The 72,089-nt window shown below is 37.8% G+C and overlaps 1 protein-coding gene across 1 annotated transcript; it reads left to right on the top strand.

Moving 5' to 3' along the window:
* The first annotated feature begins 39,318 nt into the window (after positions 1 to 39,318).
* Positions 39,319 to 40,386, top strand: LOC113272716. The gene is made up of 2 exons (XM_026522516.1): positions 39,319 to 40,198; positions 40,358 to 40,386. Exons 1-2 carry the CDS (start codon positions 39,319 to 39,321, stop codon positions 40,384 to 40,386), a joined length of 909 nt encoding a protein of 302 aa, XP_026378301.1.
* The last annotated feature ends 31,703 nt before the right edge of the window (positions 40,387 to 72,089 follow it).

The following is a 72,089-nucleotide window of genomic DNA, read 5'->3' as shown; positions in this document are numbered from 1 at the left end:
CGATTATCAACTCTTATTTCCGATTTTTTTGAGTTGACCTTGTCGGGCTGTGGTATATTCTGTCTTTCTACCGAGGAATGATCTTTCAGTTTTTTAAGACAAGAAACTTCTTTCAATATTTTTACCACCGTATTTTGAAGAAGTATAAGTTTCCTGTCAAGTGACTGAAAGTTATATTCCTTAAGATCACGTTCACAGAATCGATTCAAAGATTACTTTGGACAAGATTCGTCTGATCATCAGTAGATGTATGAAAAATTGGGGGTACAATAACCTCACCCAATATTTCGCTTAGCAATCTGTATGGACTAAATCCAATATACTTTTAAGAGAATCAACTAGACAGTCAGACTCAATATTAATAAAAAGTATATTAAAGAGCTATATCTCAATTTCTCGATTCAATACTTACTCAAGCAAATAACAATCTGGGAGTCTAATTGAATACAAGAGAAATTAACTTGAACGGTACCAAAGACCAGTGTTCAAGGATCAATCAATTTCAATCAACAACCAAAGGTTGGAGTTACCAAATGATAGATTCAACGCACAACCTGTGATATTTCAATTATATAACAAAATATAATGCAGAAAAGAAATAACACAAACACCAGAAGTTTTGTTAACGAGGAAACCACAAATGCAGAAAAACCTCGGGACTTAGTCCAGATTGAACACACTGTATTAAGCCGCTACAGACACTACCAAACTAACTTTGGTCTGGACTGTAGTTGAACCCCAATCAATCTCACACTGATCCAAGGTACAGTTGCGCTCCTTACGTCTCTGATCCCAGCAGGATACTAGCACTTGATTCCCTTAGTTGATCTAACTCACAACTAAGAGTTGCTTCGACCCAAAGTCGAAGACTTTAATAAACAAATTTGTATGACACAGAAAAGTCTACAGGAATAGATAAATCTGTCTCCCACAGAAATACCTACGAGTTTTGTTCCGTCTTTTGATAAATCAAGGTGAACAGGAACCAATTGATATACCAAACTTATATTCCCGAAGAACAGCCTAGATATATCAATCAGCTCACAATAATCTTAATCGACTAGTGGAACAAGATATTGTGGAATCACAAACTATGAGACGAAGATGTTTGTGACTACTTTTATATCTTGCATATCGGAAAAATTTAAGTTTCCTGGATACTTTACATCATGTGCCGACAAAGAAATTTAAGCAACATACTATGTTGGTAGCAGTACCGGCATGCTCGAGAATTAATTAACTGTGCCAGCATAGTTTTTTGGTTGAATACTATGCCGGCTTGAATTTCAAAATGGGGGATAATCTCGGTGCCGGCATGGACGTGGTATGAATACCATGCCGGTACGGCTGCTTCCGGCATTGTACTAATACCATGTCCATGCAGGCACTGAGATTTTTCAGCTGCAAAAATGGTGGATTCAAAGAAAAAAAAAATCAAATTTTCAACCTCTTAGCAACAATTCTATCTTCATAATCATCCTCCATTTTCACCAAAAAAAGTTCCATTTCAAATACTTTTTCCCTCCTTCTACTCTCACCTCACTCACCCAAATACAAATAAATATACACATTAATCATTTAACAAATACTTAAGATTTTCCTAATTATAATTAATCACTAAACCTGATTAATGAGGGGCAGATTAGGTATTAGGTAAAATACTTAGATAAGGGGTGACCCTGATTTGATATTCGGATCCCATTTTTGTCCTTCTCCTCTATCCCCCAATCGCGCGTTCAAGAGAAATAGTTGGGTCTGGCTTCATAATCCCAATGAAGTCTTCAAGTCGTTAACCTACGGGGGCTCGGTAGAAACCTAAGGTTAAAGGAGAACCGACTCTATCTTATACAACTAGTATGACACAGGAGGTGTAGGGATTAGGTTTCCCAGTTTCTAGAGTTCTCCTCTATATAGTCTCCAAATCAGGGTTTGCAATCTAAGTTACCTTAGTAATAAAGCATTCAATATTCACCGTTAGATGAAAACCTGATTATATTCAAGCTAATATCTTTCAACCGTTAGATCGAATTAGCTTGTTATACATAAACGAAATGCAAGTTCATTTAGGTTTGTGTAACCGTACCTAAACGTGTACACCTAGTTGGTTCAACAGTAGTTAACCAAATAGCCATATGGGCACTTTCATATCAACCTTATTCATCTTTACCATAACAAGTTCAAATTACTCAAAAGAACTAGTTAGAGAGTTGTTCAATTGCTTAGATCTCATTGAAGTATATAAGACACAATCAAAGAAAAAACGTTTTTGATTCATTCGAATTGATTCATGAACATTATAGCCACGGTTTGTAAATATGCATTCCTTAGTTTATAATATTCTTAGTTCACGAATAAACCGTTTTTTAGAAAATAAGCCACTCAAGTATGCATACCGGTACGCATACCCAGTTTGAGTTTGTTTTCAGTTCACAAACTCTAGCAGAAATTCACGGGATGTGAACTTCCGGCAATATGCGTACGGGTACGCGGACTTAGCTTCCGGACTTCCTGAACCATTAAAATATGCATACTTTAGTTCAAGGATTTTGGACTTACACAAGTATGAGTTCACATATAATGTTTATATATATCCAAACATGGTTATATATTCTAAACTCTCATTTCAATCATTGAAACATTCTTAGAGGATGTTACATAGTTGTTGTTAGAGCATTGCTCCGTCGAACTCGCACGCATTGCTATCTCAAACATGTTTGTCAATGTTAATGATCAAAATTACAAGTCTTGATATCTAGTCTACTATAGCTTAGGTCTCGGACTAGGATAGAAAGTGTAGTTGATCTCAAGAACTCCATGGCAATCATCATACAAGACGAAGGACTACTCAAGGAACCGGTGGATCTTCATCGACTAAAAGGTATGTGGAGACTTGAACTTATCTATCACTCAAAAGTCTATTTATCTCCTATCTTGAGACAAAATTCGTTTTGCTATATAGACTTAGATTATACACATTTGCTATTTCGAGCCGAGTATATCTCGCCTATCTATTTCTCGAAATATGTGTTGGTAAGCTTTCGCTTTAGCCAAGTTCATCCTTACCTAGTGACGAAATTCATGACAAGTTTCAATCACTTTGGAAATTGCTTACTTTGACGAAAAATAGTTTGTGAATAACAACTATAGAATATCAACGACCTCTAAGAATGTTTCAATGATTGAAATGAGAGTTTAGATTATATAATCATCGGAGGATATAAGCATTGTTGTGGAAACACATATATGTATAAGTCCTTATTCCTTAAATCGAAGTTTGCGAAATTTATTTATTAAGAGAACCGGAGTAGTGGCGTGAGCCAAGTCCGCGACTGGCGGAAGTTCTCGACCCGAGAATTTCTGCTCGAGTTTGTGAACTCCATCCGGGAACTTAAGTCCGCGAACTTGAGTAAGTTATATCTAAAAATGATGTTTGTGAACTCATGTTTAATAAACTAAGGAATGTTTTTGCAGACCGTGGCTATATAGTTCATAAACCGATTCAAGTGAATCAAATCGTTTTTGCTTCAACTGTGTCTTGTGTAGTTACATAAGATTTCCTTGCAATTGAACAACTCTCTAACTAGTTCATTTGAGTCACTTGAACTAGTTATGGTGAAGAAGAATATGGTTGATATGAAAGTGATCATATGGATAATCATTTGGTTGACTATTGTTGAACCAACAAATGTACAAGTTTGGGTACGGTTACACAAACCTAAAACGTGCATTTCATTTGTGTGTAACAAGCTAGTTTTCAATCTAACGGTTGAAAGATATTAGCTTGAATCTAAATCAGGTTTTCATCTAACGGTGAATATTGAATGCTTTTTTACCAAGCAAACATTGATTGCAAACCCTGATTTGAAAGACTATATAAGGGAAAACTCTAGCAACTCGGAAACCTAATCCCCACACCTTCTGTGTGATACTAGTTACGCTAATATAGAGCCGATTCTACTTTAAACTTTGGTTTTCTTCTTCTAAAACCAGGTTAACGACTTAAAGACTTAATTGGAATTGTGAAGCCAGACCGATACTACTTTCTTGTAGTTGTGTGATTGATCTTGTTGTTTCTATCGTACGAGTACAATTGTAATAATTGGATTGAGATTTCTATCTCTTATAGGCAAGATATAAAAGAAATCACAAACACTTCGTCTTATCGTTTGTGATTCTGCAATATTTTTTTCGCTGCGTCAATTAAGATTATTGTGAGGTGATTGATAATACTAGGTTGTTCTTCGAGAATATAAGTCCGGGTTATTGATTGGTTCATGTTCACCTTGATTTATCAAAAGACGGAACAAAACTCGTAGGTATATTCATGGGGGACGGATTTATCTATTACCGTAGACTTTTCTGCGTGATACGGATTTGTTTATTAAAGTCTTCGACTTTGGTCGTAGCAACTCTTAGTTGTGGGTGAGATCAACTAAGGGAATCAAGTACGTAGCATCCCGCTGGGATCAGAAGCGTAGGAGCATAACTGTACCTTGGATCAGTGTGAGATTGGTTGGGGTTCAACTACAGTCCAGACCGAAGTTAATTTGGAGTAGGCTAGTGTCTGTAGCGGCTTAATAGTGTGTGTTCAATTTGGTCTAGGTCCCGGGATTTTTCTGCATTTGCGGTTTCCTCGTTAACAAAATTCTGGTGTCTGTGTTATTTCTTTTCCGCATTATATTTTGTTATATAATTGAAATATCACAGTTGTGCGCTGATCAATCAATTAGAATATATGACCTTTTGGTTGTCGATTTAAATTAATTATCACTTGGATATTGGTATTTGGTACCATCCATGTTATCTCTCTAGTATTTGATAAAGACTCGCAGATTTCTGTTTGCTTAAGTATATATCAAATCGGGAGATTGAGATATAAACTCTTTGATATACTTTTCCCTAGATTGAGTCTGACTGTCTAGTTGATTCTCTAGAAAGTATATTGGAGTTTGTCCATATAGATTTCTAAGCGAAATATTGGGTATGGTTATTGCACCCCCGCTTTTTCAGTTGTTATTCACAAACTATTTTTCATCAAAGCGACTTTCAAGATATTGAAATAACCAACATGACTTTCATCACTTGTAAAGATGAACTTGGCCAAAGTGAAAGCTTACCAACACATATTTCGATAAATAGATAAGCGAGATAAACTCGGTTCGAAATAGCAAATGTGTATAATCGAAGTCTATATAGCAATACGAATTTTGTCTCAAGATAGGAGATAGAGTAGATAGACTTTTGACTGATAGATAAGTTCAAGTCTCAACATACCTTTTAGTCGATGAAGTTCCATCAGTTCCTTGAGTAGTTCTTCGTTTTTGCATGATGAACGTCGTGGAGTTTAGAGCTCAACTACACTTTCCATCCTAGTCCGAGACTTAGCTATAAGTAGACTAGAAATCAAGACTTTTAGTTTTGGCAACTAAACTTGACAAACAAGCTTGAGATAGCAACGGTTGCGAGTTCGACCGAGCAGTGCTCTAACAATCTCCCCCTTTGTCAATTTTAGTGACAAAACTATCAATACATACATGGAATACAAAGTAAATAAATTTTGCAGCTTCTCTTCCACAAGCATGATCTCATTGGTTCTTCAACATTACTCGAAATCTTCGTCACTTCCAAGTACTCCAATGATTCTAAAGATATTCAAATCAGCATCATCGTTGTTGAAGATCCGTAACCATAACAATGAGAAAACAAAAGCTCTCATTCATTGTTACACAGTGTCATTGTATTATTACACAACATCAAAGTTCAATTGTATCACAACTTTGACAACAATACTATGGTGATATGTATCACTCCCCCTTAGTCAATACTTCATCTCACATGAAAACCACTCCCCCTTACATAATGATCAGAAAACCATATGTATTTGTAGTGTGAACTACACGTTAATTCTCCCCCTTTTTGTCAATAAAATTGCCAAAGGTACGAAAAATAGTGGGATCCTAATGAAATTTCCATAGAGACACTTCATGATGCACATATCAACTTTTAGATGCAGTCATATAGCCGAAACTAAATGCATTCATCAAGGAGTTTATAAAATACAAGATAACCCCTATAATATTCCACAGCCGCATTCCCCACAAAGATTTTGCAATTAAGCACAAGTTCAATTAAGAACTCTCCCCCATAAAATGTCATTCTCGAAAGAACAACAAGAGCGACCTTACTTTCACAAGAAAAGAAGGATTTCTTTTGAAATAACAAATCACATGAAACATGAATTTGTATCCAAAAACTCAATTAAATCAACCAGAACCCATGATTAATTTAATCGGAAATGCTCAGCATAAGAGAACTTACGGATCCGCACAGTATATACATAAAAATATGGATCGGGGAAGATCAATAATGTGGAATAAACAAAGATTCATTCCATCTTTCATCACTATTTGCACAATGACATACAATAGACTTAATCTTTGTAAACAAAAGATCATCTTTTCTTCGATCAATATTTGCATAATCACATAAAAGGCTTAACTTTTGTTTGTCAAAAGTTCATTCAATATTTTATCAATACTTGCATATCTACATACGAAAGACTTAACTTTTGACCACGTATGGTACCATCATAGTTCACGGACGCAAACACATATATCCCATAAAAAATTGCAATATATAAAACCATAAAGATTAATACTGCAAAATCATCTTCCAAATAAACTTTAGAATTTAAAAAAATAGATCTAAAAACGTTGAATATGAAAAACGTTGGACATAGCTATGTGTAATCACAATAATGGCTATTCCAAACTCTAGTTATTCTTCTTAATAACACAATAATAAAATTCTCATAAGAAGTTTTCCTAGACATTGAGACCTCTGAAAAATTCTTTATCGTCCCCGAACTCCTTGTCGTCAACAGCTATGGGAACATATGGTTCGTGAAGGAAGGAGTCAATTCCAACAAACCCTCTAGGCTGATGATGTCGAACCAGGGCATTCTGAATTTCAAGAGTTCTCATAACAAAATCCTTTATTTGTTGAATCTCCTTTCTTGTCTCCTTCAACTCTTCAAGAACATCAGAAAACTTCTGAGAACTTGAAGGAACATCTCTTGGCTTCCTCATATTCCTTCTTTTTCTTTTCAAAGTTGGAGGTATCCGAGATTTTTATTTTTCCTCCATGATTGATGGCTTAACAATCATATTAACATCTTTTCCATCAGAAGACACGATGCTTGGAGTATCCGTACGCGTACGGGTTTGTGAGAGGAAGTCACAAAATAAGCTCAACAAGCAGTCTTTGGTTAAAAAGAGTTTCAGGGAAGGAAAAAGATATGTAGGGTTATAAAAACTTTAAACACACAGGTTCATGTACACACAACTCTCAACCATATAAAAGGCAGAATTATCTATTTTAACCCTCTTTTATTGATTAACCAGGGAAGTCCTTTCTAATATCAATTAGATATGAAAAGTGTCATGAATTCCAGACTCTACAATGCTCTCAGAGCAAAAACAAACAAAAGAAAAACAAAACAACTAAAGATTTTTCTTTTCTTAAAGCCTGAGGTGTACAAAATCTTGTCTCTTTTAATCAGGCACATGACACAAGATGCACTAACCAACATAATTTAAGTTGTGCTGGGATGAACAATAATCTGTCCACCATATCCCTTTCAATCGGAATTCATAAAACCCTGTTTCTCATAGTTTTTAGACCGTAACTTTCTTTCCAATGGTCTTGTCTTATCCTTGGAAACTAACTACTTTGACGAAGATAAAATCTTACATACTTCTGAGGTCTTTTTAACAAATTTAATCTTGTTTGATAATCGATTTGCTCTTCGTTGAAGTTTGTTGACATACCTCAATTTGTGTTTGTACTTGTAACACCTTGATAGTTCATGAACCTTGAGCGACCATTATGAGCATGTCAACCTGGAATATGATTCAGGTATCCGAGATGTGCAAGCTGCTAGACACAAAGTATAAACTGAAAAATCAGACAGAGAGTTTCCAACAGAAAGGTCAATTTTTTCCTCCAGATTGGTTGAGTTATCTTCTGAAAGAATATCAAAATTGATGTATGTATTGCCACAATTATCAAAATCAATATTTTCACAAAGAAGTGCAACACTTGATTTTTCTTCTTCATTAGAATCATAGTTATCATACATTTCATCAAGAGTTGCAGCAAGACCTTTGTTCCCAGTGTATTTGTTTCGATTTGGACACTCATTTGCAAAATGACCAAAAACTTTACACTTAAAGCACCGCGGCATATCCTCGTCACCAGTCTCATCATTATCCCTATTATTAAGAGGAACACGATTATGAGGTTTATCTGATGACCTGGTGTTGATGGTGGTTTTTAGTTCAGGGTTAAATTTGTAAAACCAAACACCTAATGTGCCGTCACTCTGCAAAGAAATGGAGCCATGTAAAAGTGATGAGTGTCAACCTCTCCACTGGCGCGTTTATTGAGCCGTTCAATATATTTGCATGAAATTTATCCAGACTGGCGCATGTAGCGAAAATCCCAGATACTCTGTAAATTTCAACATCTTGCTTCTATTATTCATTAATGTAAGACCCTCTGAGTACTTTTCCTGTGTTATGTTCCCCGAAAGAACCCTTAATATTGGTATGGCATGACGATTTGTGTTGACTCGCAGCAGAGTAGCACAAATTTCCAAGTATCAAGGGTAAGGTCCTTACACGAAATACTCAGTCAAAAATTATGCCGCTCTATGTATATAAAGAATTCTGTGTCAACACATAGAATTCAATCATATTTGTGATAATTCACAAAATTTATGAATCTAACTAATTTGCAAAAATTAGGGTTTTACGCCCTCCGAAGTATATTAGGCCCTGCTGGTCGAAATTCTGCTTAAAGCAACTAAGCAATTGATCTGCCGTGGATTAGTAGGTACAAAGTCCTATCCAAAATCATAAAACAGAGAATAACAAAGCCACGGAGTAGGAGGAATAATGAGAGGACGCGCGGCCACGCCATAGGCTAGCCGGCGCCACTTGGCCACCCCATGCTACCCTACCGGCCCTTATTCCTTTATCGACCAATCAGGTCGCTTTAAACCCGCCACACGTCCATGAGTTGTGGCTGGTCCCATACTTGCCGGCCCTATTCCCCATCGATCAATCAGGTCGCACTAAACATACCACGCGTACCAAAAGGGTGACCACGCCCATGCTAGGCCGGACCCCTACTTTTATTGACCAATCAAGTTGCTCTAAACCTGCCACAAATTTAAAAGAGGTGGAAATTGTGTCGAGAGGTCGCCATACTAAGTTAGCTTCCCAAAACCGCGTCAACATGCTAACGGCATGCCAAACATGCCAAAACGAGCATGCCAGGCGCACATGCCAAACGACATGCCAAATATGCCAAACGGGGATGCCAAGTGCACTTGCCAAACGCACCACTTACCGCGGCAGCATGCCAAAATGTGCCAACCCACTCTCTGTTCGTGGCCAGCATCACAACAAACTTTAGTTTGGCTATCCTAACCGTAAGCGCGACCATGCTCTAGTGGCGGTGTACGAAACCCTAATTTCTAATCGTGACACAAAACTATGCCACCTCGGGCCCACAACATGCCCACAAGCCGTGCGGACTTAGGAAACCCTAAAAAAGGTGCCACACCATAGCCTCTCGTGGAAATATTTGCTATGTAGACGTTTTTACATGGTGGCCTGCCTATAGCTCCTCTAGCATGACTATGGCACCATTTATATAAAATGCCATGCCACGGCCACCTACCGCATGCCGCATGCCATATGCGCTAATTAGGGTTTCGGCATGCCAAACCCTAATTTAGGCAAAGTTGATATTCCAACCAAGCCAAATAATGTTCCACAGAGCATTGGGAATGATGTGGCCACTGAAACCGATGTTGCCACACCACATTGGAGTCTAACACCAATGTGCCAAAATCTAGCGACCATGGCTACGCTGGGCGCTACTTGCACCACCGTGCCGCTGACATGCACAAGCTATGCCATCCATTCCACCGTGCCACTGGCATGCACGAACTATGCCAGCCATGCCGCAATGCCACTGGCATGCGCCACTATGCCATTATCAGGCGACAACAGGATGTGTCCATAATCAATGGCTACCCTTCCTCATGAGATGCAATCTCAGCCGTCCAAGTTCGCCTCCAAACTGACAAGCTTGTGGCAAGTTTTAGGCGATCAGCCGAGATAAGCTAAATAACACCACATGCTATTTTCCTGCGGCAAGTCTCTTGATTTTTACTTGCCACACGTAGCAAACTGCTACATGTCTTCCACAAAAAACACTCGAGACATCAAACATGTCACAAACTGGGGGATACTCATCAGGGTATTGGTCTGACGGTTTACAGCGTACGGCGTGCAGTACGCCCGTTATAAAAAAGTGTCAGGAAGCGGGACAGTTAGTGGCGGAAAGAAGTAATGGGTGTAAACGGATCAACTTTCTTCGTCGCGGAAGAACGGTTTCTGAACGGTTACACGTTACTGCACTCTTCCATCACTCAATCGTTCCCACTTCCTACGAGACCATGGTACATTTAATTATGACTTGTATAAATAGGTTTCACCTATTTCCACCAAATAACGAGTTTTGGTCAGAGAACAACACAGTATCCAGAAATCACCAAAGAACTGATAGTTGTTCATTCTGCAAGCCAGTTCCACTTTCTGATACAAGTCATAAAACAGCCAGACCTTCAGAATTAACCATTCTGGTCTCAACACCTTTTTCACTTCCCTCCCTAAGACCAACCCTTCTCCTTTACTTTGTGACTGAAGCAAGCCTGGAACAACCATTTCTTGGTTTAGGCAAGGATTGTACAGATTGATCTCTCGAATCAAAAGTACTCCCTTGCAGTGCATTGTTTAGGGTTTAGATTTGTTTCTCATCCACAAACCTAAAATTACCAAAACCAGCATAAACAATTTTCACCCACAAACAATTGGCGACCACAGTGGGAGAATTAATCTCTCGGTTGCAATATCAATTTCCAATTTCCAATTTAATTTTCCAATTCCTATCTCAAGATGGTCGAACTCAGGTCCGGATCAGCAAAAAACCCTGAAAACACTAGCGCTGAAATCATCCTCGGTATTAACGTTCCTTCCAGTGGAATTAATACGCCACCTGTCAACACCAGTGGCGCGGAAAATGTTCCTTCAGGAGTTACGCCTCCGGTCACCAGAGCCAGAGCCGTTGTCGCCACCCCAACGTTTCTTCAAGTGTGACACCTCCAACCGTCACCAGAGCCGCTACTACTCCACTATCAGGATGAGAGACTGGGGGAGCTAGAGGAAGCCGATCCCATGTTACCATTGCTGATTTGATGGAAAGACATGAAGTTCTTGCTAGAGATCAGACGGACATGGCTTCGACTCATAAGGAGGTACTTATTTTCCTCAAGACACTAACGGAGCGGCTACCACAGGAATCACGCTAACCAGATCCAATTAGGAACACCTTCAATACTCCTGGCGCTGATATCTCAGCAGGGCGCACCTTTGTAGATAAAGAGACTCGTTCAGGAGCTCCATCGGAGAGGAATCAACCATCCAATTTTGCCACACGAGAAGATTTGGAACGACTTCTTCGAAACCGAGACAAAAACGATTCTACGGACATGCATCATCATCAACCCCCATATCCTCCTGAAGTACAAATAATTCCTCTTCCGAGAGGGTACTCTTCTCCTCAATTCTCCTTATATGACGACACCGGTAATGCGCATGAATATGTCTCTCGATTTTTGGAATCCTTGGGCTAACACGAATACAATCATGTTCTCCGTTTGAAGGAGTTTTCGAAGTCGTTTACCGGAAGAGCATACACCTGGTACAACAACATTGCACCAAACAACATATCCAATCGGTGTGACATGGTTACGACTTTCTATAAGAAGTACTTCTTTGTGTCTGAGCAAATTACCTTCTCAAATTTAGGAAGGATATTTCAACGAAACAATGAACATCCAAATGATTATGTCAAAAGATTCAGAATTCAAGCGCTGGACTATCACGACCCAAATGTGATCGAAAACAATTGGTGGATTCTTGCATCAATGGCATGGTTCCCATATACCGTTCCTTACTGGAGAATCTGCGATTCCAGACATTCTTTAAACTTCATGAGGCTGCTAAACAGTCAACCACAACAACACCAGCATTGTTGGAAAGAACCAGGCCAGTCAAGGTTGTATACGCACGCGAAACTCGAGGAAATAGACGCCTCATCAACAAGCAATATAACAATGGTCCCTATGTGAGAGTGGTAAGCGAAGGAGGAAAAAGGAAGGATCCAATGGCAGAACAACAATCCAAGCGCGCAGCGCTAGCATATCAGGAGGCTCCACCGCGGAAGGCTGCATCTAAAGCTCATGCGCAACATCAAGAAGCCGGAGTAAAAGCCTTAGATTTCACGTTCCCAACCGAGGAAGTAATTTAACTCTTGGAGGAATATATCCAAGATGACGCCATCAAGCTTCCTCCTATCAGGCGCCCACCAACTGAAGAGGAAATGGCAAATCCCAAATATTTCCGCTACCACAGGTTTGTCCATCACCCGACCAGTGACTGCAATAGATTAAAGCGTATCTTCAAAGAAAAGGTGGAGGCAGGGGAACTTCAACTGGGCAATGAGCGAGTTCACAGAGATCCTCTTCCATTCAGGAGTTGCATGCTCTCTGGGGATTCTGTTCACAAAACCATGCAATCCATGATGCAGCATGTATGCGAAATTCTCTATTTCTCCAAGGCGCAGCCTCAAGATATATTTGCATCCCTTAATCGCGTTGTGTCGGGCAAACGACTTTTTCCTGTTGAAAAAGCCACGCCGGAATTTCAAGCTCTCTCAGGAAGCGGTGGTTGAAAATGAAACTAGGGACTGCTCACCACGGTTTATTTGAAGAATAATGCCGAGTTTGATAGCGCATTGATCGGCGCAGCCTCTGACTTCATCATTGTTACCATCAAGACTCTGAGAGCCGCAGGAATTTCGAAGCAGGAGGCTACCCACTCCCCAATCGTGGTTAATAATTCGGAAGGGGAAGCAATGAATGCGTACGGATACATTAACCTCGAAATCAAGGTGGGAGATGCTATAACACATGGAAAATTCCACATTGTCAAAGAATGCCTAAAATATGACATGATTATGGGGTGCTCGTGGGTACATGGAAATAAAGCAAAGTTGGGAGTGTCCCCTTTGCCGGTGTCCATACCTAAAAAAATCTCCAACAAGCCATCCAGTCCTGAAAATTATCTTTTGCCGTATCAACAACTTGCCAATGTAACCCAACTAATTGGAGAGAGCCCGTCGATGTTCGTCCGCAGATTCCGAGAACAAGTAAGTCTTATTGAACAACCCTTTCTGCAAACAACCACTTCTTCTCTCTTCCAGGCTTGGGGACTCGATCTGATCCTCAACCCGGGCGCCACTAAGAGATGTGAATGGGGTTTCGGGCCTTTTAAGTGTTTTGTCAAAAGTCTAGAGGATGTCTTAGCCGAGAATAATGGATCCGGAGATCAAGTAGCCACGCAGCCTCAAAACCTCTTCCAGGTCGGAGATATGGTAGTGAAAATTTCCGCTCAGCCTCCTTCGTCCAATCCCGCAGGCGAACCATACCTAGTAGCAGAAATTATTTCAGGAGGCTAATGCAAGCTCATCAATGCCGACAAGTTGGAAGGCGTAATAATACATGCCCGCTGGCTCAAACCATTTTAAAACTTGAAAGTGTTACACCGCCTCTTGCTTCAAAATTCTCCTTAGTATTTCCTTCAGCAAGTTCCCTATCGTTCAATATTTGTAATTCTTCCAAAATGATTGCACTGATTGCATTCATAGTTAGGGTTTCAATTTTAATTAAAAGCATCCTCCCTTCAAAATAAGCTTTCCTGGATTACTTCAAAGGAAAAACATTGAGTAAATCCAAACCCTCACAAAACCATTGTCCATCAATTCGAAACCAAAAAAGTCAAACCCTACAAGGAATACCTTATTCGAAAACACCAAAGAAGAGAATATGCAAGAAAGAGGATCAGCAAGTGGCGGAACAAATATCTTCTTCAAGAATATCTGGCTTCAAGTCTCATCTGACGTTCCTCTGTTTCTCGTGACGTGTGACAACTGTACTACTACAAGGGAGAGCCAACAAACAGGCCGGTCAAACCTTTAACCATTAATATTATTTCCCCTATTTTGAGTTGCTATGGATGATGTCGACACTCGGAGGTGTTAGCTGCGAAAACAGAATACTGGTCAGCGCGTGTGGCAATTCCATCCATGCTATTTGTGTACGATGTCTTTCCATTTTCTGGATGGCCTAGGAGAATGGAGGAACTTGTTTTCGCAAGAGGGGTTTTTAGATTCTTTTCAGTTGGAAGATTTTGTTCATTCATTCAATTAAAGACGTGAAACTATCAAAGCTGAATAAAAGAATATTACTTGGCGAAGCTCTAGCTCTGTCATATGAACGAGAGAATGAAAATAAATCCCTGAAGTATCAAAAACGGCTACACGCCAAGAAGAAATAGCAAAAGTGGAAAAACTAGTTGTCAATGACGCCTCCATCAGAGTTTTTTCAAGCACTTGTTCCCGCACCCTCTCCGACAGCAAGCATCTCATTCAGAATCCGTTTCAACAGCAGATTCAGCACCCATCCAGAAGACATCTCAGCAACAACTTCAGCATCCCATCCATAATCCGTTTCAACAGCAGTTCCAGCATATGATTCCACAGCTTCTCCAACGGCTTCAACATATGCTTCCACCGCCTCCCCATATGCCTTGACAGCATCCTCAGCGGTCGCTCCAACTTCTCCAACAACAGTTTTGGCGTCCACTCCAGAAGCTGCTTCAGTCTCACAAACCGCGTCGACATCTTCCTCATGAACTTTTCCAACAGCCTCTTGAGGATGCTCTGGTTCGTCCACATCAGAATCAAGGATTACGATACCATTATGGACAGGGTAATTAAACTAGCTCTCGCCTAGAAGTTTCTTGGGCTCATCCTTTTACCGTTTCAATCGAGAGGAGAATCATTCAGCCCTGGAAATGGGTTGTGGAGAAGCTTCATCATGTTGAGATTTCCCGACGCGCTGAGATGCTTCATCATGTCTCCACTTTTCCTCCATGTCCATCGAATCCATGAAATCCCGAGCACGCATCCGCACGATGCGTAGATGGGTGAGAGACATGCCTTGTATAATCTGGACGACTTCACGGAACAAAGGGTTGATTTTGTCTAATACCTCCTCATGTAAAGAAAACCTAGGTTTGTCAACTTCAAAAAATTTCTCCAAAGATTCAGAGGTATGATCATCACCGGAAGATCCCATTATATGCTACAAAAAAAAATATTCTGTCTGCATCGGCAATCTACATGATGAAGAAGACAAAATGGAGAACTATGATAAGAGACACGAGACGGTACCTGTGAAGAGGATGGACGCAATTCTATGATGATCTATATGAAAGAAATCTCCAGGATTGCCTTTTTATATTAAGCAGATTGGTGAAACTGAGAAAGAAAAACTATGTTGACAACCGTGTATTAAGGCTCCGAATGCGGGATATCAGCTGGATTAGATACTTGTCTATACAGGATAATTGGCTCACCTGGACTACTGGTGGAAAGAGGCTTGCCGCTACAAAGATAAAGCCAATGATACAAAAAATAAAAGGGTGGGAAACGCCTTCTGTATACATTATATTTTTGGAGTTTGAGTAGAAGAAGGTTTCCTCTTTCGGGCCATGCACAGAAAAAGGCAACCGGGCTCGCAAATCCATCCAGGTGCCCTCCCTTCCATTCTGTGACCTAGCCAAGGGAGCGTCATCTTCACCGCTCAAAGCAGCGCAATCTCCGCACGCTCCATAGACGGGAAAACAGCGCAATATCCGCACGATCCACGAACCGGAGTCATCCACGTTCTCACTTCCATTCCTTGACCTAGCCAAAGGAGCGCCACCTTCACCGCTCAATACAACGCCATCTCCACCCGCTTCACATCTTAGCAAGCAGCGCCATGGATCCAGCACTCCGTGGTAAAAGCCGCGCCATCTCTGCCCATTCTGCGACCTAGCCAACTCCATCCTCAATGTTTGGTAGACAAAGTTCCAAGTTCCATTTTCACCATTCCACTGACCGAAGCCAGTTTCACCATTCCACGGACTGAAGCAAGTTTCCACCATTCCAAGCCAAGCGCCATATCCGCACGTTCCGCGATCTAGCAAGCCAGCGCCCATTCCACGGACCAAGTTGCAGTGCCATCTATGTCGATCATTAGCCAAGTTGCAGCGCTAACGCCAACACCCTATGGCCAAGCCGAAGTTACACAAAACCCACGGATTCTTTATGCCTCCTGCCAAAGGTTAGCCAAATTTTCCTGGCAATCTCTTCATGACTTGCCATTTTGATTTCATCCTTGTCTGTCACCATCTCATGCTTACCCCACAACAATGCCACTGTTACAGGATAAGAAGGGGACTTAATGTTGATGGTGGTTTTTAGTTCAGGGTTAAATTTGTAAAACCAAATACCTAATGTTGTGCCGTCACTCTGCAAAGAAACGGAGCCATGTAAAATTCATGAGTGTCAACCTATCCACTGGCGCGTTTATTGAGACGTTCAATATATTTGCATGAAATTTATCCAGACTGGCGCATGTAGCAAAATTCCCAGATACTCTGTAAACTTCAACACCTGCTTATATTATTCATTAATGTAAGACCCTCTGAGTACTTTTCTTGTGTTATGTTCCCCGGCAGAACCCTTAATATTGGTATGGCATGACGGATTTGTGTTCACTCGCAGCAGAGTAGCACAAATTTCCAAGTATCAAGGTTAAGGTCCTTACAAAAAATACTCAGTCGAAAATCATGCTGCTCGCTGTAAATAAAGAATTCTGTATCAACACGTAGAATTCAATCAATTTTGTGATAATTCAAAAAAATTACGAATCTAACTAATTTTCAAAAATTAGGGTTTTGCGCCCTCCGCAGTATATTAGGCCCCGCTGATCGAAATTATGCTTAAAGCAACTAAGCAATTGATCCGCAGTGGATTAGTAGGTACAAAGTCCTACCCAAAATAAGAAAACAGAGAATAACGGAGCCGCGGAGTAGGAGCAGTAATGAGAGGGAGTGCGGCCACACCATAGGCTAGTCGACGCCACTTGGCCACCCCCATGCTACAATACCGTCCCTTATTCCCTTGTCGACCAATCAGATCGTTTTAAACCCGCCATACGTCCATGAGTTGTGGCTGGGCCCATACTTGCCGACCTTATTCCCCATCGACCAATCAGGTCGCATTAAACCTGCCACGCGCACCAAAAGGGTGTCCATGCCCATGCTTGGCCGGCCCCTACTTTTATTTACCAATCAGGTTGCTCTAAACCCGCCACAACTTTAAAAGAGGTGGAAATTGTGTCGAGAGGTCGCCATACTAAGTTGGCTTCCCAAAACCGCGCCAACATGCTAATGGCATGCCAAACATGCAAAAACGAGCATGTCAGGCGCACATGCCAAACGGCATGCCAAACATGCCAAAAAGTATGCCAATCACACATGCCAAATGTTCATGCCAAGTGCACATGCCAAACGTGCCACTTACCACTACAACATGCCAAAATGTGCCAACCCACTCTCTGTTCGTGGCCAGTATCACAACAAACTTCAATTTGGCTATCCTAACCGTAAGCGCGACCGTGCTCTAGTGGCGGTGGACGAAACCCTAATTTCTAATCGTTGCACAAAACTATGCCACCTCGGGCCCACAACATGCCCACAAGCCGTGCGGACTTAGGAAACCCTAAAAAAGGCGCCACACCATAGCCTCTCGTGGAAATATTTGCTCATGTGGCCGTTTTTACATGGTGGCCTACCTATAGCTCATGTGGCATGACTATGGCACCGTTTGTATAAAATGCCATGCCACGGCCACCTAGTGCATGTCGCATGCCATATGCGCTAATTAAGGTTTTGGTATGCCAAACCCTAATTAGGCAAAGTTGCTACGCCAACCAAGCCAAATAATTTTTCAAAGAGCATTGGGATTGATGTGGCCACTGAAACTGATGTTACCACACCACATTGGAGTCTAACACCAATGTGCCAAAATCTAGCGACTATGGCTACGCCAGGCGCTACCTGCACCACCGTGCCGCTGGCATGCACAAGCTATGCCAGCCATTCCACCGTGCCACTGGCACGCACGAACTATGCCAGCCATGCCGCAATTCCACTGACATGCGCCACTATACCATTATCAGGCGCTAGCAGGATGTGGCCATAATTAATGGCCACCTTTCCTCATGAGATGCAATCTCAGTCTTCCAAGTTCGCCACCAAACTGACAGGCTTGTGACAAGTTTTAGGCGACCAGTTGAGATAAGCCTAAATAGCACCACATGCTATTTTCCTCCGGAAAGTCTCTTGATTTTGACTTTCCACACGTAGCAAACTACTACATGTTTCCCACAAAAAACACTCGAGACATCAAACATGTCACAAACTGGGGGATACTCATCAGGGTATTGGTCTGGCGGTTTACAATGTGCGGCGTGCAATATGCCCGTTATAAGAAAGTGTCAAGAAGTGGGACAGTTAGTGGCGGCAAGAATTAATGGGTGTAAACGGATCCACTTCCTTCATCGTGGAAGCACGATTTCTGACGGTTACACGTTACTCCACTCTTCTATCACTCAACGTTTAATTATGACTTGTATAAATAGGTTTCACCTATTTCCACCAAACAACAAGTTTTGGTCAGAGAATAACACAGTATCCAAAAATCACCAAAGAACTGATAGCTTTTCATTCTGCAAGCCAGTTCCACTTTCTGATACAAGTCATAAAACAACCACACCTTCAGAATTGACCATTCCGGTCTCAACACCTTATTCGCTTCCCTCCCTATGACAAACCCTTATCCTTCACTTTGTGACCTAAGCAATCCTGGAACGGCCACTTCTTTGTTTAGGCCAGGATTGTACTAATTGATCTCTCGAATCAAAAGTACTCATATGAAGTGTATTGTTTAGGGTTTAGATTTGTTTCTCATCCATACACCCAAAATTACCAAAACCAGCAGAAACAGTTTTCACCCACAAACACCTGGATTTATCTCTGGAGAACCATTTACTTCTCTTCAAAAGAAGATCCCTAAACTGTCTTGTGATCAACGAGACTGCCTTTGTCAAGATCTTCATATGATGAATCAGCCTCCGAAATATCATCTTCAGAGATGCAAGCACTTTTACTTTTATCAAGTAACTTAGTGTTCTTTTGTGCTTTGAACGCAACATCCTTTCTAGATTTGGATGTATGCTCATGGTCAAAGATCTTTAATTTCCCAACCAGAGTATTTCTGTAAAGAGTATCAAGGTTATTTCCCTAAACGATGGCATGCTTCTTAGAATCGTATCTGTATGGCAGAGATCTGAGAATCTTCATCATAATGTCCTTTTCAGGAATAGTCTTACCCAATGCAAAAGATGCATTAACAATTTCAGACACTTTATGATTAAACTCATCAAATGATTCTTCATCTGCTATATAAAGGTTTTCCCAATCAGAATTTAGGTTTTGAAACCTAGCTTCTTTTTCGCAGGTATTCCCTTCAAATACGGTTTCTAAGATATCTCAGGCATCTTTATACTTTAAGCACATAGTCACATGATGATGAAGATCTGGGGTAATAGTATGTATGATAACATTTAATCCGTCAGAGTTTTGCTTTGTAGCAAGGATTTCTTCTGGAGTATATCTACCAATATCCTTAGGTCTAGACACATCGCCTTCTGTATCAACCGGAGGGGTATAACCATTAACAACATGTACTCATGTTTGAAAATCGCGAGACGCATAACAATTTTCCACCAAAAGTAGTTTGAGCCATCGAAGACTGGCGATACATTGATAGAGATAAAATCTCTGTCCAGAGAGTCAGATCGCTACAAAAACAGACTTATAAGGTCTTTAAACATGTTTGCCTGCTCTGATACCAATTGAAAAAGTGAGGGTACAACAACCTCACCTAATATTTTGCTTAGCAGTCTGTATGGAATAACTCCAATATACTTTTAAGAGAATCAACTAGACAGTCAGACTCAATCTTAATAAAAAGTATATTAAAGAGTTATATCTCAATTTCTCGATTCAATACTTACTCAAGAAAATAACAATTTGCGAGTCTAATTGAATACAAGAGAACTTGAATGGTACTAAAGACCAATGTTCAAGGATCAATCAATTTCAATCAACAACCAAAGGTTGGATTTTACCAATTAATCAATTCAACGCACAACCTGTGATATTTCAATTATATAAAAAAATATAATACGGAAAAGAAATAACACAGACACCAGAAGTTTTGTTAACAAGGAAACCACAAATGTCGAAAAACCCTGGGACCAAGTCCATATTGAACACACACCGTATTAAGCCGCTACAGACACTAGCCTACTACAAACTAACTTCGGTCTGAACTGTAGTTGAACCCCAATCAATCTCACACTGATCCAAGGTACAGTTGCGCTAATTACGTCTCTGATCCCAGCAGGATACTGTTAGAGCATTGCTCAGTCGAACTCGCATGCGTTGCTATCTCAATCATGTTTGTCAATGTTAGTGATCAAAACTATAAGTCTTGATTTCTAGTCTACTATAGCTAAGTTTAGGACTAGGATAGAAAGTGTAGTTGAGCTCAAAGACTTCATGGCGATCCATCATACAAGAAGAAGAACTACTCAAGGAACCGGTGGAACTTCTCGACAAAAAGGTATGTGGAGACTTGAACTTATCTATCACTCAAAAGTCCATCTACTCTATCTCCCACTCTTTGAGACAAAAAGTTGTATGCTATATATAGACTTTGATTATACACATTTGGTATGTCGAGGCGAGTATACCTCGCCTATCTAAAACTATTTGGAGGATGATGTTTTGCAGTATTAATCTTTATGATTTTGTATATTGCAATTTGTTATGGGCTATTGTGTTTACGTCTGTGAACTATGTTTGTGCCATACTTTGTCAAAAGTAAAGTCGTTCGTAATCGGTATTCATGTATTGATTGAAGAATGAACGGACTTTTGACAAATACAAAAGTTAAGTCTATATTTTCAATCTTTGATGGAAGATAGGTTAAAATCTTTGGTGACAAGGATGACGTCTATTGATTGTTGTTATACAAATAATGATAGAATGAATCCTTGTATATTCCGATGTATTGATCATCCCTGATCCATATTTTATGTGTATACTGCAATACTCCATAAGTTTTTCTTGTGTTGAGTATATGAACGGTTAAGCTAATCATTTTCTATGGTTAACTTAGTCGTACCTCCGTAAGTTTACTTATGGTGAGCATAATCAATTAAATTGATCACTTTTTGTGTTTAATTTGGTTGCGTATTCCAATTAAATTAATTATGGGCTTATTGTGATTAATTTGATTGAGTTTTTTGGATATAGAAAATCATTCTCATGGTTTTTGGTGTCCAATAAAATGCTTCTTTTCTTTTGAAATTAAGGTCGCTCTTGTTGTTCTTTCAGGAATAACATCAAATGGGGAGAGTTCTTTTGAACATGTTCTTAATGGTCATATCTTGAGGGGTGTGCGGCTGTGGAATTTTAGAGGGGTTATCTTGTATCTTTAAACTCCTTGATGAATGCATTTATCTTCGGCTTTATGATTGCATATAAATTAGTTGGTATGTATTTTTTTCTTTTAGTCATGAAATGTCTCTTTCGGAAATTTCATTATGATCCCGTTCTTGTACCTTTGCCAATTTTATTGACAAAAAAGGGGAGAATTAATATGTAGTTCACACTACAAATATATATAGTTTTCGGATCATTATGTAAGGGGGAGTGGTTTCCATGTGAGATGGAGTATTGACTAAGGGGGAGTGATACATATCACCATAGTATTATTGTTGAAGTTGTGATATAATTGAACTTTGACACTGTGTAATAATACTATGACACTGTATAAAAATGATCGAGAATTATGTTTTCTCATTGTTATAGCTACGGATCTTCAACAACGGTGATGCTAAACTTACAACCTTTGGGATTATTGGAGTACTTGGAAGTGACGAAGATTTTGAGTAATGTTGAAGATTAGACATGTGGAATAGGAGCTACAAAAGTTTCTTTATTTTTTTTGTATTACATATGTATTGATAGTTTTATCACTAAAATTGACAAAGGGGGAGATTGTTAGAGCATTGCTCGGTCGAACTCGCATGCGTTGCTATCTCAAGCATGTTTGTCAATGTTAGTGATCAAAACTATAAGTCTTGATTTCTAGTCTACTATAGCTAAGTCTCGGACTAGGATAGAAAGTGCAGTTGAGATCAAGGACTTCATGGTGATTCATCATACAAGACGAAGAACTACTCAAGGAACCGATGGAACTTCTCGACAAAAAGGTATGTGGATACTTTAACTTATCTATCACTCAAAAGTCTATCTACTCCATCTCCTACTATTTGAGACAAAAAGTCGTATGTTATATATAGACTTTGATTATACACATTTGGTATTTCGAGCCGAGTATACCTCGCCTATCTATATCTCAAAATATGTGTTGGTAAGCTTTTCGCTTCAACCAAGTTTATCTTTACCTAGTGACGAAAGTCATGATATGTTTCAATCACTTTGAAAATTGCTTTGACGAGAAATGGTGTAACAACTATATAACGTCCTCTAAGAATTTTTTAATGATTGAAATGAGAATTTAGATTACATAACCAATGATGGACATAAGCATTGTTGTGGAAACACATTTATGTATAAGTCCTATTCCTTGAACCAAAGTTTGCGAACTTTGTTGATCAAGAGAACCAGAAGCATGGAGTGAGCCATCCACGAACTCAGTCTGCGAACTGCCGAAGTTCTCAAACCTGAGAATTTCTGCTGGAGTTGGAAAACTATTTGCGTGAGGCTAAGTCCGCGAACCCAGTCCGCGAACCAGCGAAGTTCTCATACCCGAGATTTTCTACTGGAGTTCGTAAACTCTTCCCGGTAACTTAAGTCTGCGAACTTGAGAAGGTTATATATCTAAAGATGATTTCCGAACTTAAACTTAAAAAGTCTAAGGAATGCAGTTTGCAAACCGTGGCTATAAAAGTTCATGAACCGATTCAAGTGAATCAAATCATCTTTGCTTCAATTATGTCATGTGTAGTACCTGAGATTTCCTTGCAAATGAATAACTCTCTAACTAGTTCATCTTGAAGTCATTTGAACTAGTTATGGTGAAGAAGAACATGGTTGATATGAAATGCTCATATGGCTAACCATTTGATTAACTAATGTTAAACCAACAATGTACACGTTTAGGTACGGTTAACAAACCTAGAAGCGTGCATTTCATTTGTGTGTAACAAGCTAAGTTTTCGATCTAACGGTTGAGAAATATTAGCTTGAATCTAAATCAGGTTTTCATCTAACAGTGAATATTGATTGCTTTGTTACCAAGGTAACTTAATTGCAAACCTTGATTTGAAAGACTATATAGGGGACATCTAGCATTGTGCAAAACTAATCCCCACACCTTACGTGTGATAATAGTTAGCATGCTAGATTCGTTTCTCCTTTAACCTTTGGTTTTCTTCTTCTGAAACCAGGTTAACGACTTAAAGACTTCATTGGGATTATGAAGCCAGACCGATACTACTTTTATCGTAGTTGTATGATCTGATCTTGCATCTTCTATCGTACGAGTACACCAGATTGATTGGATTGAGATTGATATCTCCGATAGGCAAGATATAAAAAGTAATCACAAACACATTCGTCTCATTGTTTGTGATTCTGCAACATCTTGTTTCGCTACCATACGATTATTATTGTTGTGAGGTGATTGATAACTCTAGGTTGTTCTTCGGGAATATATGACCGGATTATCAATTGGTTCATGTTCACCTTGATTATTATCAAAAGACGGAACAAAACCTTTTATGGTTTATCTGTGGGAGACAGATTGATCCTTTGATAGACTTGTCTGTGTGAGACACATTTGTTTATTATCAAGTCTTCGACTTTGGGTCGTAGCAACTCTTAGTTGTGGGTGCGATCAGCTAAGGGAATCAAGTGCGCAGTATCTTGCTGGGATCAAAGGCGTAGGGAGTACAACTATACCTTGGATCGGTGGGAGACTGACTGGGGTTCAACTACAGTCCAATCCGAAGTTAGCTTGGAGTAGGCTAATGTCTGTAGCGGCTTAATACAGTGTGTGTTCAATCTGGACTAGGTCCCGGGTTTTTTCTGCATTTGCGGTTTCCTCGTTAACAAAATTTCTGGTGTCTGTGTTATTTTATATTTTCGCATTATATTGTTTTATCTTTATAATTGAAATAATACAGGTTGTGCGTTTAGATCATCAATTATAATAATCCAACCTTTGGTTGTTGATTGCCATTGATTGATCCTTGGATATTGGTCTTTGGTACCATCCAAGTTATTCCTTGTATTTTATTAGAACTCATAGTTCCTGCTTGAGTAAATCAAATCAAGAGAGAGATATAAACTCGTTGTTATACTTTTAATTGATTGAGTCTTGTTGATTCTCTTAAAAGTATATTCGAGTTTGTCCATACAGATTGCTAAGCGAAATATTGGGTGGTGTTGTTAGACCCACGCTTTATTAATTAGTATCAGAGCAGGCAAACACGCTCAAGACCTTATAAGTATGTGTTTGTAGCGATCTGACTCTATGGACATAGGTGCTATCTCTATTAACGTACCACCAGTCTTTGACGGCTCTAATTACTTATGGTGTAAAATTGCTATGCGAGCTTTTCTTCAAGCACGTGATTTTCAATCATGGGTATATGTTGTTAATGGCTATGATGCTCCCGTTGTTGCAGTCGGTAACGTCAATGTCCCAAAAAATATTGGCGAATACGATGCTGCTGAGATACTTGCTGCAAAGAAAAATCCTGACGGTTTGAATGCCATCATACATGCCATTACCCCAAATATTCACCACCATGTGTCTAATTGCACTAGGTATAAAAATGCGTGGGATATCTTATAAAACGTATTTGATGGAAATACCAGTGAGAAGGAAGCGAGGCTTCAAAACCTTAGTTCTGATTGGGAAAACCTTCGTATGGCAGATGAAGATTCATTTGATGAGTTTAATCACAAAGTGTCTGAGATTTTTAATGCATCTTTTGCATTGGGTAAGACTATTCCTGAAAAGGACATTGTGATGAAAATTCTCAGATCGCTGCCATCTAGATACGATTCTAAGAAGCATGCCATCGTTGAGGGAAATAACCTTGATAATCTTTCCAGAAATACTTTGGTTGGGAAGTTAAAGATCTTTGATCATGATCATACATCCAAAGTCGGAAAGGATGTTGCCTTTAATGCACAAAAGAACATTAAATTACTTCACAAAGGTAAAATTGTTTATGTCTCTAAGGATGATCGGTCTGAGGGTGATTTTTCGGATGAAGATCTTGACAAATCAGTCTCCTTGATCATAAGACAGTTTAGGGATCTTCTATTGAATAGAAGTAAGCGGTTTTCAAGAGACAAACCTAGGTCGTCAGATAAACCTCACAATCGCATTCCTCCTAAAAACAGGGATGCTGACGAGGATATGCCACAGTGCTTTAAGTGTAAAGGTTTTGGTCATTTTGCAAACGAGTGCCCAAATCGTAGAAAATACATTGGGAACAAAAGTCTTGCTGTAACACTTGATGAGATGTCTGAGATCTATGATTCTGATGAAGATAGGAAATCAAGTGTCGCTCTTCTATGTGATAACATTGATTTTGATAATTGTAGCAATACACATATTAATCTCGATGGTTTTGATGAAAAAGAAAACCCAATCAAGCTGGAAGAATCAATTGGCCCATCCTTTGGAAACTCTATTTGTATTTCAGGATCCATTATGTGTCTAGATGCGTGCACATCTCAGATACCTGAATATTGTCCAAGATTGACGTGCTCGTTTTTTTCTCAGAAGGGTCATGAACTATCAAGATATTACAAGTACAAGCATCAAGTGAGGCACGCCAACAAACTTAAACGAAGAGCAAATCGTTTAGCAAGGAATCTTAAACTTGCCCAGAAGACTGCTGAGGTATGTAGGATTTTATCTTCGTCTAAGAAGTTGGTTTCTAAAGATAAAATAAGACCATTAGAGAAAAAAGGTATGGTCAAAGCGCTTTGATAGACATAAGTCAGAGGATTCCTCTCAAGAGGAAAATGGTGGACAAATTTTCGTTCACCACATCACAAATTAATTGTGTTGTTTGGTAAATCTTGTCTCATGTGCCTGATCAAAAGAGATAAGATTGTGTACCGCTCAGGCTTTAGGATTTTTTTTTTCTTAGGTTTGTTTTTCTTGTCTATCAAATAAAGGGTTATTATCGACAATTCTACTCTTTATAGGGTTTAGAGTTGGACGTCCACGAACCTGTTTAAAGGTTGCGAACCCTACATTCCTTTTTCCTTTATGATATCCTTTATATCTTAAGACTGCTTGATGAGATTGTGAATTCCACTCACAAAAACCAGTTGTTTATAATTGTTCTCTAAGCATCATGTCTTTGGATCGAAAAGATGTCAACATGATTGTTAATCCATCAATCAAGGAAAAAGAGAAATATCCAGTAACTCCGTCCTTGAAAAGAAAGAGGAGGAATACAAGAAAGCCAAGGGCTGTCCCTTCTAATCTTGATGAGTTGAAGGAAGTAAGAAAGGAGATTCGTGAAATAAAGGAATGCGTTTTAAGATCTTTGGAAATTCAGAAAGCCCTGGTTCGACATCATCAGCCAAGACGGTTTGTTGATATTAACTCCTATCTCCACGAACCTTATGTTCCAATGGCTGTTGACGACAAGGAGTTCGGGAATGATAAAGAATTTCTCAAAGACATTGTTGCCTAGTATGTCGTATTTTTGATTTAGTTGGAAGAATAACTAGTGCGTTGAATAGCAATGATTGTGACTACACATAGCTATTATTTTTCATCTTCTTGTTCTTTTTTAGATTTATTTGTTTAAATTCTAAAACTGTTTGGAGGATGATGTTTTGCAGTATTAATCTTTATTATTTTGTATATTGCAATTTGTTATGGGATATTTGTATTTACGTCCGTGAACTATGTTTGTCCCATACTTTGTCAAAAGTAAAGTCGTTCGTGATCGGTATTCATGTATTGATTGAAGAATGAATGGACTTTTGACAAATACAAAAGTTAAACCTATATTGTCAATCTTTGATGGAAGATAGGTTAAAATCTTTTGTGACAAGGATGATGTCTATTCATTGTTGTTATGCAAGTAATGATAGAATGAATCCTTGTATATTATGCAGTATTGATCATCCCTGATCCATATTTTATGTGTATACTGCAATACTCCATAAGTTTTTCTTATGTTGAGTATATGAACGGTTAAGCTAATCATTTTCTATGGTTAACTTAGTCGTAGCTCCGTAAGTTTACTTATGTTGAGCATAATCAATTAAATTGATCACTTTTTGTGTTTAATTTGGTTGCATGTTGATAAGTGCATAATTCATATGATATTAGTATCCATTCCATACTTGTTTAAGTTATTATTCTTGCATATTTTCGTATTATTACTTTGGTTTTCTCTTATTTTTCTCAATTAGGTGAATCATCCAAAAAGGATCTACAAAGTGCTGAAAAGATCTAAGGAGTGAAGTATTCCAAGTATCCAAGTTCCCAAGTCCAAGAGAAGTTGAAGAAGTGCGACGAAAAGGAGCAAAACGCTCAAAATCAAGAGACGGGCCAAAGACAGATCTTAACTCATTCAAATTAATAATTTCTCATCATCATCTTTAAAATAATTGAAAGATAAAATTAATGCAAAAAGAATGCGGTGATTCCGAGTTCGGATGAAGAAGTTATGTCCAAAACAGTTTTTATCAAATACCGAGGACAGTGAAGTCCGCGAACTAGGTTCACGGACTGGGTTCGCAGACCTAATTCCGAAAATTTCTGCTGAATTTTGAAGTTTGCGGACTGGGTTCGCGCACTTAGCAAATGGGAAACGTGTATACACACCTTGGAAGGCCTAAGGGCACGTTTGGGAACGTTATTATTTTATTTCGGGTTGGGTTCTTGAACCGAACTAAATACTTGATGGCCAAGCAATGTAAACCTATAAAAAGGTATTAGGTCATGTAAAATATAATCTCATATTATAATTTTGTTCTTAATTAATATTTTAGGGTTTACCCCTTTAGGGGGAAACCGGGTAATTGTGTAATCATGAGAAACTAAACCTTTGTTGATTAAGGATGAATTCAACGTTCTAAGCGAGAAGCTTTATTAATAAAACAAATCTTTTGAGAGTTTTTATCAACATCGTTTGTCTTTACCATATCTAGGGTTTATGAGTGATTCTTATATTGATTTGGGAGGCCTACTAGATCAGTATATTGATTGTTCTATTGCTAGTGGACGTTATGAGATAAGTAATCGTCGATTAACTCTCTACACAAGTAGAAATCGCGAGACCTTACAGAGGGATTCTGTGTAGCAATCGTGTGTGAAGATAACACCAGCAAGTAAACCTTGAGCAAAGAGTTTAACTACTGGGATCAACCTAATTCAGAAAGCTTAAAGCGTTGGATTGGATTACACCTTGAGTGAGCTACTACTTGGTGGTTCAGTTGAATAGAATCTGATATTCGAGAGCTTCCGTATCCGTGGTAAAAGGAGTTTTGGGATAACACTGAGCTAGCTGTTATTCTACGGTTGGTGATGAATGGTTCTTATGAACAATAGATAAGTATATTAATCCAATTATCGCTTGGTAACCGTGAAGGATTCCTTGATCATATCTCTTTTATTATTATCTTTTTATTAATCTTAAAACCAAAACCCCCATTTGTTATTTACTTTGTCTTGATGATTAAATAACCTATCAATTACATAGCTCTCTGTGGGAACGATCTCTTACTACCACTATATTACCAGTTAATTAGTGGGAAATATATTTATTAATTTGTTGAGCCTACGACAGCCCATACAAATTTTGGCGCCGCTGCAGGGGAGCTGTTGCTAATTGATTTGTTATTTGTTTAGCTTGTTTTTGTTTTATTTTCTCTTTTACTCTTGTGAGTCGTCATGTTTCCTTACGGAAATAACATATACGGGGCACAAGATTACGAATACAACAGTGGTAATCAATATGGTTTTCAATCTATTTCATACGAAAACTACCAAACATCCTATGGGTATAATTAAAACCAATATTTTGGCTATGATCAATATCCTAGAGGACCTTATGAATATTCTCATACATGTCAACAACCTTATGACGGGCATGTAAGTGAACAATCACAAGGATGGGAGGATAGTTGTGCTTCTAATCGTTTATCTTATGAACAGAAGCTTGATTGGTTGATTCTTGAGTTAAAAGCCAGTTTGTGCACGCCGGAACACCTTAATGAACAACCAAGCGCGGAGAACAATTTTCCAACTGAATCTTACTTCAATATATCTAATCAAACTCCTAATCGTTTTTATGATCATTCACCTATTCAAAAAGGGGATATTTGCTCTGGAAATAGTGTGGTGAGTGAAAGTGTAGGTTTTGATAAACGTATGGACCAACTAATCCAAGAGATGACGCATCATCAACAAGGTTTGAAACAACACATTCAAAATTTGGATGAGCGCAACAAAAAGATGGAAGAATCAAACCAAGAATTTCTAAGGAATATGGAAAATATAAATATACAAGCTGCTCAACTCATTGAGAATAAGAACGAGGAAGAAGTTTTTCCTCAAAACCAAAACGATTCTGAAATTCCTATAGATGACGAAGATTCCGATGAAGATGATCAACCTTTCGAAAGTCCATGCAACAATAATACAACTATTCCAACTCCGGATCATAATAACGATCTTTCGCCTATTCAAAAGGAGGAGATTGGGTATGACATATCTATTGTTATAAATGGTGTAACGTACTCAAACGAAGAAATTAGGAGTTGTATCAATGAACTAGACTTTTTAGGAGAGGATTCCGATTCCGATGAGGAGATTGTTGAAAAGATGGAAATTGAGAATGAAACCAAATTGATCGATTTCGTGGAAGACCCGATTGAGCTAGATAATAATAGTTCGATTGAGGACCATGATATACTTGAGATAAATAATTCATTGGAGATAATTAATGAGGATCTGGTACAAGGTTTGTCTAATCATTTGCTTAATTCTATATCTATTGATCATTTTCTTCTAATCGAAGTAGCTTCTCAAAGAGTTGTTAACCCAACTTTTAAGAAAATACTTCACTTAGGATTGGAGTTGTGTTCTTCCAAAGTTTTAACGGATTATTTTGCTTCTAAGTATCCACCGCTTGATGTGTTTGATTATAAGATTGTGCAGGTTCACCAAGCTGAGGAACCTTTTGAAGTTCCCGAATTATATGTTCTCTATCCACTTCCGAGTGTATAAAGGACTAAGTGTGGGAGAAACTTCAACAAAGTGATAGCTTCAATATTTATATATTTTGCTAATGTTTTTGTGAAGCTGTTATTTGAATTGCATATTGTTATTTGGAAGGATTACTAAATTTTCAGACTATTGGTGTACGGACGGTAACAATAACGTTGGGCTTTGACGACGTTAAACCAAGCGCTTAATGGGAGGCAACCCATCGGTTTTGTATCTCTATCCATTTTGTTTTTAATTTTCTTAGTTTTTCATATCATATCTTGCATTCCCATCTTAAATTTTACAAAGTCCTATATCTATAATGAATGTTTTGACGAAACTATTCTCGTCAGAAAATTCTAACTACGTAGTTGTCACGAAAATAGCTCTCGAGACTTCATACGAAGTACGATTTGAGTGGTTGACCACAACTTTTAAAGAGTACAGAATCAACTTTATTTTACAAAAAGAAAATATGAATTTGGAGTCTGTTAAGCTGGAGCGATAGGCCTGGACATTTGAGTTTCGGTATTTTTCCAGAACTTTTTCAGATTGCATATCAGTCAGTCCGGAGGCCATAAAAGTCAGATCGTTATTCTAAACACTGTGCGCTTTTGAAACCTTATAGAAAAGACGTAAGTGAACAACTTTCGTTTAGTATGTTTTTCCTAGTTCCATACCCATTTGTACAGTTTTTGGGTTTAATTTGCTGGGTTTAATTTGTTGTTACGTCAGAAATCAGAATTTTTAGTTTTGAACATTGAGGACAATGTTGAGTTTAAGGGTGGGGGAATAGTTAAGCATGTTTGGCTTGCATAAAAGGAAAATTAAAAAAGGAAAAAAAAATCATACTCTTTGATTTCTTGCATACTTGAGACTTCATCTTTTGGAATTAATTTTGAGCTATTTAGGATGACACTCTAAACCTTTTAAGGTTGAAACAGTACTTACGGCTATAGATTAAGTTCCATTTATTTCAATCCTTAAATATATACGTTCATAATTGAATGAGAAACTAAGATATGGTAGTAGTTTGAAAGATTCATCCTCGCAATTAATCAATACTGAATCACTTTTTTTTTTTTTTTGCAGTTTTATGCTTCTCTAAAGTGATTTGGTGGGATCCTGATACTGCCGTGGATGTTGTAGCAAGGTAATCATTGGTTGAGTATATAAAATCCCCATAAGGCAATTGTCTTACACTCATAAAGAGTGAGCAAAAAAAAAAAACATAAATAAGGCTCCTCTTCCTTTATTGACACTAATAAATGATAGGTCCGGAATTGCGGACTAATCATATTCGATGAAACAAAAACCATATCATCATTATATAGCAAGTCAAAATGACTATTTATGAGGTTCTTGACACTTGGATAGCAATATGTGTGAAAAGTTGTCCCTGTCTCCGTCGCCTAAGCAAGCGTGGAACGCAGGATCCAAGGCAACTATCATGTGCTTGCTGAAAAGGAACATGCGCTTAGAGTATCTAATCATGTCGTCGAGTTAAATGGGTGCTTCTCTCAACTATTGTGCTATAAATAAAGATCCTTTGACGACATTCATACAAGTATTGTGGGTAACATCTTTTACTTAAGTCAACATTTGCACACTTCACTTTTCTGTTTTCATTTTCTTATCTATCCATGTGATTTCAGTATGCGAGTGTTGTGACAAACGTTGCAACAAGTACGATGACTATCTTAGTAGATTTTTGCAATCAGGTTGAATGTCACACTTAAGTAATCACTTATGTGTGATGATTGGAATGTATGTGGGATGTTTGCAGCTAATGAACTTGTGCAAGCTAATTATTTGGCTTTCTATTTTGTGTCAATCCTTAGCGGTTCTTCCAAGGCGAGAGATTGGAGTAGGTTTTGTGGGTATACCTCTTGTAAACCCTCACGAGACTATAACTCGTCCACTAGGGACACCTAGGGGTTTAAAGGCATGCTATACATGCTAAGAGTAACCATATCCTCACGACATGGAGTTGTTTTATTTAGGATGAGTTTTATTTAGTTTGCTCGAGGACCAGCAAATGCTAAGTGTGGGGGAATTTGATAAGTGCATGATTGATATGATATTAGTATCCATTCCGTACTTGTTTAAGCTATTATTATTGCATATTTTCGTATTATTACTTTGGTTTTCTCTTATTTTTCTCAATTAGGTGAATCATCCAAAAATGATCTAAAAAGTTCTGAAAAGATCTAAGGAGTGAAGTATTCCAAGTATCCAAGTGCCCAAGTCCAAGAGAAGTTGAAGAAGTGCGACGAAAAGGAGCAAAACGCTCAAAATCAAGAGACGGGACAAAGACGGATCTTAACTCATTCAAATTAAGAATTTCTCATCATCATCTTGAATATAATTGAAAGATAAAAAGAATGCAAAAAGAATGAGGTGATTCTGAGTTCGGATGAAGAAGTTATGGCCAAAACAGTTTTTATCAAATACCGAGGACAGTGAAGTCCGCGAACTAGGTTCGATGAATGGGTTCGCAGACCTAATTCCGAAAATTTCTGTTGGATTTTGAAGTTTGCGGACTGGTTTCGAACACTTAGCAAATGGGAAACGTGTATACACACCTTGGAAGGCCTAAGGGCACGGTTGGGAACGTTATTTCGTTATTTCGGGTTGGGTTCTTGAACCGAACTAAATACTTGATGGCCAAGCAATGTAAATCTATAAAAAGGTATTAGGTCATGTAAAGTCGAATCTCATATTATACTTTTGTTCTTCATTAATATTTTAGGGTTTACCCCTTTAGGGGGAAACCGGGTAATTGTGTAATCATGAGAAACTAAACCTTTGTTGATTAAGGATGAATTCAATGTTCTAAGCTAGAAGCTTTATTAATAATACAAATCTATTGAGAGTTTTTATCAACATCGTTTGTCTTTACCATATCTAGGGTTTATGAGTGATTCTTATATTGATTTGGGAGGCCTACTAGAGCAGTATATTGATTGTTCTATTGCTAGTGGACGTTATGAGATAAGTAATCGTCGATTAACTCTCTACACAAGTAGAAATCGCGAGACCTTAAAGAGGGATTCTGTGTAGCAATCGTGTGTGAAGATAACACCATAAATTAAACCTTGAGCTAAGAGTTTAACTATTGGGATCAACCTAATTCGGAAAGCTTAAAGCATTGGATTGGATTACACCTTGAGTGAGCTACTACTTGGTGGTTCAGATGAATAGAATCTGATATTGGAGAGCTTCCGTATCCGTGGTAAAAGGAGTTTTGGGGATAACACTGAGCTAGCTGTTATTCTACGGGTGGTGATGAATGGTTCTTATGAACAATAGATAAGTATATTAATCCAATTATTGCTTGGTAACGGCGAAGGATTCCTTGATCATCTCTCTTTTATTATTATCTTTTTATTAATCTTAAAACCAAAACCCCCCTTTGTTATTTACTTTTTCTTGCTGATCAAATAACCTATCAATTACATAGCTCTCCGTGTGAACGATCTCTTACTACCGCTATATTACCAGTTAATTAGTGGAAAATATATTTATTAATTTTTTGAGCCTACGACAGCCCATACACCTATTCCGATTAAATTAATCATGGGCTTACTTGTGATTAATTTGATTGAGTTTTTTGGATATAGAAAATCGATCTCATGGTTTTTGGTGTCCAATAAAATCCTTCTTTTATTTTGAAATTAAGGTCGCTCTTGTTGTTCTTTCGGGAATGACATCAAATGGGGGAGAGTTCTTTTGAACTTGTGCTTAATGGTCATATCTTGAGGGGTGTGCGGCTGTGGAATTTTAGAGGGGTTATCTTGTATCTTTAAACTCCTTGATGAATGCATTTAGCTTCGGCTTTATGATTGCATCTAAATTAGTTGGTATGTATTTTTTTTTTAGTCATCAAATGTCTCTTTCGGAAATTTCATTATGATCCCGTTCTTGTACCTTTTCCAATTTTATTGACAAAAAGGGGGAGAATTAATATGTAGTTCACACTACAAATACATATGGTTTTCGGATCATTATGTAAGGGGGAGTGGTTTCCATGTGAGATGGAGTATTGACTGAGGTGGAGTGATACATATCACCATAGTATTATTATTGAAGTTGTGATAAAATTGAACTTTGACACTGTGTAATAATACTATGACACTGTATAACAATGATCGAGAATTATGTTTTCTCATTGTTATAGCTATGGATCTTCAACAACGGTGATGCTAAACTTACAACCTTTGGGATCATTGGAGTACTTGGAAGTGACGAAGATTTTGAGTAATGTTGAAGATTAGACATGCGGAATAGGAGCTACTAAAGTTTCTTTATCTTTTTTGTATTCCATATGTATCGATATTTTTGTCACTAAAATTGACAAAGGGGAAGATTGTTAGAGCATTGCTCGGTCGAACTCGCATGTGTTTCTATCTCAAGCATGTTTGTCAATGTTAGTGATCAAAACTATAAGTCTTGATTTCTAGTCTACTGATGGGCACCTAATATTGCATACATTCTTATCATTTTGTAGGTTTTTATGGCTTTTTGTTGCATGAATTCCCTATACTTACGCCAAATTATATATCTTGTATCACTTGTTCGTTTGCAAGTAAAGTTTGTGGTAATTGTCACTGATTTCTTGTTTTGTAATATTAGGGGAGATAAAAGAATGATCTGAACTTGTGATTTGAAGGAAGTGGAGCTACAGTGCCTTGTCAATTTTGTTACCAAGTCGATGTTAGGCAGACACGTATAGTGAAGAACGTGACCAAGTACCAACAGACTCGTGGAGCTAATGGACCTGCTAGTGAACCAGAAATGTAATAAGAAGAAGAAATACATGGGACATAATCCAGTGATACCCATGTTGGGAGTTAAAGAAAAGAAGCTTGGCCCAAGCTTCACTCTCATATACCAAAGCCAGACCCTCACTCCAAACAAACAGTCCCCTAATCCTCGTTTCACTTTCTCCTTCACCCCGACAACACACCATCAAATTTCAAAACCTAACTCTCTACCCCAATCTCATCGATAACCATCTCCCTCTCCCTGTCAGTTTTCAGAACTCATCACCCATACCTCTATCAACATCTTTTCCCTTTGTCAAGCTAGTTGCTTACTCTTTCTATCCTCATCTGTTTCAATCAAAACCCTAGGCTATGAAATACAAAATTAGGTCGGCTATTTTATTTTCAAAAGTGACAGGATAACAAGCATTTGATTTGAATTTGTTGCTCCTTGCGATCTCCACCAAAAAGAAGAAGCGAGATGACAAGTGAATACAAGCTACTGGCATGGTCAAATTAGGGCTGAATCTGACATCTCTGCAACACCTACAACATCAGTCAATTGAAGAAGATAAGGCAGTGGCAGTATATGAATGAAGATGATTACATAGTGGTGAGTTTTCGAGAAGAAAAATCCCTAAAATATTATATTGTGTATGTTGGTTGTAGGGTCTGAAAAAGGGAAAGAATTCATGTATAAAAAGGGGGTTATGTTGTGTAAAGAGGCAGGCAATGAGTAAGAGAGTGTGGTCTGAAAACACTTAAGTAGTTTCTTGTGTTCTTGAGAAATCAGTTGAAAAAGAATAGAATTCAGTTGGTTCTATGGTTTTATATTCAGCTGAAATTAACTTGTCTCCTGATTCTATCATGTTCTAATTTATCAAGCTAGGGCATAGATGAAGCCCTTAATTCATTGCTAGATTATTCATGTTTTCGACATGGTTCTTGTTGTGTTTCATTGAGTAAGGATGGTTTCAACCTAGTGCTGCCATTTATAACTTTCACTTAGTATGTCAGGCATCCTAAGTTGTTAGAGTAATTATATCTTATAGCTTCAACCTGTGCTTACATGATCTATTCTAATCTGTGATTAGTTGTGATGTCGAAAGACAACTAATGCTAGAGATTGATACTTCTAGTTGATGTTAAACCATATATATTGTGAACCGATTCCTTATTGAAGAAGCGAGAGACTTGTATCTTTATCGATGTTCTCCACAAAAGAAAAATGAAGTTTGTCGAAAACTGGATTTTTTACTAGAGGTTAAGCGGTGGATTCAATTGTCCTAGTACATTTACTTGTGTGTTTAAATCCTTTCTTTTTGTATTACTGTTTGTATTTCTGCATTCCTATCTGTATTTCAATCACTGCCATCATCTTGTCGTTCCGACACACAAAACCCCCGTTGTTATTTCTTATTTGAATCATTTTTAGTTAGGCTTTAGATTCAACGTTACACCGACCTAGTCTCTGTGGGTTCGACCCGTATTTGCCCTGACTACATTGTTGATACTGTGCACTTGCGGTTTAGTATAATTGTAGGCTAACTTTTTAGTCCTACCAAGTTTTTGGTGCCGTTTCCGGGGACTCGATAGCGGCGGAGTTGCTTCTTTCGTTACTCTACTGATTTTTAGATTAGTCTTGTATATATTCGTTCGAATTCTGTTTGTTATTAGCTGTTTAGATTACAAGTACTGAAGCAGTAATATTCTGTAGTTAGTCTTCCCTTCTTGTTGTTAAAAAAAAAAATTCTATTTAGATAACAACATCTGGATAAGCATCCTTTAGTTTCAGTCAATAACTGGTCCTTTCTTGAAAGTCATTTTTCAGCTGTGTGTAACTCTCTTAGTTTGCATTATACGTACTTCATTAAGTTAGGAGTCTGTGAATGTTTTGAAATTTTCTTTCTTTGTTACTCTTAACAATCTTATCTCAGTAGCATAGTTCATTTGTTTATAATCCGCATCCAGTTAGATGTAGTTTTAATATTTCAACCACTTGCATCATGTTATGGGGCTGGAATCCATCTGTAACATATTGCTATCAGTAATATTAACCATTACTTGTTTCTGTCATTAGCGTAATTAGATTGTGTTAGTTGTAACCATCTATTTATATTCCCAGGTAGTAGTAGTTGCAGTTGTTTTTAAAATTTTCAACCATTCTGTATCTGCATCTTTTCATAGTTTGTCCTGTAACTTAGTCTGCACATGTATTGATTCTCTTGGTTTCGTAGTTTAAAGCACATTAGGTCTTGTATAGTTGTTTAGTTTGCAGTCCAATATCATCTGTAAAGTTGCTGTAGGAGTGTAGTTTGCTTAAAATTGTCTGTCGTCAGTGTAACTCAGTTGTTCCATCCATTTGTATATAAAGTTTGTATCTTGTCTCACTTAAAGCTTTCAGTCTCTGCATCTTAGCCCCATAAGCATTAGCTGTAACTTTAAATTTCTATCTTTTTACTTTTCATAGTTTCATTTTAGTTAATCTATTTGCATATATATTTTGCACAATTAAAACTTCCTTTGCATCTAGCTGTAGCTGTAAAATTCAATCATTCTGTAATTTGTAATTTTCAGTTTCATCGCATTTCTGCACCTTGTTTCAGTTAGCTGCATTATTGCCAAAACTAGTTTTAGTCATTTGCATCTATAATCAATAGTATCTTCTAGTTTCAGTCATCATACATGAGTCAAGTTATACCTGCATTCTTTTAGTAGTTTTGTTAAGTTAAAAAACTTTGCGTCATTATCTGTAGTTGTAACTAAGTAGCATTTTATCTATAGCAGTAGTTTTAGTTTTTAAACCTCAACATTTTTGCATTCTGTATAAATATCTGCATCGTTGTCTTCCATTGTAGTCAAGTCACATAATTTGCGCATCTATAGAGGTAACTGTAGTATAGATTCCGTTAGTTAACTACTAATGCAAAAGTTCTCATCTCCCTGTAACTATTCCCATTAGATATTTTGTTTGCTAAATGTGCATCATTAGCCTGTAATATAGCAGTTAAGCATTCCTGCACTACATTTCCAGCTTGTCTGTATTTACGTCGTATGAGCAACTCCATTCTGTCCTGATCAGCAACAACTTAATTTTCATTATTTGTTTGCTTTGGCTACATAAAATTGAGTACTGAAATTCCTCTTTTAAACTCAACAGGTACCTGTGGTGCTGCTTTTCAAACCAAAGTTGAGGATAAAAAGATCGCGAGACAATCTGTAGGTTGTGCCTAAACCCGGTATTATACCGGCGGTATCGTGCCTCAACTTTAATATCCTTGTCTTGAACGATACACCATCTTGCATGCAAAAATAGTTGCTAAGAATTTTCAAACCCCCGCCACTTATAACATCTTTGTGAATGATCCCGTGACATTTGGGTAATTTACTTGCTAGCTGAACTGTTATTTCACTGTGCTTATCTCTACGAAATACTGTGTCTTTGTCCATGCATCTGCAAACCTGCTATCATTTGCATAAGCCATGTGTGTCTAACTTGTGCATGTGTTGTTTGAATGGGTGTTTAACATGTTGAATGGTATGTCTGTTAGGCTATGATTGTGACTTTTCGAGACCAGACCAATCGTCTAGTTAGAATTCAGCAAGAGGACGTAGTTGAGATTCCTGTGTCTGTCGAGGAAAGACCTGACCAACCTGAGACAATGGGTGACGAGGTAATCCCACCCAGCAGTCTCAAAGATTACTTGTACCCCACGAGGACAAGCCATCCCTCTTGCATTGTTCCACCAGAAACTGCTGGTCATTTTGAGCTAAAAGCGAGCACAATACATATGCTCCCTGTGTTTCTAGGGGTTGATGCTGAAAACCATTATCATCACGTGAGAGACTTTGAGGAGATTTTTGGGACTCTCAGATTCAATCAGTTGAAAGAAGAGTTCCTGAAATTGCGTTTATTTCCTTTTTCTTTGAAGGAAAAATCCAAATCTTGGCTATATGCTTTACGGCCTCAGTCTATTAGAAGTTGGGATGAACTTACGAAAGAATTTTTCAAAAATTTCTTCCCAAATCACAAAACAGCCACCATTCGTCAGGATATCAATAGTTTTGTTCAACTAGATGGGAGACATTGTCCAAGTATTTAGAAATGTTTAAGGATTTGTTACTGCAATGTCCTCACCATGGTTTCGAACAGTGGAGACTATCAACAATTCTATATGAAGGGTTGGATTTCGCCACTCGAACCTTGGTTGAATCTATGTGCAATGGTGAGTTCACAGATAAAAGTGCCGACGAGTCGTGGGCCTTCTTGCATGAAGTTTCCGAGAAAACTCAGCAATGGGAGTCTGATAGAGCACCTAGGAAGTCGACCATCAGGGGTAATGTTCATAAAATAGAGTCTGACTTTGAGGGTAATGCTAAAATAGCATCATTGGTTAGGAGAGTTGAGGCTTTAGAACTAGAGAAAAGTATGAAATCTGCTGCAACTACTTCTTGGAACCAAGTTGAGGTTTATAATTGTGTTGAGTGTAATAGTTCTGATTATCTTGTTGATAACTTCCCACAATTTCATGCATTTCAAGAGTCCAGACCTGAGCAAGCTAATCTTTTGTATCAAAAGCATGAGAATAACCCCTATTCTCAGACATATAACCCAGGGTGGAGAAACCACCCTAACTTTTCATGGTCCAAGGTCCCTGTACAAGGGGGAAATCCAGGAAACACACAAGGATATTCATATCCTAGAAACCCCCAAGTACAATCGCACACACAGTACCCGGTAGAGAAAAGGCCTAGTTTTTATGAGGGTGTAAACCAAATGAATCAAAATATTTTGCAATATCAGAAGATGAATGACCAAAGGTTTGCTAGTCTAGAACTTAAGTTGGGCCAAATTTGTGATGCTATAAATGAGAGGGAAAAGGGTAAACTCCCTAGTCAACCTCAGAAAAATCCGAAAGGCACCTTTCAGGCAAGTACATCTAATTGTAATGAGACTGCACATGCTGTCACCACTCTTCGCAGTGGTAAATTTTTTTATAACAATGTAGGCGTACCACAAACTAATGAGTCTGAGTTAGACTAATCATTGCATACAACACCACAGAAAACATCCATTGTAGAAAGTGACTCTTAGCATGTTTGTAAATCTAAATTTTTTACTGATGTTAATGTTTCTTTGTCAGCTAATGTTCCTGTTGCTCCATTTCCTTGAAGGTTGGTGCAGCAGAAGAAAGGTACCCATTACAATGAGATGTTAGAGATGTTCAAACGAGTTAACATCAACATCCCATTTCTTGAAGCAATAAAGCAGATCCCTGCTTACGCTAAGTTCTTGAAAGATCTGTGCACACAAAAGCGAAAGCTTAATGTGCATAAGCGTGCCTTTCTTGCTGAACAAGTTAGTTCTATCATTCAAAATAAGACTCCACCTAAGTTTAGAGACCCAGGTTGTCCCACAATCACTTGCATGATAGGTGACCATACGGTCAATAAGGCATTACTGGACTTAGGGGAAAGTGTTAACCTACTGCCATATTCGGTGTATGTGCAGTTGGGTCTTGGAGAGTTAAAAACCAACACCCATAACTCTGAAATTGACGGACAGATCCGTCAAAGTGCCACGTAATGTGGTAGAAGATGTTCTAATCAAGGTTGATAAGTTCTATTTTCCTGTGGACTTCATTGTATTAGATACTCAGCCTGTGCAGAACCCAGACTGTCACATTCCTGTCATTTTAGGACGTCCTTTCTTGGCGACGTCCAATGCAATCATTAACTGTCATAATGGAGTGTTGAAATTGTTGTTTGGTAACATGACTGTGGAGTTAATGTTTTTAATGCTAGCCAACAACATTTAGATCTTGATGATGATAATGATGTGCATGAAATCAACATGATTGAAAGTTTGATTCAGGATTTGTTGTCTAGTAGCATGTCTGTTGACCCTTTGCATGCTTGTTTGAATAATTTTAACTTAGATCTGTTTGATGATGAATACATAAGTGAAGTGAATTATTTGATTGAATCTTCACCTCTCATGGACACCACCAAATGGAAAGCTAGAGTGGAGCCACTTCCACTCTCTGAATCCAAGTCTGTCCCATCTCTTGTTGAGCCACCAAAGCTCGAACTGAAAACATTGCCTGACACTCTTAAATATGCATTTTTGGGATCTTCTAATGCTTTTCCTGTAATCATTTCATCCGCCTTAGATACAGAACAGGAGAGTAAGCCTTTAGAAGTACTTAAGGAGCATAAAGAAGCATTAGGATGGACCATCTCAGACCTTAAAGGCATAAGTCCCACTGTTTGCATGCATCATATAAATCTTGAAGAAAATGCTAAACCATCTAGGGAAATGCATAGGAGACTCAATCCTAACATGAAAAAGGTTGTTAAGGGTGAGATTCTAAAACTTCTTGATGCGGGTATCATATACCCGATCTCAGATAGCAAATGGGTTAGTCCCATTCAGGTTGTGCCGAAAAAATCAGGTGTTACTGTAGTTCAAAATGATAAATATGAGTTAGTTCCTACTTGAGTAACCACAGGCTGGCGAGTTTGCATTGATTATAGGAATTTGAACACAGTAACAAGGAAAGACCACTTCCCTCTTCCATTCATAGACCAAATGCTAGAACGGTTGTCTAGGCACAATTACTATTATTTCTTAGATGGCTTTTCTGGTTACAACCAGATTCATATTGCACCTGAAGATCAGGAAAAGACTATATTTACATGTCCATTTGGAACATTTGCTTATCTTCGTATGCCCTTTGGGTTATGTAATGTACCCGCCACATTTCAACGTTGTATGATGAGCATTTTCTCTGACATGATAGATAACTTCCTTGAGATCTTTATGGATGATTTCTCTGTGTTTGGATCTTCTTTTGATGAATGTTTGAACCATCTCACTCATGTGCTGATTAGATGTAAAGAGAAAATTTTGGTTTTGAATTGGGAAAAATGTCATTTTATGGTGAACTCAGGCATAGTTCTAGGACACATCATATCTGAAAAAGGCATAAAAGTAGATAAAGCTAAAGTTGACTTCATTCAACGCTTGCCGCAACCTCGCTCTATGAGGGAGGTTAGATCATTTTTAGTCCATGCTGGTTTCTATCGTAGATTCATTAAGGATTTCAGTAAGATCTCAAGGCCACTGTGTAATCTACTTGGTAAAGATGTTTCATTTGTGTTTGATGATGCTTGTGTGCGTGCATGGGAAGAACTCAAAACTCTTCTAATTTCAGCCCCTATAGTCCAACCACCTGACTGGAAATTTCATTTGAAATCATGTGTGACGCATCTGATTTTGCTGTTGGTGCTGTTTTAGGACAGCGCGTCGATAGACTTCCATATGTGATATACAATGCTAGCAAGACTCTTAATGATGATCAACTTAATTATATAACTACTGAGAAAGAGTTGCTTGCTGTTGTTTTTGCATTGGACAAGTTCAGGTCATACTTGATAGGGTCTAAGTTCATCATATACACTGATCATGTTGCCCTGAAATTCCTTCTTTCTAAGAAAGATGCTAAAGCTCGTCTCATCCGATGGATATTGCTATTGCAGGAATTCGATCTCGAAATTCGAGATAAGAAATGTTCTGAGAATGTGGTTGCTGATCACTTGTCTAGATTAAATGTTGAGTCTTTTGATGAGCCCGTGCAGATTAGAGAGTCTTTTCCTGATGAACAATTAATGCTTGTGTCTGAGTATCCTTGGTTTGCTGACATTGTGAACTATCTTGCCACGGGAAGAATGCCTTCGCATTGGTCTTGACAAGACCGTTCTAAGTTCTTGGCTGAAGTTAAATACTTCTTTTGGGATGACCCGTACCTGTTTAAGTACTGCCTTGACCAAATCATTAGAAAATGTGTCCCCAACAGTGAACAAAAAGATGTGATATCTTTTTGTCACGACCAAGCATGTTGTGGCCATTTCAGTGCCAAAAAAACTGCTGCAAAAGTCTTGCAGAGTGGGTTTTATTTGCCATCGTTATTCAAAGACTGTCATGCTTATTGTATTGCTTGTGAACGTTGTCAGAAATTAGGAAGTATTTCCAAGAGAAACATGATGCCATTGCACCCTATTTTGATTATTGAACTGTTTGATGTTTGGGGAATTGATTTCATGGGTCCGTTTCCCAATTCTGAAGGTAAGCTATACATCCTTGTTGCTGTTGATTATGTTTCTAAGTGGGTAGAAGCAGTTGCGACGAAAACAAATGACCATAGGGTGGTTCCGACCTTCTTAAAAGAAAACATATTTTCTCGTTTTGGCACACCTAGAGCTATAATTAGTGACGGTGGTTCACACTTTTGCAATAGGTCTTTTGAGTCATTAGTTCGCAAGTATGGCATAACTCATAAAGTCGCAACCCCATACCATCCACAGACCAACGTCCAAGTAAAGGTTTCTAATAGGGAAATTAAGCACATTCTAGAAAAGACTGTTAACCCGTCTAGGAAAGATTGGTCATTACGATTGAATGATGCTTTATGGGCCTATAGAACAGCATATAAAACCCCTATTGGCATGTCTCCGTACAGACTTGTGTTTGGCAAACCTTGTCATTTACCTGTTGAACTAGAACATCGAGCATATTTGGCAGTTAAGAAACTTAACTTTTCTCTTGATAAGGCAGGTTCCCAACGGAAACTCCAACTCAACGAGTTGGAAGAATTGAGGAGTGATGCTTATGACAATGCAAAGATGTACAAAGATAGAATGAAGGTGTTCCATGATAAGCGCATTTTGCGCAAGTCATTCACGCCTGGCCAGAAAGTGTTATTGTACAACTCACGTTTGCATCTTTTTCCAGGTAAATTGCGTTCTAGATGGACATGCCCGTTCATGGTGCGAACAATATTCCCTCATGGGATTGTAGAACTCGAAGATGTAGCAACAAAGAACGTCTTCAAGGGGCAAAGCCTGAAGCCGTTCCTTGAACCAATCCCACCTGAAATTGAGACAACTAATCTGGAGGACCCTGTATATTTGGATTGAAGTGGTTCACCCTTGTACATACCAGGTTTAGAATTGCTTTTTTTGTCTTTTGCTTTCTTTCGGTTTCAGTTTGATAGGCTAGTTTTTGTTGTATATAATCTATGTTTTTTTTTTTGTGATATCTACCTTGCTGCTCGACTATATGGTTTGGCAAACACTTTTTGGATCCGGTACTCTCTAACCTTTCTTTATATTCATGAACTTCATGGAATGTTATAGCTTTGTGAATCCTTAGAAACATTGAAGACATTGTTTAACATAGGTTTGGGGGTACAAGTAGATATCACATGATCTTTGTAGAAATTTGGTATGTTTGAATCTTGTGAATTGATAACATCTTAGAAAAAAATAAAAAATGGATCTCATTTACCTTGAATTGTGATACCTGCATGTATGATATCTTAGGGTTCTTGATCTAGATGATGAGGTACTAGTTTGATATCTTTCTATTCTAGCACTACAATATGTGAGTTCGATTTACATTTTTTTTTTGAAACTTTTTGAACATGTGATCTGAAAACGCACTTGCACTATCTGTCAAGCATGTATAGCGTCTGATTTGCGTAATCCGGTAGACTACCATTCATCTAGAATACCGATGAGACTTGACTAGCTTGTTCTTTGGTCGGCTGGTGATGAGTCGTAAAACCGACTATGTTTTACCGCAAGTGCACGGTGTCGAAATTGTACACAGTAGCAAATGTGGTTCGTTCCCACAAGGAGTGTGCTAAACTACTTCTAACTGATACAATTAACTTCTTAATCAAAATCAATTCAGGTAGAAAATCTCATATGTTGTACTGAGAAAACAGAACGCAACTAAATTATTAAAGTGCCAAGCAAGAGGAAAAAGAATAAGGATTCAGGAATCCATTGTAGGTTAGGTTCACTTATGTTATCTTACCAAGGACTTGAAATTACTCATGTATAGTGGCAAACCTAGCAACTCATACATGGAAGATATCGCATCTAAGATTCATAGACAAGAATTCACAAAAAGATATATTTGTTCTCAGCCTAAAGCAGAACTTCTAACCACTAGGTATACATGGCATACAAAGTGAGAGAATGCTCATAAGGAAATTATTATTAAGGTTCAATGAGTTCTTCTAACAAACTAACAATGGACTATACATGGCATAGAACATGAAAAATCATAGTCAGAAGATAAAACATCGATAGAGAGACAAAACTTTAGCATTAAGTTCAATTGGTAAAAACCCTTGTTCGAAAACACAAGTAAATCAACCTACAAGTTCATCCTTTCACCCTAACAATGGTTTAACAAATTGTGGTTTTCTCAAAAGCCATAGAAAAATATAAAGGAAATAATAAACTCATCAAAAAACAAGTCAAAATGCTCAAACCCTATTTCTTCCCTGTAGACGGCGCACCCTTCTGAGTTCGCATCAACTGCAATATATATGGGTGTTACGAAATCTTCTAAATGGGCTATAAATGTAGTATTGCCATGGCCCATTCAATCACTGACCCTGGCTACCAACTTCAGGCCACAACACCATCGACCACACCTCCCATTTCCCTCTTTTGTCCTCCAAAATCTCGGCCACGGCATCACTTACTTTCTCCCTCTGGGACCTTCATCCACTGCTTGAATTGTTGAGGCATTTTCTCGACTAACCAACAACACCATTCACTGAAACAGCTCAACCAACTAGCCAGCAGATAATTCAATCACCACCAACAACCAGCTCAGTCCATGCCCATCTCATTCTCGGTTACAACTCGTCATTTCCTTGTATTTCAGTTCACATCCAACTATGGCAGACTTCAAGCCACCACCAGCAATACCATTTCAGATCGAGTATGAACCAAAATTGGGCAGCAACCCATCTTCTTTCATATCTCAACTCTTCTATACAGCCACCATCATTAGTTCCAGAATTCAAACAAATTTGATTTCTTCTTCAGTTAGTTGGAAAGCTCAAGGAGATGGAATCAATTAAACCCATCGTTGCTATTGATTTCTCAATTGAGAAATTCAATTTAACTCCTACTTCAGACCATATCAAACCCAAATCAAGTAACAAACTAATCATGATTTCCTTGCTCTTTATTTCCTTCTAGAACCAAAAACCCCCAAATCTGATCTATTGGATTCACTGGTTCCCACCATTGTTAATCGACGCCTCGAATTCTAGCATTTTTCTTAACCCCCGAGAACAAATCCGAACAATTCAGGACTCTTCTCCATCTTCTGCTTGAACTCGAACACCAATCACTGTAGGTATCGAAGAACACCACTACCTCAATTCAGCAGCAGCTGCGTGAATACGGAAATGAAAATTTCTTTGACGAGAGAATGTTGTAGAGGGATGGTCATGGGGCGGGTATGGGGCGGGTAGTGTCAATCCCAGCCACTGCCCCGTTCGTAAAAAAAAATACCCATCCCCGCCCCGTTATTCATATGAATTGGGGCGGGGCAGGTATGGGGAATACCCATATGGGACGGGTTTCTCATGAGCTACCCGTAACACTGAGTTAATACATAAATTTGATTATAATCAAAACTTAAATATGATTCAAACAAAAATAATAACGTAAGAACGACGCATTCTAGAATCTTAAATTCAGTAATTTATCTTAAAGTGAACAAAAGAATTTGTTAATGACTTATTAGTTTTTCTGTTTTTTCCTGTCCCGTTCTATCTTCGTCCACGTTAATTATTTCATTATCTGCTTCATTTTCTCTATTTTAACTTTTAGAGAATGTGTTTGATCACAAAAAAAAAGAACGAAAGTGATGAATGTACAAGAACGATCGAGAATATGATAAATGAAAGAAAGCTCGACTAAGTGGTGGAAGTATAAAAATTATACACATTGTTGCATAAAAGTCTAAACCCCTAATTTGTGAAAGATACGGGGCGGGTATGGGGTGGGGACCTTGAATCCCATCCCCACCCCATCCCCGTAGCTTAGTTTTCGGGTATTATCCATACACGATCCCATCTCCATTTATACGGGTAAAACCCTACCCGAACGGGGCGGGTACCCACAGGGATGGGTTTGGATGGGGCAAATGACCATAATGTAGTTTGCTGTTTGATGCTTAAGAAATATCAACAAGAAATGTGGTTTAAAAGCTGCCACGTTGCACTTATTTCTTTAGCCAACATCCTAACAGCACCTTGACCTGTTAACCACTAAGGTCCATTTATCTCTCGGCTTAAAGTGGAATTGACGTGCCCCTGGTCATGTGTCCATTTAGTGAAGCTATCTCTTCTCAATGCTGCGAGTAACAATTACTGCTTTTTGTCGCAAATGCTAATTAAGCTTCTTACTTTAGCTGCTTTTCCTGCCGGTGATTGGAATTCCTTGTAATTCCTATAATTGATTTAAAGCAATATTATTAGTTAGCTAACGGGATCTAGCTAGTGTAAATATGGGTATAAAAGTGTCGTACTTTCGTGCTTATCAGCTGGGATAATAGTTGGTGTATACGTTATGAAAAGCGACCTTTGAATGTTACTGTGTGCATCGAAAATGGTTACCTCTTGCCAAAGTGTCATGTAATGTGTTGTTCTGTTTTCCGTGTAAAGTTGTTGCGTCATGATGTGTTTGTATCTCTCATTTTTGCAAAGTCAGTTGAAAATTCAGCTGGAAAAAAAAGTATCCATTGTTTGTTATGTTCTATTTCAGAGTTAAAGTTCCTCTCTTGCCTCAAATTAAGAGAGTAGTCAATGTAAATGTGTAGTCAATGTTCGGTGTTGTTGTATGTTGTAAATGATCTTGTAATAAGCAAGGGAGTGTGTATGCCATCGATGTACAAAACGGGTAAGCTGAAATATCACCTACACTTTAGGTGAACATTCACATCTCCTATAAAGCTAGCTTGTCTTTGAATCGGTTCAACTATCTTTTAGTATTGGCAGTCATGACTTTGGTTGATAAATCAGTTGCTATGCATGTTCACGATAGAATTACACCTTACACTTTGATCACATGTTAACTAGTCGAACTCTTGGATTTCAAAATGATTTTTGTGCTGGAATCAGTGTGTGTCACGTGTACCTTTGAAAGCTAGATTGACATATCCAATTGCTGTGAGCTAAAACTGAATGAAGGTATCACTTTCATGGAATCTGAGCTTACATTTTGTCCTAAGAACTTTTTGGGTATATTCTGGCTTGCGCCAGTGGCGTAGGTAGACCTTTCTTTTGGTTTTGTGTTTTACTCGAGGACGAGCAAAAGGCAGGTTTGGGGGTATTTGATGGGCACCTAATATTGCATACATTCTTATCATTTTGTAGGTGTTTATGGCTTTTTTTTGCATGAATTCCCTATACTTATACCAAATTATATATTTTGTATCACTTGTTCGTTTGCAAGTAAAGTTTGTGGTAATTGTCACTGATTTCTTGTTTTGTAATACTAGGGGAGAGAAAAGAATGATCTGAACTTGTGCTTTGAAGGAATTAGAGCTACAGTGCCTTGTCAAGTTAGTTACCAAGTCGATGTTAGGCAGACACGTATAATGAAGAACGCGGCCAAGGTTCCAACAGACTCGTGAAGCTAATGGACCTTCTAGTGAACCTGAAATGTAATAAGAAGAAGAAATAAATGGGCCATAATCCAAGTTATACCCATGTTGGGAGTTAAAGAAAAGAAGCTTGGCCCAAGCTTCACTCTCATATACCAAAGCCAGACCCTCACTCCAAACAAACAGTCCCCTAATCCTCATTTCACTTTCTCCTTCACCCCGACAACATACCATAAAATGTCAAAACCTAACTCTCTACCCCAATCTCATCGATAACCATCTCCCTCTCCATGTCAGTTTTCAGAACTCATCACCCATCCTTCTATCAACATCTTTTCCCTTTGTCAGGCTAGTTGCTTACTCTTTCTACCCTCATCTGTTTCAATCAAAACCCTAGGCTATGAAATACAAAATTAGGTCGGCTATTTTCTTTTCAAAAGTGACAGAATAACAAGCAATTTGTTTGAATTTGTTGCTCCTTGCGAACTCCACCAAAAAGCAGAACTGAGATCTCTGCAACATCTACAAGCTACTGGCATCTCTGCAACACCTACAAGTGAATACAAGCTACTGGCATGGTCAAATTAGGGCTGAATCTGACATCTCTGCAACACCTACAACATCATTCAATTGAAGAAGATAAAGGCAGTGGCGGTACATGAATGAAGATGATTACATAGCGGTGAGCTTTTGAGAAGCAAAATCCCTAAAATATTATATTGTATATGTTGGTTGTAGGGTCTGAAAAAGGGGAAGAATTCATGTATAAAAAGGGGGTTATGTTGTGTAAAGAGGCAGGCAGTGAGTAAGAGAGAGTGGTCTGAAAACACTTAAGTAGTTTCTTGTGTTCTTGAGAAATCAGTTGAAAAAGAATAGAGTTCAGTTGGTTCTATGGTTTTATATTCAACTGAAATTAACTTGTCTCCTGATTCTATCATGTTCTAATTTATCAAGCTAGGGCATAGATGAAGCCCTTAATTCATTGCTAGATTATTCATGTTTTCGACATGGTTCTTGTTGTGTTTCATTGAGTAAGGATGGTTTCAACCTAGTGCTGCCATTTATAACTTTCACTTAGTATGTCAGGCATCCTAAGTTGTTAGAGTAATTATATCTTGTAGCTTCAACCTGTGCTTACATGATCTATTCTAATCTGTGATTAGTTTTGCTGTCGAAAGACAACTAATGCTAGAGATTGATACTTCTAGTTGATGTTAAACCATATATATTGTGAACCGATTCCTTATTGAAGAAGCGAGAGACTTGTATATTTATCGCTGTTCTCCACAAAGGAAAAATGAACTTTGTCGAAAACTGGATTTTCTAGTAGAGGTTAAGCGCTGGATTCAATTGTCCTAGTACATTTACTTGTGTGTTTAAATCCTTTGTTTTTGTATTACTGTTTGTATTTCTGCATTCCTATCTGTATTTCAATCACTGCCATCATCTTGTCGTTCCGACACACAAAACCCCCGTTGTTTTTTCTTATTTGAATCAGTTTTAGTTAGGCTTTAGATTCAACGTTACACCGACCTAGTCTCTGTGGGTTCGACCCGTATTCTCCCTAACTACGTTGTTGATACTGTGCACTTGCGGTTTAGTATAATTGTAGGCTAACTTTTTAGTCCTACCAAGTTTTTGGTCTAATATAGCTAAGTCTTGGACTAGGATAGAAAGTGTAGTTGAGCTCAAGGACTTCATGGCGATTCATCATACAATACGAAGAAATACTCAAGGAACCGGTGGAATTTCTCGACAAAAAGGTATGTGGAGACTTGAACTTATCTATCACTCAAAAGTCTATCTACTCTATCTCCTACTCTTTGATACAAAAAGTCGTATGCTATATATAGACTTTGATTATACACATTTGGTATTTCGAGCCAAGTATACCTCGCCTATCTATATTTCGAAATATGTGTTGGTAAGCTTTTCACTTCAACCAAGTTTATCTTTACCTAGTGACGAATGTCATGATATGTTTCAATCACTTTGAAAATTGCTTTGACGATAAATGGTGTAACAACCACATAACGTCCTCTAAGAATGTTTCAATGATTGAAATGAGAGTTTAGATTACATAACCAATAGTGGACATAAGCATTGTTGTGGAAAAACATTTATGTATAAGTCCTATTCCTTGAACCAAAGTTTGCGAAATTTGTTGATCAAGAGAACCGGAAGAATGGCGTGAGCCAAGTCCGCGAACTCAGTCCGCGAACTGCCGAAGTTCTCAAACCCGAGAATTTCTGCTGGAGTTGGCAAACTATTTGCGTGAAGCTAAGTCCAAGAACCCAGTACGCAAACCGGAGAAGTTCTCATACCCGAGAATTTCTGCAGGAGTTTGTAAACTCTGCCCCGTAACTTAAGTCCGCGAACCTAGTCTGCGAACTTGAGAAGGTTATATACCTAAAGAAGATTTCTGAACTTAATATTAAAAAGACTAAGGAATGCAGTTTGCAAACCGTGGCTATAAAATTTCATGAAGCGATTCAAGTGAATCAAATCATCTTTGCTTCAACTGTGTCTTGTGTAGTACATGAGATTTCCTTGCAATTGAACATCTCTCTAACTAGTTCATCTTGAAGTGATTTGAACTAGTTATGGTGAAGAAGAACATTGTTGATATGAAATGCCCATATGGATAACCATTTGGTTAACTATTGTTGAACCAACAATGTACACGTTTGGGTACGGTTAACAAACCTAGAAGCGTACATTTCATTTGTGTGTAACAAGCTAAGTTTTCGATCTAACGGTTGAGAAATATTAGCTTGAATCTAAATCAGGTTTTCATCTAACTGTGAATATTGATTGCTTTGTTACCAAGGTAACTTAATTGCAAACCCTGATTTGAAAGACTATATAAGGGGAACTCTAGTATCTGTGCAAAACTAATCCCCACACTTTACGTGTGATACTAGTTTGCGTGCTAGAGTCGTTTCTCCTTTAACCTTTGGTTTTCTTCTTCTAAAACTAGGTTAACGACTTAAAGACTTCATTGTGATTGTGAAGCCAGACCGATACTACACTTATCGTAGTTGTGTGATCTGATCTTGCATCTTCTATCGTACGAGTACAATCAGATTGATTGGCTTGAGATTGATATCTCCGATAGGAAAGATATAAAAAGTAATCACAAACATCTTCGTCTCATTTTTTGTGATTCCGAAACATCTTGTTTCGCTACCATACGATTAAGATTGTTGTGAGGTGATTGATAACTCTAGGATATTCTTCGGGAATATAAGACCGGATTATCAATTGGTTCCTGTTCACCTTGATTATTATCAAAAGACGGAACAAAACATTTTAGGGTTTATCTGTGGGAGACAGATTGATCCTTTGATAGACTTGTCTGTGTGAGAAATATTTGTTTATTATCAAGTCTTCGACTTTAGGTCGTAGCAAATCTTAGTAGTGGGTGAGATCATCTAAGGGAATCAAGTGCGCAGTATCCTGCTGGGATCAGAGGCGTATGGAGTACAACTATACCTTGGATCAGTGGGAGGCTGATTGGGGTTCAACTACAGTCCAATACGAAGTTAGCTTGGAGTAGGCTAGTGTCTGTAGCGGCTTAATACAGTGTGTGTTCAATCTGGACTAGGTCCCGGGGTTTTTCTGCATTTGCGGTTTCCTTGTTAACAAAATTTCTGGTGTCTGTGTTATTTCTATTTCCGCATTATATTGTTTTATCTTTATAATTGAAATAATACAGGTTGTGCATTCAGATCATCAATTAGAATAATCCAACCTTTTGTTGTTGATTGTCATTGATTGATCCTTAGATATTGGTCTTTGGTACCATCCAAGTTATTCCTTGTATTTGATTAGAACTCGCAGTTCCTGCTTGGGTAAATCAAATCAAGAGAGAGATATAAACTCGTTGATATACTTTTAATTGATTGAGTCTTGTTGATTTTCTTAAAAGTATATTCGAGTTTGTCCATACAGATTGCTAAGCGAAATATTGGGTGGTGTTATTAGACCCCCGCTTTTTCATATACTACGCACTTGATTCCCTTAGCTGATCTCACCCACAACTAAGAGTTGCTATGTCCCAAAGTCGAAGACTTGAATAAACAAATCTGTATCACACAGAAAAGTCTACAGGAATAGACTGTCTCCCACATAAATACCTACGAGTTTTGTTCCGTCTTTCGATAAATCAAGGTGAACATGAACCAATTGATATACCAGACTCATATTCCCAAAGAGCAGCCTAGAAATATCAATCACCACACAATAATCTTAATCGACTAGCGAAACAAGATATTGTGGAATCACAAATGATGAGATGAAGATGTTTGTGACTACTTTTCTATCTTGCCTATCGGAAATTAATCTCGAGCCAATTTTACAATTGTACTCAATACGATAGAAACATCAAGATCAGATCACGCAACTACAGAGAAGATAGTTGGGTCTAGCTTCACAATCCCAATGAAGTCTTCAAGTCGTTAACCTACGGGGTCTCGGTAGAAGCCTAAGGTTAAGGGAGAACCGACTATAGATTATACAACTAGTATCACACAGGAGGAGGGGATTAGGTTTTCAAGTTGCTAGAGTTCTCCTTTATATAGTCTACAAATCAGGGTTTGCAATCTATGTTACCTTGGTAACAAAGCATTCAATATTCACCGTTAGATGAAAATCTGATTAGATTCAAGCTAATATCTTTCAACCGTTAGATCGAACTTATCTTGTTATACACAAATGAAATGCACGTTCATTTAGGTTTGTGTAACCGTACCTAAACGTGTACACCTAGTTGGTTCAACAGTAGTTAACCAAATGGTTAGCCATATAAGCACTTTCGTATCAACCTTATTCATCTTCACCATAACTAGTTCAAATTAAAAAAACGGGGGTCTAACAACCACACCCAACAATTTGTTTGGTAATCTGAGAGGACTTACTCCAATACACTTTCTAGAGAATCAAATGCACAGTCATACTCAATCTAGAGTAAAGTATATCAAAGAGTTTAATAACTCTGTTTCACAATGTAATCAGCAAATCAAACAGATATAAATCCGTGAGGATGATTATTATGTGAAACAACTTGAACGGTACCAAAGACCAATGTTCAAGTGATAATCAATGTAAATCAACAACTAAAGGTTGGATATTATAATTGATTGATCTAAACGCACAACCTGTCATATTTCAATTATATAACAAAATATAATGCGGAAAAGAAATAACAGAAACACCAGAATTTTTTAACGAGGAAACCGCAAATGCAGAAAAACCCCGGGACCTAGTCCAGTTTGAACACCACACTGTATTAAGCCGCTACAGACACTAGCCTACTACCAATTAACTTCGGACTGGACTATAGTTGAACCCTAATCAATGTCACACTGATTCAAGGTACAATTACGCTCCTTACGTCTCTGATCCCAGCAGGATACTACACACTTGATTCTCTTAGTTGATCTCACCCACAACCAAGAGTTGTTACGAACCGAAGTCGAAGACTTGATAAACAAATTTGTCTCACACAGAAAAGTCTATATGATTGAATAAACGGAAAATGGGTCATTTGTCCAAATTTTTTTAAAACATGGTTCAAATGGACGAGTAAAAATTAGTATGGGTGAAATGGACAAAATTTTTTTTAGCAAGGATGAAACTGGATTCATCCTGGCTTAAACTTAAAATATAGCGAGGATGAAACTGGATTCATCCTGGCTTAAACTTAAAATATAGCGAGGATGAAACTGGATGCATCCTGTGTAAATTAAAAAATAAGAAAAAGTATTTGAAAATTGGCAGGATGAAACTGTTTACATAGTGGCTATTTTTACATTTTTTTCCATTTAAACAGTATCAAAATCTAAGTGTCATTTTCACCCAGGAATTATTGGTTTTGGTTTTTTTAACCAATTTTGTGTTGAATAAATCTGTCTCCCACAGAAATACCTAAGTTTTTGTTCCGTCTTTTGATAAATCAAGGTGAACAGGAACCAGTTGATAAACCAGACTCATATTCCTGAAGAACATCCTAGTATTATCAATCACCTCGCAATATTCTAAATCGTATAATGACGAAACTAGGTATTGTGGAATCACAAACGATGAGATGAAGATGTTTGTGATCACGTTTTAGAGAAGATAGTACTCAAATGATAGAATCGGGAAAGATCAGAACACACAACTACAAGAGAAAATAGTTGGGTCTGGCTTCACAATCCCAATGAAGTCTTTGAAGTCGTTAACCAACAAGGTTTAGGAAAACCTAAGGTTAAAGGAGAATCGACTCTAGCTTATGCAACTAGTAACACGCGAAAGTGTGGGGATTAGGTTTCCCTATTGCTAGATTTCTCCTTTATATAGTTTTCAAATCAAGGTTTGCGATCCAAGTTACCTTGGTAACAAAGCATTCAATATTCACTATTAGATGAAAAACCTGATTCAACCAAGCTAATATATTTCAACCGTTAGATCGAAATTAGCTTGTTACACACAAATAAAATGTACCCTCATTTAGGTTTATGTACCCAATCGTGTACACCTATGTTGGCTCAACATGGTCAACCAAAGTTAGCCACATGATTAACTCTCATATTAACCATATTCATCTTATTCCAAACTAGTACAAATGACTCAAATGAAACTAGCTAGTTAAAGAGTCGTTCAATTGCTATATTCTCATAGAAGTATATAAGAACACAATCGAAAAAAAATCAGTTTAATTCACTCGAATCAATTAATGAACATTATAGCCACGGTTTCCAAAGATTGCATTCCTTATAATATAAATGTTTAAGTTCATGTACACAACCGATTTTAGAAAGTAACTCACTCAAGTATGCAAACGGGTACGCATACTTGAGTAGCCGGACTTGAGTTTGGTTACGCCAGTACGCATACGGGTGCGCATACCACTACACATTCCAAACTCCAGCAGATTTTCACGGAAGTGAACTCTCCGCCAGTATGCGTACGGGTACGCATACTTGCCCTCATCAGTAACCACCAGTATGCGTACGGGTACGCATACATGCCCTCATCAGTAACCACCAGTACGCGCTACGGGCACGCATACTTCAGGTTCCCGGTTTTGGATTTATGCACTAATGTGATTAACACACTATGCTTATATCCAAACATGGTTACATGATTCTAAACTCTTTATTTCAATCATAGAAACTTTCTTAGAGGACGTTAATATTTGTTGTTAGAGCACTGCTCGGTCGAACTCGCATGCTTTTTATCTCAAGCATGTTTGTCAATGTTAGTGACAAAAACTATAAGTCTTGATTTATAGTCTACTATTATCTAAGTCTCGCACTAGGATAGAAAGTGTAGTTGAGCTCAAGACTCCATGGAGATCATCATACAAAGACGAATAACTACTCAAGGAACTGGTGGAACTTCATCGACTAAAAGGTATGTGGAGACTTGAACTTATCTATCACTCAAACGTCTATCTAAATTATCTCCTATATTGAGACAAAAGTCATTTTGCTATGTAGATTATGATTATACATATTTGCTATTTCGAGCCGAGTTTATCTCGCTTACTTATTTCTCGAAATATGTGTTGGTAACCTTTCGCTTCGGCCAAGTTCATCTTTACTAGTGATAATAGTCATATTAGTTTCAATTATTTGAAAATGGATTTGATGAAAAATAGTTGTGAACAACAACTATATAACGTCCTCTAAGAATGTTTCAATGATTGAAATGAGAGTTTAGATTATATAACCATTGTTGGATATAAGCATTGTGAGGTAACTCATACATGTACAAGTCCTTATTCCTTGAACCAAAGTATGCGTACTTTGATGATCAGGAAAACCGGAACTAAAGTCCGCGTACCAAGTCTGGGTACTGTCAGAAGTTCTCGTCCGGAGAATTTCTGCTGGAGTTTGTGAACTGAAAACAAACTTATTTCGGGTTCTTAAGTCCTCATATCAAGTCCGCGTACTTAAGTTGGTTATTTTCTAAAAACGATTATTCATGAACTTAAACTTATACAAACTAAGGAATGCAAGTTTGCAAACCGTGGCTATAAAGTTCATGAATTGATTCGAGTGAATCAAATCGTTTTTGCTTCGATTGTGTCTTGTATACTTCTATAAGATCTAAGCAATTGAACAAATCTCTAACTAGTACATTTAAGTCATTTTAACTAGTTATGGTAAAGAAGAATATGGTTGATATGAAAGTGCTCATATGGATAACCATTTGGTTAACTACTGTTGAACCAACTAAATGTACATGTTTAGGTACGGTTACACAAACCTAAAAACGTGTATTTCATTTGTGTGTAACAATCTAAGTTTCGATATAACGGTTGAAATATATTAGCTTGAATCTAATCAGGTTTTCATCTAATGGTGAATATTGAATGCTTTGTTACTAAGCTAACATTGATTGCAAACCCTGATTTGAAAGACTATATAAGGGAGAACTCTAGCAACTAGAAACCTAATCCCCACGCCTCCTGTGTGATACTAATTGTATAAGCTTAATTAGATTCTCCTTTAACCTTAGGTTTCTACCTAGACCCTGCAGGTTAACGATTTGAAAAGTTCATCGGGATTGTGAAATCAGACAGATACTACTTTCTCGTAGTTGTGTGATCTGATCTTGTTGTTTCTATTGTACTAAGTACAATCGTAAAGATTGGGTTGAGATTGATTTCTTCTATAGGCAAGATATAAAAGAAGTCACAAACATCTTCGTCTCATCATTTGTGATTACGCAATATCTTCTTTCGCTATCTGATTAAGATTATTGTGAGGTGATTGATAATTCTATGCTATTCTTCGGGAATATAAGTCAGGGTTATCAATTGGTTCTTGTTCACCTTGATTTATCAAAAGACGGAACAAAACTCGTAGGTAATTCTGTTGAAGACAGAGTTATCTATTACCGTATACTTTTCTGTGTGATACATATTTGTTTATTAAAGTCTTCGACTTTGGGTCGTAGCAACTCTTAGTTGTGGGTGAGATCAGCTAAGGGAATCAAGTGCGTGGTATCCTGCTGGGATCAGAGACGTAAGGAGTGCAACTGTACCTTGGATCAGTGTGAGATTGATTAGGGTTCAACTATAGTCCAGACCAAAGTTAGTTGGTAGTAGGCTAGTGTCTGTAGGGCTTAATACAATGTGTGTTCAATCTGGACTAGGTCCCGGGGTTTTTCTGCATTTGCGGTTTCCTCGTTAACAAAACGTCTAGTATCTGTGTTATTTTTTTTCCGCATTATATTTTTTTATATAATTAAAATAACACAGGTTGTGCATTGAATCAATCAATTGGGAAATCCAACCTTTGGTTGTTGATTGAAATTGAGTGATCCTTGAACATTGGTCTTTGGTACCATTCAAGTGTTTTCTCTTGTATTCAATTAGACTCGCAGATTTCTATTTGCTTGAGTAAGTATTGAATCGATAAAGTGAGATATAACTCTTTGATATACTTTTATTAAGATTGAGTCTGACTGTCTAGTTGATTCTCTTAAAAGTATATTGGAGTTAGTCCATACAGATTGCTAATTGAAATATTGGGTGTGGTTGTTGTACCCCCGCTTTTTCAATTGGTATCAGAGCAGGCAAACAATATAACCTAATAAGTTTGTGTTTGTTTGATCCATAAAAATTTCCATATGGGAAATTTCTTTGGAAAACTTGCTCTTGGCATCTGTAACGCACGCCAGAAATTCTTAAAGATTGTTCAAAGATTATTATGGACAAAACCTCTGGATTCTCATGATAATCTCATTTCATCTAAGAACTTGGAAAACTTAGTTGATGAGAAACAATCTAAAGAAAAAAAATAAAAAGAAGGGAAGATTGAGAAAACATTCGTTACGCTCAAAGATATGGATTCTCACTAGATTAAATCTTAATCTTTTTGAGAAATACTATCATAATGGATCAATTGACAAGGATCTATTTAGAGCTTTCGAAAAAGTTTTTAGATTCTTAGAAAAACTTAATTGTGTTAAGTTTAAGAACCGATAAAAGTTTTGTACATGTAAAACTATGGAATAATGATGTATGGACTAAACACTCTGTCAACACAAGTAGATCCAATGCGGGTTCTCATGTTTTTGACACAGGGTCAAGGAATCGGAAGAATCGTCTTTCTAGTCACATCAAAAGGAAGATAGAAAGCTCTGACAACTCTGATTATCATCATTACTTTGATTATATCACTGGGACTGCTCACAAATATCAACTAGAAATGTTGCATGAGGATTCCTATGGACATCATTCCTCTTGGTAACAAGCATGGCATTACCCCATGTGTATATATCTTGAAATGGGGCAGGAAATGGTTTGATTTGTGTATAGTTGAGTTAAAATGTTATTCTATCCTTCTTGGTGTATCAAATAAAGATTTCTACTGCATCTGTCTCCTCTCACAAATTGTTTTGTCACGGATTGCGCAACCTTGATGTGCGAACATCAAAGAAAATCCCGCATTCCTTTTGTGGGCAGCGGTTCATAAACGGGTCCAATCCCAAGTGGGGCATATAAATTAGAAGTACGCGTACCTTCTTCTTCTTCCCAAAATATGTTCGCGTTCGTGAACACTCTAGGGTTCTTGTGTTTCCTCCATTAAAACTTCTTTGGAGAAAGATTAAAAGGAAGGGTGTTCAAGGTTCATACCAAGTAAATAATTTCCTCTTGGTTCTTTCCAATTTCTAGATCTCATGATGAATTCTAAGATTTTAAAAAGAAGTTCATAAAGCTTGAGTGCTTCCAGCATGAATCTCCCTTTATACCAAAATTCTCTTAGGATTAGGTTTGTCAATGATTCTTGTGCTAAAGTTTTCGAAAGGATTTTATCTAAGGGTTTTATTTTAGAAAAGAAATTGGATCTATCTAGTGGACATAAATAGAATTTAGGTTGCTTTAAAAAATTCAATCTTGGAAACATCTTTGATGGTCTTGGTCAAGGATTTGATACTCTCACAAGAATTTTCTATGCCAACATTCATGATGTTAATCTCGAAAAAATGGAATTCAAATCCATGATAAATAGATAAAGGTTTCTTGTAAATAGAGAGTTGATTTCAAAGATTACTAAAATTCCGTTGGGAAAGGTCCGTCTACCTAGTCCAATTGATGAATGACCATCGTATGAAGACATTTGTCTTGGTCTTTGTGGTAAGAAGGTTGCTTGGAATCAAGGGAAGTTTCCTACTAATGTTCTTAGCGTGGCTTTGATGGCTTTCAGAAAACTTGGTATCTCTAATCTTTGTCCCTCCATAATTAAGAATTCTCGGTGGAGTCGTGAGTTTGCCGAATTGGTCTATTTCCTTGATTTGGGTGTTCCAAGTCTCGATATTTATGGTTTCATCATTTCTCAAATGACTTCGATGACTTCACCCAACAAGAAGTTAGGATACCCTTGCTTGATTAGTCAAATTTTCCGTGAGCGTGGTTTTGGTTCAATTGGCAATTCTCTTGGGGTTCCCAAACCTGTTAGTTCATGTATTTTCAAACGTATAAGGGAGAATGTGTGCAAAAGACAAAGAGATGATTCCCTTGACGATTGTGATCCTACAAACTTGAGTCTTCTTCAAAAAATTCACAAGGGTGTGTGTAAGGAAAATTCAAGGGTGAAACGTGTGCAAGAACAATTGTCATTGGTTGCAACTAAGTTTCCCGAGCTCAAGGAAGAATTGAACATGATTCAAGCATCTTGGAGTGTTTCCGATGATGAGTAAATGGTGATTTTTTTGCCTAGTAAATCTTCTGATGATAATTTTATTTTCTTGTTTTTTTTAGAAGAATAACTAGAGTTTGGAATAGCCATTATTGTGATTACACGTAGCTATGTCCAACGTTTTCATCTTCATGTTTTTAGGTTTATTTGTTTAAATTCTAAAATTGTTTGGAAGATGATTTTTGCAGTATTAATTTTTATGGTTTATATATTCCAATATGTTATGGAATATGTGTGTTTGCGTCCGTGAACTATGATTGTCCCATACCTTGTCAAAAGCTAAGTCTTTCATATGTCGATATGCATGTATTGATAAAAGAATAAACTTTTGACATTACAAAAGTTTGAAGCCTATTATGTCATTATGCAAATATTGATGGAAGATAGGATGAACTTTTGTTTGCAAGGATTATGTCTATTGTATGTCATTGTGCAAATAGTGATGGAAAATAGAATGCATCCTTGTCTATTCTGCATTATTGATCTTCCCTGATCTATATATTATTTATATACTGTGCGGGTCCATAAGTTCTCTTATGTTGAGCATTTCCGATTAAGTTAATCATGGGTTTTCTTGTGGTTAATTAATTGAGTATATTTGGATTCAAATTCATATTCGTATGTGATTTGTTATGTCCAAAGAAATCCTTCTTTTCTTGTGAAAGTAAGGTCGCTCTTGTTATTCTTTCGGTAATGACTTTTTATGGGGGAGAGTTCTTAATTGAACTTGTGCTTAATTGCCAAATCTTTGTGGGGAGTGCGACTGTGGAATATTATAGGGGTTATCTTGTATCTTTATAAATTCCTTGATGAAAGCATTTAGCTTCGGCTATATGATTGCATCTAAAAAGTTGATATGTGCTTTCTTTTGGTCATGAAATGTCTGTATGGAAATTTCATTAAGATCCCACTAGTTTTCGTACCTTTGCCAATCTTATTGACAAAAAGGGGGATAATTAATGTGTAGTTCACACTACAAATATATATGATTTTCAGATCATTATGTAAGGGGGAGTGGTTTCCATGTGAGATGGAGTATTGACTAAGAGGGAGTGATACATAGCACCATAGTATTGTTGTTGAAGTTGTGATGCAATTGAACTTTAATGCTGTGTAATAATACTATGACACCGTGTAACAATGATTGAGAATTCTTGTTTTCTCATTATTATGGATACGGATTTTCAACAACGATGATGCTAAACTTACAACCTTTAGAATCATTGGAGTATTTGGAAGTGACGAAGATTTCGAGTAATGTTGAAGAACCAAGAAGATCAGGAATATGAAAAAGGAGATACAAAAGTTTATTTATCTATTTTTGTATTCCATATGTATTGATAATTTTGTCATTAAAATTGACAAAGGGGGAGATTGTTAGAGCACTGCTCGGTCGAACTCGCATGCGTTGCTATCTCAAGCATGTTTGCAAATATTAGTGATCAAAACTATAAGTCTTGATTTCTAGTCTACTATTAGCTAAGTCTCTGACTAGGATAGAAAGTGTAGTTGAGATCAAGACTCCATGGCGATCATCATACAAAGACGAAGAACTACTCAAGGAACTGGTGGAACTTCATCGACTAAAAGGTATGTAGAGACTTGAGCTTATCTATCAGTCAAAAGTCTATCTACTCTATATCCTATCTTGAGACAAAAGTCATTTTGCTATATAGACTATGATTATACACATTTGCTATTTCGAGCCGAGTTTATCTCGCTTATCTATTTATCGAAATATGTGTTGGTAAGCTTTCGCTTCGGCCAATTTCATCTTTACTAGTGACGAAAGTCATATTAGTGTCAATTACTTGAAAATAGCTTTGACGAAAAATAGTTTGTGAACAACAACTATATAACGTCCTCTAAGAATGTTTCAATGATTGAAATGAGAGTTTAGATTATATAACCATTGTTGTATATAAGCATTGTGAGGTAACTCATACATGTATAAGTCCTTATTCCCTGAACCAAAGTATGCGTACTTTGCTGCTCAAGAAAACCGGAACTAAATTCCCGTACTGTCGAAAGTTCCCGTCCCGAGAAGTTCTGCTGGAGTTTGTGAACTGAAAACAAACTTATTCGGGGTACTTAGGTCCGCATACCAAGTCCGCGTACTTAAGTTTGATATTTTCTAAAAATGATTATTCGTGAACCTAAACTTATACTCCCTCTGTTTTTGGAAAAGAGATACTTTCACTTTTTCATTTTAGCCTAAAAATAGGCCAAAGTGAAAAAGTGAAAGTATCTCTTTTCCAGAAACGGAGGGAGTATAAACTAAGGAATCCAAGTTTGCAAACCGTGGCTATAAAATAAATCGATTCGAGTGAATCAAATCGTTTTTGCTTCGATTGTGTCTTGTATACTTCTATAAGATCTAAGCAATTGAACAACTTTCTAACTAGTTCATATGAGTCATTTGAACTAGTTATGGTAAAGAAGAATATGGATGATATGAAAGTGCTCATATGGCTAACCATTTGGTTAACTACTGTTGAACCAACTAAATGTACATGTTTGGGTACGGTTACACAAACCTAAAAACGTGCATTTCATTTGCGTGTAACAAGCTAAGTTTCGATCTAACGGTTGAAAGATATTAGCTTGAATCTAATCAGGTTTTCATCTAAATGTGAATATTGAATGCTTTTTTACTAAGCTAACATTGATTGCAAACCCTGATTTGAAAGACTATATAAGGGAGAACTCTAGCAACTGGGAAACCTAATCCCCACACCTCCTGTATGATACTAGTTGTATAAACTAGAGTCGATTTTCCTTTAACCTTAGGTTTCTACCGAGACCCTGTAGGTTAACGACTTGAAGACTTCATTGGGATTGTGAAGCCAAACCGATACTAATTTCTCGTAGTTGTGTGATCTGATCTTGGTATTTCTATCGTACTAAGTACAATCGTAAAGATTGGCTTGAGATTGATTTCGCCGATAGGAAAGATATAAAATAAGTCACAAACATCTTCGTCTCATCTTTTGTGATACCGCAATATCTTCTTTCGCTAGTCGATTAAGATTATTGTGAGGTGATTGATAATTCTAGGCTGTTCTTCGGGAATATAAGTCCGGGTTATCAATTGGTTCCTATTCACCTTGATTTATCAAAAGACGGAACAAAACTCTTAGGTAATTCAGTGGGAGATAGATTTATCTATTACCGTAGACTTTTCTGTGTGATACGGATTTGTTTATTAAAGTCATGGACTTTGGGTCGTAGCAACTCTTAGTTGTGGGTGAGATCAGCTAAGGGAATGAAGTGCGTAGTATCTTGATGGGATCAGAGACGTAAGGAGTGCAACTGTACCTTGGATAAGTGTGATATTGATTGGGGTTCAACTACAGTACATACCGAAGTTACTTGGTAGTAGGCTAGTGTCTGTAGAGGCTTAATACAGTGTGTGTTCAATCTGGACTAGGTCCTGGGGTTTTTCTGCATTCACGGTTTCCTCGTTAACAACACTTCTTGTATCTGTGTTATTTCTTTTCCACATTATATTTTTTTATATAATTGAAATATCACAGGTTGTGCGTTGAATCAATCAATTGGAAAATCCAACCTTTGGTTGTTGATTGGAATTGATTGATCCTTGAACATTGGTCTTTGGTACTGTTCAAGTGATTTATCTTGTATTCAATTAGACTCGCAGATTACTATTTGCTTGAGTAAGTATTGAATCGAGAAAGTGAGATATAACTCTTTGATATACTTTTATTAAGATTGAGTCTGACTGTCTAGTTTATTCTCTTAAAACTGTATTGGAGTTAGTCCATATAGATTGTTAATCGAAATATTGGGTGTGGTTGTTGTACCCCCGTTTTTTCAGTTGTTATTCATAAACTATTTTTCTTCAAAGCAATTTTCAAGTTATTGAAATTATCATAATGAAACTGTTAGAGCATAGCTCGATTGAACCCACCAAGCGTTGGTATGTCAAGTTTGGTTGTCATATTTTAGTGAATCAAAACTCATTTAAAGAGTCGCTTGATTATGTACTAGATCCTACTTCGTATAGGTTAGCTTGAAAGTATTAGGATATGAGACATTACAAGTATTGCAAAGACTTGAAGATGTGAAGAAGCAATGAGCTACAACGACAACATCATCCTTCCACTTGAGGTTAGTGATATTTGACTTGAACTGTTTCATTCCCTAACGTATCTTTCAAGTCGTGCATATTGAAAACAAAACTGCGAAGTATGATTTAACTCTAGATAGACATAGTATTAAGGAATACAATACAAGGTTTACTGCTTAACCATTAAACTTTGTAGATAAGACATCAACATAATTGTTTGAATGTTATTGTGATTATGTATGGGGTATAAGGTGAAGATTTCATCCTAGGAAACAATGTTTTACATGTGTTTTAAGGAAGTAAATTCATGAACTTGTTTTGTGAATCGAAAAGGAAATTGCCAGGCGTTATTGGTATTTTTATTCATTGCATATCTTTTGAATAACCAATATGTGTGATTAGTATAACCGCTCATGAATTGTTTATGTTTTTGGTAAAACTATTCAGAAAGGCCTGACTTTTGTATTGGTATGACTTTTATTAGTGAAATCGATCTTAAGTAATCACCTGAGATGGTGTGATCGAGTTTGTGATTTGTGTATGACCGACTATGGGTAAAGGGGAACCGATCCTAGTAAGAGGTGCAACACATCACAAAGGGGAATCGATCCTTGTATGAGGAGAAGCAAGTTTCTAGCAGAAAGGGGAACCGATCCTATGGACATGTGCAGCAAGTACAAGTTAGATACCATATATATGTGGGGAACCGATCCTAGTACCTAGTCAACTGAATTTTGGAAAGTTAGTGTGACTATGCACAGTACTCACATGGAGTTAGAACCGAAACTTGTTTTGGTAGAACCGTTAAACCCATGATTTGTGATTGTGTCTTATTGATCAATCACTTAGTTTTTGAAAGTCAGATGAACCAATTCTAAACTTGTTTGGAAGTGTGGCAAATCGTTTTCAATGTTGTAAGTATGAAAGAGAACTTAAAAAATAAGGATGTCAACATACTTTGAACACGTGCAGTAAACGCTAATCTTTAATTGTTCAAAGATATTCCTTATAATATATAGCTAAAGGAAGAAAACCCCGGATCGAATAAAATAAATTGAGAATTTTTTTTTAAGGTTTTTAATTTTATTTTAGGAAAATGAAAACTAGTAATGTGCATTTACTAGTTGGAGATTTTCCAAGAGATTTTTGATCATTATTTTTGGACAAAGCATTTCCATGAATTATGGAAACCGAATCTGGGCTTTAATGAATATCCTGAGAATATTTTCGATTTTGGAAATTCCTTGGTGTCCAAACTTCTTTGGTCTATAAATATGAAATTTTGCATTTCGAGCAAACTAATCCTTCGTACAACAAGAACTATCTCAGTTGTGCTGTTACTGGTGAAGCCGCCTATTCGGAGAGGAGAGTAACCTAATTAGGTGAAATCTCTTACGACCGCTGAATTTAAAGTATTCTTTGGGATTGAGAAGCTCTATTAGTACTGTTGGTGGTAAACTAGATAATTGCGGTTTATCTTTTATTTTCGATTGATTTGATTGACTAACGGTGGTTGAACTTTGATTGCACCTAGTTTCTTTATGTTTAGGGCTGCACATTGGTCCGGGGGGGGGGGTGTGTCGGGTTTTAGCTAATACCAACCCCGCACCCACAAACATCGGGTTTTTATTTTCATAACCAACCCTTCATCCACAAACAGCGGGCGGGTTTTGGTTAAAACCAGCTTAAACCTGCTTTATATTCAATAATCATTCACACACTGTAGATGGGGAAAAATGATTTGCTGGTTTTTACGTAATCGAGGAGATGACCGTGCATAAGAGACTCCTTGAACCGAGCAAATGCTCAACTTCACACAAATGCACTGCAAGAAGGGAGTGCTTTAAGTTCGAGAGATCAATCTGTAGGACTCCGGCCTAAACCAAGACAATGGCCGTTTCAGAGTCAACTCGGTCACAGGAGAGGATGGGTCGGTCTGTAGGAGGGAAGATGAAAAATGTGTGAGATCAATGGTGATCGAGATTGTAGGTGTGTTGTGTATTCTGCGTAAGAAAGTTCTGAATCATTGAATTTACTCAGTTGAGAGTGATTGCTTAGACGATGAGTTCGTGTAGACGAAATATTTTCTGTATGAACTTGTCGAGAAATTATTGTCTGCTTCAATCATGATTCAGAGACCTTTTATATTGCTGGAATTGTAAACACCTTGATCCCATGAAGTGTGACAGTTGCTGAAGTCAAAGAGTGGGGAAGTGGGAAATCGTGTCAAAACCAGTTGCTCATCGTGCGGAGACTTGGTTAATTTTCCACCCACTACTTTGCTAACTCTTCCAACTAATTGCACGACTTTCTCACATTTCATCATGTGCATGAACACACGTGCCGTAGACCGCCAGAACAAAACCCTAGTTAATATCCCCCATGTGACACGATTGACATCTCGTGATTGTGGAGTCACTTGCTGACTTCATGGGACGATGAGTCCTTCTATTGCTGAGTTGAACATGATTTGCAAATGTTCTGAGACTCATGAATTGAACATGCCTGCTGAGACAAAAGTATATTGTCGAATAAATGTTGATAACCTAAAACGAGCAAGCCGTGCTGCTGAATTGTTGAATATTGATAGTTGAACCAATATTCCTTGATATGAGCAAATATTGCTCGCTTGATGAATTGTTGGTGTCAGCACCAGATAAAATAAAATATTAATTTAAGATACTGGCAGATAGGCCGAGCATAATAATAAAAGTGCTGGTCATGGGATCAACGTAAAATTATTAGTGTTTGAATCTGCCCAGAATTATATTTTTGCAGAGCTCTGGATTCGAAACCCTAATTTCTTGATCAATTGATGATTTATTTAAAATCAATCACATGGTGAAGGAGGGACCGACTACATGGGATGACGAGTCGACCATGTAACACCCAGATGCTCAAATGAGCAAAATACCAAGGTCTCTGAAGACCAGTTGGTGAGAAGATGATTAAATTCTGGTTTAATAATTTATTGAAATAATGCTTGTGTGAGCGTTAGGTAGTAAAACCTGATTATGGAGAAGTGAAGAACCGACCAACGGGCCATGGGACCGGCTCTTGGCAGTCGTGGGACCAGCTGATGGTCGTTTGAGCAAACTCCCAGTTGTTTGAGAAGAGTTTGGACCTAATATGAGCTATTGAGGAAATTAGGTCAAAATTATTAAAAAATGCGTGACCGTCTATTTGCAAGCCCTAGGGCCGTCCTTGGTCGGTCAAAGAGATATTCCCGTGTCACCATAATGTCCGTGTCTCAGTCCTGAGAGTTTCAATATTTTCTGATGCACGTTTGAGCAACACTTTGAGAAAATATGAAGGATTCAGGGTTTTGCTGAAACTGGGGGAATCTTCAAGAGATGATGAAAGATAATTAATAAAATAGGGGATTGCAAGGTGTGGGACCATCTATGGCTAGGGCATGGCCGGCCAACTAGCGAGCTCGGACCCGTAGCACCTTTCCCAATTTTATGTATTTTCCCTGATGTGAAGGAAATACCATGAAACTGAGGAATTTCGTGAGGTTAGGGAATTTCCATGAGATTATGGAAATAATAATAATAAATTAGGGAGTCATGAAGTGTGGGACCGGCTATGGCCAAGGCATGGCCGGCCGGCCAAGGAGCCCGTTCCCAAGGCACTTTTTCTAAATTTATAATATTTTTCATGATTTTAGGGAAATATCATAAAACCAAGGAGTTTGTTGAAACCAAGGGATTTGTTGAAATCAAGGAGTTTCCATGAGATGAGGGAAACATCAAAAATAATAATAATAAAATAAGGAGCGTGTGGGACCCGGCTACTGCATGACCGGCCGACTAGGGCCCGGTCCCACGGTTTCCCTAATTTTATATTATTTTTCATGATTTGAAGGAAATTTCATGAATTTAAGGAGTTTTCATGAAACGAAGGATATTTGCTCAAATGAAGAGATTTTCATGACATCAAGGAAAATAATAAAATATGATAAAATATAAAATTGGGCGTGGGATTGGCCACGGCACGACCGGCCGGTCGGTGGGCCCAGCCCCTAGCGCCTCAATTAATATTTTATTATTTTCTTCCTATTTTGCATAGGTTCATCGTTCCTTCGTATTTTGGAATGCTCGTTCGTGCATTCAAGTGCTCATTTGTGCATTATTGATGAGTACACTTGCACCATTTTGGTCGGGGCTTACTCGATAGCAGCTCAGATGCCCGTTCGTTGAATATTTATCACTAACCCGTGGAATTCTGCTGGCAAGAACCACAAATTTAAGTGACGAAATATTATGAAAAATCGTAGAATATTGCTGAATATTCAGTTAACGATTAGAGATAATTAATTGATGGCTCTATACTAGCAGGCATGCTGTCTAGGAGCATTAATTATCTGAGAATTGAGAAATATGAGCTTGTTGAAACGTCATATCTCCTTTATATAGTCAGGGAAAACCTTGTTGCATCCTGAAGATGTTATTGCTATATACTAGCAGGCAAGCTGTCTAGGAGCCGTCCAATCTTTCGATTCTTTATAGAAGTAATTACTGAAATTCTTCAGTATTCATGAGATGTGCCGCTGCTTCCGCTGAGAGGCTACATATCTACATATACTCTGAGAGACAGTATTCTCAGTCAGAGATTTCATGGCACAAGCTTTCATTCTTCAATGAGAGACATGAGCCTCAACACTCATCTGATTGCTGGATCAGGAGCATGTATAATTATGATTTTACGATTTCAACCCTTGTCGAAAATCCACCATATACATTAGGTCCCCTGCTTAGTGAGGGACAATCATGTTCCTCAGTCAGTACCGAATGGTGATTTTCCAGTTATGAACGAAATAAGTAATTGAACTTAGTCGTAAGATAAGATGTTACCGGATTTTCGATCGCGCGAGCGAACCACGGCTTGAACGGAGATACCAGTGGCATGATAGAGCATCGTCTAATGAGCATGAATTGGTGTAGAACCGCTGATTTGATGGTGTAACCTTGGTCGGTTTTGGATTCACGGGCCGGGCCCAATAAGGAAATCCTTGTGAAATTAGGTTTTGGAAATAAAATTTGATATAAAAGGGAATTAATCCTTTTTTTATATCTTCCCACGAACGACCACCACCTTCATCCCTTCTTCATCCTCACGTCCGAGCAGATAAAAAAAGATAAATTTTTGTTGTGTACGCCAGAGCCGACCGTCGCCATCTACTGCTGGCCAAATTTCGGCCAACTCCGGCGCCGACAGGTACGTCAATTTTTTTTTTCCAGAAGTTTGGGGATTTATTCATGAGTTGTTCATGCTAAAATTATATATATGTGTATACATAAGTGAGTTTTGTTGAAAACCCTTATTTTATTAAACATATGTTCGTTCGATCGTTAATCCAAGAGACTAGTAATAATCCCTAACTTGAGAGAGATTTATTTTATATATAGACCAATGTCCAATGATAAAATTTTGTTTATGAGATTTCATGAAAACCAAAACTTTATCTTGAAAGATGTGAGCTTTCACAAAATCGAAATAAACCCTCGTTTCAAAGATGGATGATAGTACGAAGGAAAAATATTTTTTATGAAATCGTGACCAGTTCATGGATTTTTTTTTGAAACCGTGACATATAATGCCATATATTTATTTAGTGAGCAAATAAAGGTTTTGAAAATTTTACGTGAATTATTCACGTTAAACATTGTTTCGTAAAATCAAAACATGGGCTATGAGTAACACTCGAAACTAGACAATTTATTTATGGTGAAATATTGTCTTGGTGCAAGTTTCATAGATCAGTTGTGGATGTTTATACTATGAAAATTATGTTCATGATTTTATGAAAATCAGTTTCGATTTTCGAATGATAAAGCTTTGTTCGTTATTGCAGGTTTCAAGGAACGAACTAATTTTGGAGTGCTAAGTCTTATATCACAATCACTGTGCTAGTGGAATTGTAAAGAGATAAAAGTTAAGGATTACCATTTTTTCGGTGGATTTATTATCAGCATATCCGTGATTCTGTGCTCCTGGTTCCAGAAAATGGTGACTTCTAGCAGCAGCGATTATGATTATAACTATTCTTCCAGCTCCTCTGAAGAGGATTCCAAGATCCATGTGGCCAAAACGCGTGCTAAGACAACCCGTGCCGAGGAACCAAAGCCTGGTGAGCCTCTTAATAATCACAGAGTCACTTATGCCGAACTCATGAAGAGAAAAGCCGAGGATGACAGGATGGATGATTATCGACAAAGAAGAGACCGAGTCAAGCGCAAAGTGCTACCAGCTGAGGAGAAACTCCAATCTCGAACTGATGGTGTACCATCTGACTCTGATGCTTCGGAAGATGAACCCGGTGGGTACCACGAGATCTCAAGATCAAGCCAGACCGTCGTAACCGGGAGATCGAGAAAATGGTCAAAGCTGATCTTGAAGTTGAGCATGAAAAAGAAGAGTACTGGGAAATGATGGATGACGATCATGATATTCATCCAGACTTCGTCGATGGCCCTGATAGTGATTCCGATGAAGAATTTGAAGAGGACTCCGAAAAAGATGATGATGATGATGAATCTGATAATTCTGGCAAATCTGATGACTCTGATGAATCTGACGAGTAGTCTTGCTCATGAATATTCTTTGAGATTATTTGTTTTTATTGAAGTAGACATTTTCTGGTTATTTGAGCAGTCTTGCTGTAGAGATATTCTTTTAGATATTATTTTTGAACCATAATCCCTTGTCGTATCTTTTGCCAAATCTTCTTCACGTCTGAGTAGGATGGACCAATGTTCTTGTAGACAATAATTATCCATAAAGCATTATTATACAGCCGGCTAGAAAACACGTGACCTGTCATATCACGGTTGCAACTGATTACATCCGAAGTATTAGTCCCCAGTATTGTCATGTTGAATACGCCTGAGCTGTCAGTCCCCAGTATTGTCGCACTTTTTCTATGATACCGGATACACTGATTTGAGAATTAGGATTTTAATAAAAACTGCAACAGATTTGACTACATCCACTATAGGATAAACATCCAGAACTTCGATGTTTAGATTTTTCTATTTAAACGACATCTCGTTTCCTGCCTTGTGTATTACCAGAAGTAATTTTGATCACAATCATACCTCTCGTCGCCATGTCCAGCAGTAGCATTTCTTCTCGAAACGAACCTCAATCAAAGCATGAAGTAGAAGCGTCTGCTTCAGTAAGTCGTTGTATATATTTTATTCATCTTCATTTGATCAGAATTATTGATCATAGAAAAATAACTTATGCAGGATGATCAGAAGAATCCATCTTCTTCGCATAATATGAGGCCTACGCAGACTGTTAAAGCCCCTGCCCGGTATAGGTCAGCTCATGCTGAAGCTGGAGCATCCGTAAGTAATTCCACAACTTCTCTGCTGAGGTTCTCCATGCTCAATGTTCAATAAAATCAAACACTCCTTTACTTCATCGCAGGTTGATGTTCGTGTTGTCGTTAATGCTAGAAATAGGAGGAATAGGAAGTCCGTGGTCGTGGTTGACGATACAACAACCATGTTGACGAAGACTCTACTGATTCCGTGGAGGCTGGGGTTAGATATCACGCTCACGAGTATCCAATAACTGGACTCCCCTTTGAAGCTCCC

Source organism: Papaver somniferum, chromosome 4, assembly GCF_003573695.1.
Source record: "Papaver somniferum cultivar HN1 chromosome 4, ASM357369v1, whole genome shotgun sequence".
NCBI classification, from domain to species: Eukaryota; Viridiplantae; Streptophyta; class Magnoliopsida; order Ranunculales; family Papaveraceae; genus Papaver; species Papaver somniferum.
The sequence above is the reverse complement of the archived record's forward strand: the minus strand, read 5'-3'. Positions and strand labels throughout refer to the sequence as shown.

Bases quoted from the DNA above. Each gene is read 5' to 3' on its own strand.
- LOC113272716 (XM_026522516.1), top strand. From the start codon at position 39,319: ATGTTTAAGGATTTGTTACTGCAATGTCCTCACCATGGTTTCGAACAG. The intron at 40,199-40,357 runs GTAAATTTTTTT...TTTCTTTGTCAG, and splicing joins TGTCACCACTCTTCGCAGTG to CTAATGTTCCTGTTGCTCCA.